Source organism: Helianthus annuus, chromosome 5, assembly GCF_002127325.2.
Source record: "Helianthus annuus cultivar XRQ/B chromosome 5, HanXRQr2.0-SUNRISE, whole genome shotgun sequence".
Classification (NCBI taxonomy): Eukaryota; Viridiplantae; Streptophyta; class Magnoliopsida; order Asterales; family Asteraceae; genus Helianthus; species Helianthus annuus.
In genome coordinates, this window is record NC_035437.2 from 38,365,969 (window position 1) to 38,438,057 (window position 72,089).

The 72,089-nt window shown below is 37.0% G+C and overlaps 3 protein-coding genes across 3 annotated transcripts; all 3 read left to right on the forward strand.

Moving 5' to 3' along the window:
- Positions 1–16,989: 16,989 nt before the first annotated feature.
- On the forward strand, positions 16,990–19,367 carry LOC110938888. The gene is made up of 2 exons (XM_022180893.1): positions 16,990–17,102; positions 18,182–19,367. The coding sequence occupies exon 2, from the start codon at positions 18,188–18,190 to the stop codon at positions 18,983–18,985; it is 798 nt and encodes a 265-aa protein (XP_022036585.1). The 5' UTR covers positions 16,990–17,102; positions 18,182–18,187; the 3' UTR covers positions 18,986–19,367.
- Positions 19,368–22,187: 2,820 nt separating this feature from the next.
- Positions 22,188–22,982, forward strand: LOC118492096 (secreted RxLR effector protein 161-like). Its single transcript, XM_035989878.1, has one exon. It carries the CDS (start codon positions 22,188–22,190, stop codon positions 22,980–22,982), a length of 795 nt encoding a protein of 264 aa, XP_035845771.1.
- Positions 22,983–33,081: 10,099 nt separating this feature from the next.
- Positions 33,082–34,499, forward strand: LOC118492471 (transcription factor IBH1-like 1). Its single transcript, XM_035990534.1, has 2 exons — positions 33,082–33,224; positions 33,714–34,499. Exon 2 carries the CDS (start codon positions 33,721–33,723, stop codon positions 34,321–34,323), a length of 603 nt encoding a protein of 200 aa, XP_035846427.1. The 5' UTR covers positions 33,082–33,224; positions 33,714–33,720; the 3' UTR covers positions 34,324–34,499.
- The last annotated feature ends 37,590 nt before the right edge of the window (positions 34,500–72,089 follow it).

Below are 72,089 nucleotides of genomic sequence, written 5' to 3' on the forward strand. Positions count from 1 at the left end.
TCAGTCAAAACAAGTTACTTGCTTTATTTCAAAAGCCACTGAAAAGGAGACGATCTCTTGGCACAGACAGATGGGTCATATTCACCTCAGAAAAATGAATCACCTTGTCAAAAACAATTTGGTGAGAGGTGTAAATGTGAAGAACTTTCAACTTCAAGATGTCTGTGTGCCGTGTCAGAAAGCGAAGCAAATCAAGAAATCACATCCATTGAAAAAGGTTAACACTGTCAACATGCCACTCGAGCGTTTGCATATGGACCTTTTCGGCCCAGTCAAACACAAGAGTGTGCACGGAGAAGTTTTCTGCTTGGTAGTTACTGATGACTATTCAAGATTTTCATGGGTTGACTTCATGGTCCACAAGAGCGAGACTCCAGAAATTCTGAAGAATTTGATCACCTTGTTGGAAAATCTGTACAATCTAAAGGTGAGGCGAATTCGAAGCGACAACGGTACCGAGTTCAAAAACAGGGTTATGGATGAGTTTTACACTGCAAAAGGAATCCTTCATGAATACAGCTCTCGGTACACGCCACAACAAAATGGAGTCGCTGAAAGAAAGAACAGAACCTTAATTGAGACTGCAAGAACCATGTTGGTTGAGTCTCAGCTTCCAGTTCGATTCTGGACTGAAGCTGTTGCCTCGGCTTGCTACACGTTAAACAGGGTTCTCACAGTGAAAAGACATGGAAAAACGTGCTTCGAACTCCTATACAAGAAGACTCCTGACTTGGAATATCTAGAACCTTTTGGTGCACCATGTACCATGATTGAGCCTGACGGGAAGTTTGGTGCCAAAGCTATCGAAGGTTACTTCCTTGGGTATGCTACTCCTAATTTGCGAGTATGGAACCTGACTACCAAAAGGATTGAAGAATGGGGTGAAGTAAGAGTTCAAAGATATTCTAATCCTCCGAAGCCTTCTGGAGACCCATGGATGTTCGATTATGATGGTCTTTTCGACTCATTTAATCTGCCGACATTTGATGATGACAATGCAATTGCTCAAATGTTGTCTGAAAGCGAGAATGCGACTGGCTCTCAGTTAGCTCGTCCAATCATTGTTGACTCCCAAGCATCTTCTTCTGTCAACAATCTCGTTTCAAATGAGGTGTTTAATGATGCTGTCGATTACAATTTGTCATCGGAAGATGAGGAGTATGTTGATGCATATGATGGTTAAGCACTGCGTCCGGTTCAAGGTACTTCAGAAGCAACGGATCCAGTGTCTGCGCCAATTATCCAAGAAGAAAATGCATCATCTTCTACAACTCACCAGCTTCAGAATGATATCGGGAATTTAAATATCAATAACTTGAGGTCAAATGTTGAAGTTCCTCCAGTTTCTGAAACCCGAATTCATAACATTCATCCTCAGCAGAATATTATAGGTGATGTTCTCAGTGGTGTAAGGACAAGGAATCAAATCAGAAATAATGAAAATGCTGGCTTGTATGCTGAGATACGAGAATCGGGACAACAAAATGATTGGTCTTTTGCCTGCTATGTTAGCCAAGAAGAGCCTAGATCTTGGAAGGAGGCATTTAAAGATGATTCCTGGGTGGAAGCCATGCAAGAAGAACTTCAGCAGTTCGAAAAGTTGGGCGTATGGAAATTGGTTGATAGGCCCGACAACTATAAGAAGATTGGAACTCGCTGGGTGTTTAAGTGCAAAAAGGACGACCGTGGGATTGTTGTCCGAAACAAAGCAAGGTTAGTTGTTCAAGGCTTCAGTCAGATTGAAGGTATTGACTACAATGAAGTGTATGCACCTGTTGCTCGTCTGGAGGCTATTAGAATCTTTCTAGCCTACGCATCCTTTAAGAAATTCAAGGTGTACCAGATGGATGTTAAAAGTGCTTTTCTACACGGAGTAGTCGAAGAGGAAGTATATGTCGAGCAACCACCGGGGTTTGAAGATCCATTACATCCTGACAGGGTTTTGCTGCTTAACAAGGCGTTATATGGTCTTCATCAAGCTCCTCGGGCTTGGTATGAAACGTTGTCTACCTACCTGCTGAGCAATGGTTTTAGACGGGGTTTGATCGACTGTACCCTCTTCATCAAAGAAAAAGGTGAAGATCTTCTGTTGGTACAAGTGTATGTCGATGACATTATCTTTGGTTCTACCGATGATAAGCTGTGCAAGGAATTTGAAAAGGTGATGCAAGAGATGAGTGCGATGGGTGAAATGACGTTCTTCTTGGGTTTGCAAGTTAATCAGTCCGAATCTGGAATTTTTATCCATCAAACCAAGTACGTCGGAGACATCTTGAGCCGGTTCCAGATGTCCGATTCGAAGCCAATTTCTACTCCTCTTCCGCAGAATCACGGGATTACTCCGGATGAAGAAGGGGATGTTGTGGATTCTTCACTTTATCGTGCTATGATTGGATCCTTAATGTATCTCACCGCATCAAGACCCGACATTATGTATCCAACTTGTCTTCTCGCTAGGTATCAAGCGAATCCGAAGGTCTCTCACTATGCTGCTGTCAAAAGGATTATCCGTTATCTGAAGAGTTACCCTGACACCGGGTTATGGTACCCTAAGGATGATAACTTCGATCTCAAAGCTTACAGTGATTCTGATTTCAGCGGCTGCAAGAAAGATGGAAAATCAACTACAGCAGGATGTCAGTTCTTAGGCAATCGCCTAGTCACTTGGCAGTGCAAGAAGCAGACATGTGTGGCTACATCTACATGTGAAGCGGAATACATTGCTGCATCTAGTTGCTGCTCCCAGGTTCTATGGATCCAACAACAGATGCGGGACTACGGTTTTGAATTCCTAACTACTCCTATTTATGTTGATAATGAAGCTGCTTTACAGATCACTAGAAATCCTGTACAGCACTCGAAAACGAAGCACATCGATATTAAATATCACTTCATACGTGATTGTTTTGAAAAGAGACTTATCGATGTGGTTCATATTCATACCGACCACCAACGTGCCGACCTTTTTACCAAAGCATTTGATAAATCAAGATTTGATTATTTACTTTTGGTAAACGGCATTAAGGTGAAGCAAGAGTAACCGATATCAGGAAATCGTTTTTGTAAATATTTTTCTAAAAACCAAAAATCCAAAAATATTTTTCATTTTTTTTATTTTTCAATTTTAGGGGGAGAAAGTTTCAAGAAAAATACAAAAACATTGAAAAACCACAAAAACACAAAAATATGTCTTTAATTTATTTACTTTCTGCATTTAAGGGGGAGAAAATTCAGAAAAACACAAAAACAATAGAAAAACAAAAATGAGTTTCTTGGTAATATAAGGGAAAGTGATATTACATCAGAGGTCGGTTGAAACATGTTTCTAAAAATCAAAAGGAAAAGAAAATGATAAGTAGCTCTACTAATGATGTACCGGTAGACTCACGATCATTTTAAAGTATGCAGGAGATATAAACATAACGAACTGAAAACCGCGTGGGAACCGCTCATTGGCATATGGTCTTGGTACCGAAATTTTGTTTGATAGATTGCCGAGGTTCTGAGATATTCGGGGTTTATGCTGTTTATCATCTGGGTATCATGGTTGTTTCTATAAAAGACAAAGTCTAAGTTCTTCCATGATACTATACATACGTGTACATAATACATACTGCATTCGACCTCAATAAGTGATAAACAATCACATGTCCATTCAAAATAAGTGATAATATATCACATTTATCCGGGAGTCAAGTTCGTCTCTCTGCTGTACGGAAGTACTGACCTGTTCACGGACTTGCTCCTGTGCCCTCATGCATTGAAACTCAAGTTCCTCATCAATAAGTGATTCTATCACATAGGGCTTGTTTTCAAATTCAAATAAGTGACTTGTTCACATTGTATATATATACGTTAAAAACGGATGATAAATGGTATACTCCCTAGTATGATGAATCTCGTGCATACCTTGATACGGGAATGTGTCGTGAGTGGATGAACACCGGTCGGTAAGTATAAATTATACCTTAAATGTATCTCATTGTATTATGATTACACTTGATTGTTGAGTTTAAGTGGATAACAATATCGGTAATTGTGGTAGAATACTTATCCGCTTCTGTAAAAGAATTTAAAAGGAAATGTGTTTTGACAAAAGACCGCAAGCTGATATGATTCTCTTCGCCAGAAACTCGCAAAAATATTGTTGTGTTTGTACATATTTATTTACTGCTTTATTTTTAAACAGTTTTTGTCGTTTGGTGCATATCAGCACGACATTAGCGGTGATGTCGTTTGATAACATTCAAAGGATATTAAAATTGTTGCCTTTTATTTTATCAAACCACAAAATCCAAAAAGATTTTCCATTTAATACTATTTTTGATTAACTGATGTTGGTGCTCGATCCGATACCTGACAAGCCGAGATACTTCATAAAACTAACCTTTGCAGAACTTCATAACGGACAACTTTTCAAAATGGTCATTTCTGAAAACCTCCAAAATTTGAAGGGTTTAAATTGGAAATTCCCAAAAATCCAAAGTGTTGGTGGAAATCTGATCCTTCGAGGAAGCAATGGCCCTCGAAAGATCAGATGGTCAAGAAAGTCAACGAATGTCAATCACCTCAGTCGAAAGATGATTTGGTCAACGAAGGATTTGACCAATTGATCTTTCGAGTTGACCAGATCCTTTTGAAAGATGGTTTAGATCGAAAGATACCTTTCGAAGGATAACAACAAATATCTGGTATCCTTCGATCCAGATCTTTCAAATATCTGGATCTTTCGAGCCAAATATGGATCTTTCGACCCAAAGGTCATCCTTCGAGACACCTTTACATCTTTCGAATGGTTTTGGGTCCTTCGAGGCGGTTGGACTTTCGAGGTAAGGGTATATAAAGGGTCATCTTCTTCATTTGCCATTATCAGTTTCAAAAGTTCATCACCAAAACCCTCTCATCTTCTCGAAACTCTGCCAAAATTTTTCAAAATCAGTTGAAGTATCAGGATTTTTAAACAACACTCGGTAGGATAATCATGCTTTCCCATCAAACATTTAATCAAACAACAACTTTATGAAATCTTCAATTGATCATAATTATATTACACTGTATTGTTCTTGTTTTAGGATGAAATGTGTTCATATAATGTGTTAATGTTGATAGAATAGAGTTAAGTTTTTGATGATGATCAGATTATTTGGATGAAACATGTTTTGTTTTGAATCTTGATAACAGAGGTGTTTGGGTTGGGTTAAACAAGGGAATGGTTGTGGTTTATGGTTCAAATCAGTGCATGTGTGTTTGTTCGAGTCCGGTTTGGGTCTAAATATTGATGGTTTGAAATGGTGTTGATGTTGTTCTTGTTTGGCATAAAACACACTTGAACTAAAAACAAATCACCGGAATTAAACTTAAAATCCACCGGAATCTCACCGATGAACAGTTGCCGGTAATCAAAACGAAAGATGATGACTCATCACCTCGATAGATGTGCTGTACAACATCCTTCGAGTTGAGTCTCGGAAGATGTTAGATATCTCGAAGGATCATCCTTCGATTGATCAATCCTTCGAATGATCAAGATATCTTTCAAAATTCTTGATTATTCGAAAAGATGATCCTTCGATAAGGTTGTCATCCTTCAAGAAAAGTGACATCTTTCGAGCTGACTAACATCCTTCGAACAGATTGTCATCCTTCGTGCCATGATTCAATCCTTCGATGGATAATTTGGATCCTTCGAAGAGTTCAACACTTAGAATTTTTCCAAGAAATTGAAAATTTTCTAAGTGTGGAATTCCTTGTTGACTGTTTGACTTTTTCTTATTACGTGTCTATGTTTGATGAACAGAAATGGCACCAAAAGTAGCGAAAAAGGAACAGGCCAAGCCAACAAAGAAGGAGAAATCGGAAGTTGAATCTATGTCTGAATCTAGACATAACATGGCTGCGTATTTACAACCGGAAGGCAGTATCAGTCCGGAGTTTACTGGAATCATGGAGTATCTTCATAGGGCGCGTATCAATTATGCTATCACGACACAGCACATTGCCTATCAGTCGCACATCAAGGCGTTTTGGAGTTCAGCTGTGATTGAAACGGTAGAGAATAAGGAAGTGATCAGGGCATCAGTTGCTGAAAAACCCGTGGTTATTACAGAAAACACTATCAGAGAACGTGTACAGCTTGGAGATCAACCAGAAGATCCTACTTCTATAGATTTACAATGTCAGCGGGGGTTACTGATGAGGCTGCGGTACAGCGACGACGTTCTTGCCAATCAGATCAACAAGAAGTATATGCCGCTTCGACACAAGCTCTTGTTGCATATCCTTATTCATTGCCTGAGCAACAAGCGTTCTGGATATGATCTGTCACCGATCGATTTGACTGGATTGTTTACGGCTCTGATTCTGAACAAGTCGTTCAACATATCTCGCTATATCTTCGACAATCTGAAGGAAAACGCTCGAAGGCCACTCCCATCAGCAACACAGCGAACATCTACCAAATTCTGGCTATATCCCAGATTTCTACAGATGATGATTGATGATCAGATTCCTGATCTTCCAAAGGCTGAAGCAGATGTTCTACCTGTTAATCCAATGAATGAGCGTACTCTGCTGATATTCAAGTCCATGGCCGCCTATAAGGAATCGGATGCAATTAGGAAACTTATTGGTCATCTCGATGTTCCTAACTATGAGGCACCGCAGAACAATAGATGGCGCCGAGACGCGAGCGATTCTGATAATGAAGAGCCAAAGTTAATCATTATGGCTGATACGCAGCTCGGGGCTAAACATGGAATCAAAGCAACAAGAAGGTCTGCTGGCAGTTCTAGTGCTGCAGCACGTGTTGAGGTTGATGTAAATGTTGCTGCTGAAGAGGCTCAGGAAATGTCTGTAGATCCTGATGCTCGTGTTGTTACTGGTGGTGATGGTGGTGCTGTAGCTGTTGAAACAGGTGGTAGTACAGGTGGAGATGGTGGTGCTGCTAGTCAGTCTGGTACTGTTGCGACTGACAAGGGTAAAGGCAAGGTAGATCAGCCAAGAAAGCTAGTTGATGAAAGCAGCTCATCTTCTGATGAGGAAGGAGGTTCGGGTGATGGTGGTTCATCGTCTGAGGATGATAATCCTCCTCCTCCAGGGATGAAGAAAGTATTTGATAGTCGTGGGAATCCCCGGTTTAAGCGAATAAAGAAGACGGTTAGAACTGGAGAATCTGACCAGGATGAAGATTATACGCTTACTTCTCCGGGTTTTCTTAAGAAGAGGAAGGCAAAAAGGCAGGATGTTCGTTCGTCAAAGAAAGCTGCTGATGACTCCTCTGTTCCTGTCTCTGTTCAGCCGTCATCTGCTCCTGAACAACAGTTTCCTCCAGTTGGTGATCAACTGACTGCATCTGAGACGATGGATCTTGTGTCTTCTCCTCAGAGGTCTTCTGGGACACACCAGGTGACTGTTGATCAACAGCCACCTGAAACTCCCGCCTCAGGTACACACGCTCGACCCCCTCTCACTATTACTGGTCCTACAGGTGCTTCGGGTCAGGCTGGTCAGTCTGGCTCTTCAAGACCTGAGCCTTCGCGACCAACTCTGGCAGAAACCTTATCTGGATTTTCTGAAGCTGACAAGAGACAATTCCTGATTGAACAAGTCAGTGAATTGGGTTCTATAGTTGGTCGACACACAAGAACAATTGAAGAATATCGTGTCCAGCGAAAACAAGATGTAATGGCACACAACCAGCTGTGTTCAATTGTTGAAGCTCAGAATATCAAGATCAAGGAACAGGCCGAGGAAATTGAAAGGTTAAAAGAGGCAAACAAGGCAAGAGATAGGGAGGTCGAAATTATGAAAAGGCATAGTACTAACTTGGAGACTCAGGCTAAAGCGTTAAGGGAGAAGGTCAGTAGTCGCGATGATAGACTAATGGAAGCCTTCAAACCCATGTATGCAAACTTCAACAAGATTCATTCCAAGGTTGGTACATTATGGAGTGAGAGGTGCAGTACCTTAGGGATAGTTCCCTCAAGGCGTGAGGATGATAAAGATGATGATGCAGCTAATCCAGATCAAACAACTGCCTCAGGTTCCGGTGCAACTGCATCCGGTGCTGCAGGTGGATCTGGTACACCTCAAGACACTCCTTCTGCTCCTCCAACAGCTACCACTGGCCCATCAGAACAGACAGAAACACTGGAAACGTCTACAGGGCCTGAACATATTAGCCTGGAACCAGAAACATTTGCAGATCTCCCTGAATCCTCAGGTTCTCAGAAGTATCATCCTGTCACGGGTGAATTGCTAGAAGAGTGAGAGTTTATTTCTGAAATGTCTGATGAACAAATACTGATCTTGACTGATTTGGATGAAGTTGCTGTGAGTATGATTGATGCTACTCCGTTGGAACAGGATCAAACTGATTTCTCTACAATTGAAGAAATCTTCATCAGTTCTGATCCTGAACGTCCTGTATATGTTGGAAAGGACAATGCGGAAGTGAATGCTCTTGATGATGATTTTGTGGCTGAAAAGACTGCAGAGTTCGCCAATCTTTCTTCTGATTCGCCATCAGCTCAAGAAAACCGTGAGAAAACAGTGAATGAATGGCGAGCGGATTTCCTTGCTAGGAATCCTCCTCTGCTCGCTCCGTTGGATCAGGTTAACTATATGAGGCTGGAGAAGAATCGGGCTCGGGGTCGCATTATTAGTTGGATGTTCGTCAAGGAACTTCACTGCATGGTCGTGAAGAGAGAAAATGGTCTTCAGTATTTCAGAACTCTTCTCAGTATTCTCACACTTCCATACTATGATGTTGCAGTGTTAGCCCAACTAGATGTTATCAATCGAGACGAAGAAAAGATGGTGGATCTGTTCGCTAAGAAAATCAGGTTGGAAAGGAGATTGGGTTGGAAGGATCCTCTGTACAAGCCACAGTTTCCCAGATACGAGCAGATCAGATTTACACTTGATCCAGAAACAAACACTGCTCGCTATCGGTTGGCATATGATCCTCCTAAAGTGATGAAGAAGATACCGTTGCTCAAGATGAAGACCGACTTTCTTGGAAACTTTCGTTGTTGGGTCTATGACGCGGATACTGGTGAAGCCGTGATCCTATTCAGAGATAATCAGGAGAACTTTAGAATAATAGATCCGATGTGGATTACTAACATGTCCAGATCGGATATTATTGTTCTGAAGGATCATGAGATAAACTACATGGTACGGGATCGAGATCAAGCGATGAAGTTTCAGAAAATGGCCTTGTACTGCTTCAATCTGCTGGTCAACGCAGGAAGTGCATGGTCATCACATCATTTGACAGTGGAAAGGACGTCAGAGACTTAGAGACACGAAGACCGAGACAAAGCTACAGCCAAGGGGGAGTTTGTTGGTGCACTTGTGTCTGTACTTTGTCTGTATTTTGTAATGTATAAAACGATGTCTTTTGTCTGTCGTGTTTACGTCTTTTGTTATGTTTGTTTATGTGTTGGAATGTATGTTTGACCAAGTCAACCATCCTCCTGGTTTGACTTGGCCAAACAGTCAACACTTAGTGTGTAAGATTTGTATGCTTCGAAGGATGTCATCGAAGGATGGATTGTATCCTTCGATGACTTCGAAAGACATCTTTCGATGGACACATATGGACCTCGAAGGATATATCATCCTTCGAGGTATGTATGGATCCTTCGGAGTCTTTCGATGGACATTCTGGTCGATAGATGATCCTTCGACCAGAACTCCTTATCCTTCGTGCATGTCAACTGTTATGGGTATATATATCCCATGTAGGTTTCACTTCACAAACATTATTCATTGCAAGTCATTCGGAGATATTGTGAGAGCATTGTGAGTGAACCAAGGTCTTGTAAGAGAGCATTTCAGTTTGGTCAAGGGCTGTAACCGTGTCCACTAAAATACAAGAGAAAACTTTGATATATTGCTTGTCTACTCTTTCTCTTGTTACTTTGCTTTCATCTAAACTACGGTTTGCACTCTAGCTTGGATTCCGCACTTGCTAGTGTGTTAAACATAACAAGGAATAGGTTTATCCTCAACCTTCGAGGGACCTACACTAATCAAACTAACCAATAATCAACTATGTTCGATGACTCGACGTGGCGGACGTGCTACTGCCAATTCTTTTCGAAGACGATGTTCTGTTCGATATTCAACTGCCATTAACAATAAGTAACAATATTCATAAAACTAATCAAAGTTTCCTAAAACTAATCAAAGTATCAAACTGAAACAATCAACTAACAAACCTAATCAAAGTAGAACATTAACTAATATTCATAAAACTAATCAAAGATGAAAGTATCAAACTGAAACAATCAACTAATAAACCTCCTGCGACTGCGAATCTGCGATGAGTGTTTTGTGACTTTGACAGCAAATCTGCGAGACTGTTCGAGTGTTCTGTGTTCGACAACAGCAAATCTGCGAGACTGACTTCGAGTGTTCTGTGATTTCTGTTCGAGTGTTCTACTGTTCTGTGTTTGTCTGAAAGACTGAAACAATTCGTGACTTCCGAGTTCCAACTTCGTGACTTCGAGTTCGACAACAGCAATTCAGCCAATTCTGTTCCGCCTGTTTGTGACCTTTGATTATCCCTGCATTCAAGGTTATTATTTTGTTATTTGGGCTAACTAGTATTGGGCTATCATTTGGTTATTTGGGCCAATATAATCAATATTATTTGGGCTTAATTTCAATTTGTAAAATTTTTTTTGAGGGATGTCCTAATAGTTGTTGAGGGGTGTCCTTAGTATAAAAATCGACAAAAAATTTTTTACACTACCGGATAAAAGTTGAGCCGTAGCCCGAGCTACGCCTTGGACTACACTAGGTCCACCCCTGCTTAAAACCAACATGTGAGCACACGTACATATGCAAATAATTTATATATATTACCCTACGTATACAAAAACAAGTTGGGGGGAATAGTGCCACACAGCTGTGTGGCACTTCCCTATTGGACCATACCATTTTTAATTTAATTTTATTCACATTTTAAAATTACGCTTTCGTCCTTCGTTTAAAATTACGTTTTTGCCCTCAACTTAAAATAAAATTATACCTTTGCCCTTAGCTCAAAATTACGCTTTTGTCCTCGGGTAATAGTGCCACACACCTGTGTGGCACTTCCCTATTGGACCATACCATTTTTAATTTAATTTTATTCACAATTTAAAATTACGCTTTCGTCCTTCGTTTAAAATTACGTTTTTGCCCTCAGCTCAAAATAAAATTATACCTTTGCCCTTAGCTCAAAATTACGATTTTGCCCTCGGGTCAAAAACTTTTTTTTTATTTTGTTCCCAGTTTAAAATTACGGTTTCGCCCTCCGTTTAAAATTACGTTTTTGCCCTCAGCTTAAAATAAAATGTTGTTTTTTCCTCTAGCTCAAAATTACAATTCTGCCCTCAGCTCAAAATTATGTTTTTGCCCACAGTTAAAAATAAAATTATGTTTTTCCCCCTAGCTTAAAATTATGATTTTGCTCTCAGTTTAAAATTATGATTTCGCCTCCAGTTCAAAATATAATTACGATTTTGCCCTCTGTATAGACATACATGTTATAAGAGAGAAATATCCGGCTTATTGCCCCGCAACGCGGGCGGGGCAAAAACTAGTTGTACTATACATTTAAAGGAAGAAAATAGTACATTTACGTGTACACTATATATAAAAAAATATTATATTATAAGGTGATATATTTTATGAGTGCATATAGAAGGATAGTTGTGTTTCGACATGGTGACGAGTTTAAAATCAACATGTATATAACTATGATATAGAAGTAAAGGCTAGAAAAAGATAGCAAATAAAAAACCTAAAGATCATGGTCCCTTAAAAGTTATTTAATATAGGTTTCATTATTATTATCAATGACATGATCAAGAATGGCCTAGTGTAATATAAATAAACATGGTTGGATACGATAAACTAATTTCTGGGTTATCTCCTCCTCACGTATTATTATCCACATAATAATAATAAAAATCCTATTTCCCAATTATTGGTATGATGCTTTAAAAGTGATTTCGGGGACTGAATGTAATCTTTTTCTCAATTAAAAATAGGCAAATTAGAAAATAATAATCCCATCTTTATGAAATTGTCAGATAATAATCCCAAGTCAGTTATTAGCCAATAATAATCCGACCTCGTCCATTTTTTTTGTAAAATAGTCCGCCGTTAAAATAGCTTAACGGAGTTAAGTTTTTTTTTCGAATTACAAACCGATGTTTTAGGGCTTTTGATCAGAACGAGGATACAAGTCGATTGATGTAAAACTTACCTCAAAATACTGCCCCCAACCCACGAAAACGGTGCTTCAATTCGGGTGTTTAACTTCCAATTAACAAAATTCAAGCCATTTCGAACACAATTTTGAGGTAAGTTTTACATCAATCGACTCGTATACTGGTTCTGATCAAAATATCTAAAACATCGGTTTGTAATTCGGAAAAAGACTTAACTCCGTTAAGCTTATTTTAACGGCAGACTATTTTACAAAAAAAATAGACGAGGTCGGATTATTATTGGCTAATAACTGACTTGGGATTATTATCGGCCAATTTCAGAAAGATAAGATTATTATTTTCCAATTGTCGTTAAAAATATTAATCTTTTATTTTCGAAAAATTTCATATATACCTTTTAAACATGTAAAATTGAATATTTATGCAAAAAAATAAGTTTTCAAATTTTAAACTTGTAAAATTAAATATTTATGCAAAAGACAAGTTTTCAATGCACAATAATACGCTTCTAAGGTAACTTAAAGAATACGTAATTTACAAATATATGAAATTACCCTTTTATTTATTACACAAGAATTTTATTATATATTTAAGTTACCAATCAATTTCAGATTATTAATTAATTAAATCATTTTGGTCGTGGAGTTCGTACAAAAGCTATAAGGTTTTTTTTTTAACGGCCAACGAATCCTCTAAATGGGCTACTGGCGAAATTACCATATCGGGATACACTCGCCTTCGAACCGGGGAAAGCCCTCAACTAGGGCCGAAGCCCGTGAACACTCGGCTGAAGGCACGACAGTGCGGTGAGGTAAAACCCGCTCAGTTCAAGGATCAAACTAGCGATCTCCACCTTTTCGCCTAGTCTCCCATTATCACCAGGTTCCGCAGAAAATAATGGGAAGAGCAGAAATCAAACTTGGGTCCCTTAGAACACTAAGTCTCTCCTTGTCACTCCACCACCACCTCATTGACAAAAGCTATAAAGTTCTCAATAGAATTATCAACCCCTCTTTCTTCTATGTGTCTATGTGTGTGTTTGTAACAACCACACACATTAAAAATCATTTTTGACAGAAATGGACAGTTCTTAAACCATACAATCCGTTTTCATATGCATATTTATATTCATTCAACTAGTTCAACCATCTTCTTTAATAGTTGACTGAATCACATGAATATCCAACCAACGAATATGACTGAAAATGGTCATGTTAACTACAACGAATATAGCCAAAAAGTTAGTGGTGGAGTGGTTGGGAAAACATTTAGTGTTCTTGTAACCCAGATTTGACTCTCACTCTCCCCATTATTTTCTGCGGCATACAGGCAGGGGCGGACCTAGTGTAGTCCGAGGCGTAGCCCGGGCTATGGCTCAACTTTTATCCGGTAGTGTAAAATTTTTTTTTTTTTTTTTGATTTTTATACTAAGGACACCCCTCAAAAACAACTAGAACATCCCTCAAAAAAAAATTTACAAACTGAAATTAAGCCCAAAAAATACTGATTATATTGGCCCAAATAACCATGGAAGGAAAACAAAGAAGAAAAATGTAGTTGGTAAAGTTTCTTTGTTAGCGTTGAAGTGAAATAAAAAAAAAAGTTGCAGGTTTTGATACAAGGAAGAAATGTTTCTTGAGGAGTACATCTTGGAAAGATAAGTCTGAAAGTCAAAAGTTAATTTAATTTACCTTTCAATTTCAAAAAATACGTTTTAATTCTTTCTTTAAAAGAAACAATTTAATATAACCTGTTAGGTGGGGTGGGGATGATCTCTTGCTGGGTGTTATGGAAGACTCGGAACGCTAAAGTTTTTCACGGTACGTGTCCGAAGGTTGTTGAGGCAGTGGCTTTGATTAAGTCGTGGTCTTTTTTGTGGTTAAGAAGTAGGTCAAAATTTTCTGGGTTAGTTTGGAAAGATTGGGTTCGTAATCCTTTGTATATGATGTAAGTGGTTGTTTGGCGGTCCTTTTTTCGAGGGCTTGCCTTGTTTTTTAATAAAATTCACTGTTCAAAAAAAGGTGGGGTGGGGATGGACTATTAAGGGATTTGTGTTGTGTATAAATATTGAGAAGCAGTTTCATTATATTAAACAATTAGTATGCCTTGTAGCGAAATTCGGTTTACAATCTTCTTGCTCCAACGCACAGTCTTCATTCTTTGCGTAATCGATCGGTCCCTTACGTAAAAATTAAAAATAAATCTAGCCCGTTCTAAAACCTAATAACTTATTGTCAATATTGATTTATAAAACATAGCTCAAATGTGAAATGCTCAATATGGATTCATTAACATAAATACTAATAACATTAAAAAAACTAGGTTATAAATTTTAATTCTTTAAGGCCTAAGTGTTTTTTTTTTTGCTCGACCAGGGCACTTGATTTTCAAGATTGGCCCTGCCCCGTAATATAGGTAAAAAAAATTTCTCCATTCTATAAATTATATAAACACACGGTAAAAAAAAATTGGGATACCCCTGAATATTTCTTCTGGTTCCGCCACTGCATATAGGTGAAGGGCGAATAAGGGTGGCGCCGGTTCGTCTTAAATGAGAGACGAGGTTTTACCGATTATTCCACTGTCTTGCTTTCGGAAGGGTGGAGGTCGAATTTCCACGCATCTGGAAGAGCAAAGGGCCTGGCGGGGGTCGAGTAGTCAACCTTGTCCACAGCGCCTGTTGTCACGATGATTAACACGTCTTTACTTGCCGTTAAAAAAAAAAGAAAAAAAAAAACTACAACGAATATGAGTACACATAAATAGAAATATGTAGACATGTTTTACATATCTATCCTATAACCTTACGAGTTTTGTTCATGAATTGCAACTACAAATATATTAATATTCCCTTTCTAAACTCGAAAGACAAGTTTATTAGACTGTTTATATGGAAATATACCAGTTTTACCCGTATTTTATAACCGGTTATTAGAAGACAGAGAAAATCGATTAAAAATTTAAAGGGTTCAACAAGGTAGACTCCCGCATTTTATTTTACAATGCTCCAAATTTATCAATGATATTATATATATAGAATTAAGGTCCGTTAAAAATCACTTTTTATTGTAAGAACTACGAGAACCAATGTGAACACAACAAAAAATACCTAAAAAACTCTAAAAAACACACAATTTTTTTTAATATTTTAAAAAAAATCACTATATTTCGTACCTAAAAAAATTTCGAATAACAATTATCGATCCACATTTGCATATGTATCATTTCTTTAACAAATTCTGTAATATGTTAACAGTATTAGACAATTGTACGTTCAATTACACTATCATCCGTAATACAATACTTTTTACATTAACAATATTAGAAATGTACATGTACATCTATATGTATGAACATGATATAACGTGTTTTTGGTACACTACTTTAAATACATTTTTATTTTCATCTACCATACCATCCATAATACATTACCATTACCTTCTATTATCCATAATACACTACTATTACCTTCTAATATCCAAAATACACTACCATTACCAATACGTATAATATTTTCACTTTATGCACATGTACATCAACACTCTTCATATCATATAAAACAAGATATTACATTATAAAGTGATAAATATAACCAAATCATTAACCACTTGATATAACTGACCAAAAACATGTACATGTGCCTATTTCATCATCCAAAATCACAAAGTTTTTGTATCAAAACACGTTATATCATGTTCATACATATAGATGCACATGTACATATTTAATATTGCTAATGTAAAAAGTAATGTATTACAGATGGTAATGTAAATGAAATTCCAGTTGTATAATACTGGTAATGTATTACGTAATTTGTCAAAGAAATGATACATATGCACATGTGCATCCATAATTGTTGAAATTTATTTTATGGACGAAATACAGCAATTTTAAAAAAAATATATATATTAAAAAATTGTGTGTTTTTTAGGTATTTTTTGTGTTCACATTGGTTCTCGTGGTTCTCACAATGGCCAGGATTTGTTCACTAAATTCACAAATACACTTGTATTCACTCTAAAACCTCACCCTATATATATATATATATATATATATATATATATATATATATATATATATTAAGGGGAATGTTTAAATGAAAACCAATAGTTATTGTGAAAACTCAAAAACTAATTAAAAAAGCCAAAAAAACATACCAATTTTTTTTTGCATAATAATTTTCGCAGGTTTTTTTATATATAAAAAAATTTTCAAAAAAAAAAAAAGAAAATTTTTTTGTGTAGTGCACATGTGTATTATTACACATGTACTATAATTTTTTTTTTTTTGAAAAAAAGTTTTTTTTCATTAATAAAAACCAGGGATTTTTATAAAAAAAATTAAAAAAAAAATTTTGTGTGTTTTTTAGGCTTTTTTTAGTTAGTTTTCAAGTTTTCACAATAAAAGTGGTTTTCATTTGAACAATCCCTTATATATTAATAGCATGAGTTCAGTCATTATAACGAATTTCATAACTAATTTAAAAAAAATAAACAATAGAGGAATAAAATATCACGAAGACATGCATATGAAAGTTCTTAATTTTTACATTAACTCATTACAACTCATTCATCTTTTTTTCATTTAACAACACTTTTATTCATCTTTTTGTTATGAATTATTATGTATTAATTGTATGACTATCCACTTTACTTATGACTCTCCATATACTTAACCCCCTATTCTTGTAAGCCTATAAATAGAGGCATGTGTAATCCATTTTCATATCAATGATATACATTTTTATCTCTCCAATCTCTCTTTCTCATCTCTAATAGGCTAGTTGTTTAAAACACGTTATCAGCACGATTTGTTTTTAGAGTTCGATCGTATTATCACAAGCGCCATTGCTTTGGATCACACCATCGTAAGGTATAATATATTTTCTAACCATTTTATCATTATTCATTATTTTCTCATACATGATCCATATTGTAATTCATACTATTTTGGGTTGTGTTAGAGACTTGTTCATACTACTCATCGTAAAGTCTACAAAAAAAAAAATGTTTTATTTTATTTTTTTCATTTCTAGAATCATAAAATGCTCTCAAAAGTTTAGTAGGGATAAGCTTGTATTTTATTGATCCATCTTAAAATGATTAATCTCAAACAAGCAAAACAAAACGTCCTTTGTGAAACCATATTTTTTTTGTATTATTTGCTTTATTTAATTGCACATAGTTTCAAAACCCATATTTATTTTATATTATTTAAGATCTAGTAATCTATATCTCTTGTTTTAATTTATTTATACTTACATCAAAATTATCTTAATTTAATTAGGTTGTTTCATTTACTTGATATACGCTAATTATAACTGTTGTGATAATTGACAGTAGTTTCCAACAGAAAACACAAACCAATAAAATAGAGTTTTAATGAAAAACCTTAATCATATAATTAATACTTTGTATATCAGTAATGGTATCCACATTATGTAATACATATACTATAAGTCGTAATTAATCTATTTTCAATATACTCCATGATCCTATCATATATTAAGTATATGGACTAGATATATTGACAACTGGCAAATACATTTTACACACCTTTGTTTTACACATGTAATTGTATCTTCATATACATAAAACAGTTGATATTATAGTCAATTGTGTATATCTATGTTGTACACTCATTGCACGGTTACAGTATTAACACAACACGAGAACTTTTGTATTCTGTTTTTTTTACACAGAAATCATGCTTATAGAACTATGGTACATATAATTTGTGGTTTTGATTAATTATATCGTAATAGGTTAATATAAATTATATATGTTTGCATATATGCATGGATATATGTAAATAAACTTTAATTGTTAATGACTAAATACATTATTATTTTGTTAGTCCTGTTTTATTTTATACTCAATAATGGTCACTAAATCTTATTTGATAATAATTTGAATAACATGCATTAATCCATGTGTATTTCTTTAATATAGTTAATCATGTCGAATCTTGCAAAGCTTGAGTTTATGGCTTTAGACATCACTGGAAAAAATTATTTATCATGGGCTTTGGATGATGAAATCCATCTAAATGCCAATAACCTTGGGGATACAATTAAAGAAGGAAATAAAACAAGTACCCAAGAAAAAGCAAAGGCAATGATTTTCTTACGCCACCATATTCATGAGTCATTGAAAAATGAATATCTTACTATCAAAGATCCACTCGTTCTATGGATCAATTTAAAAGAAAGGTATGACCATCAGAAAACAGTAATATTACCAAGAGCTCGTTATGAATGGATTAATTTAAGGTTGCAAGACTTTAAGTCTATAAGTGAGTATAACTCAGCAATGTTTAGAATCACGTCACAATTGATTCTATGTGGTGAAAATATTACAGATAAGGAGATGTTGGAAAAAACATTCTCCACCTTTCACGCCTCAAACATTGTCTTGCAACAACAATATCGTGAAAGGGGCTTCACCAAATACAGTGACTTAATATCATGTTTGCTTGTGGCTGAGCAAAATAATGAGCTACTGATGAAAAACCATGAAACTTGTCCGGTTGGTACAACCCCATTCCCAGAAGTGAATGTGGCAACATATAATGACCAAAGTGGAAGTCACGGACGTGGTCGTGGCTATCAACGTGGGCGTGGTCATGGTCGTAGTCATGGTCGTGGTCATGGACGTGGTCGTGGACGTGCATATGGTCGGGGAATTATCATGGTGTTCAATTCAAAAATAGAAGAACCCACCAGAAGTTGCATGATAATGAAAAAAATCAAATGATGAAAGAGGTAAAAAGAAAAGTGGAACATCATCTAATGCATGCTATCGATGTGGTGGTAACAACCACTGGGCTGGTACATGTCGTACAGCCAGACACTTAGTAGAGCTTTACCAACAATCTATAAAAGACAAACAAAAAGGAATAGAGACAAATTTCACATATAAAGATGGAAATGTTGATGTCCCAAGTGGTGAAAAGGACCATACTAATGCAACTAATCTGGATTAAGATGATTTCCTTATCGAGCAAGCTAATTTGGATTCTAGTGATATCATGGCTGATACAAACCAGTTGGATGCTTGCAATTTTCCCTATGCATGAATGATTATATTTAAAATTATGCTATTTCCTTGATGTTTTATTAAGACATTTTGTTTGGGATTTTGTTAAGTTTTGTTTTTGGGGCACTTTATGAAATTGTTATGTTTGAACCATATTATATTTTTATTTATGAAGCTTTATTTTGTTTTGAAGCATATGGAGTATTCAACTAAACTTCATATTAATGGTGAAGATGTATGTCTAATAGACAGTGCTACTACACATACAATCCTAAAGAAAAGGGATTATTTCTCTAGTTTAACAATGAAAGAAGCAAGCGTTGGTACTATATCTGGTAAAACAAAGTTAATTGAAGGCTTTGGAGAAGCATATGATGTTCTACAAAGTGGAACTTTGCTCAAAATTAACAATGCCTTATTTTCCCCACTATCTCAAAGAAATCTGATAAGCTTTAAAGATATTCGTCTAAATGGATATCATCTTGAGACTACATGTGAAGGACATGATGAGTACCTTCAAATCCAAATATTATTTCGGAAAAAAAACACATATTAGAGAAGTTACACGCATTTGCCTCTGGTTTGTATTGTACCAAAATTGGTGCAGTTGAATCAAATGCAATCATAAACCAAAAGTTTATGGATCGAGAAAATTTTATCATTTGGCATGACCGGTTAGGCCATCCCGGATCAATAATGATGCGAAAAATTATAGAAAATTCATGTGGTCATTCTTTGAAGAACCAGAAGATTCTTCAATCTAAGGATATTACATGTGTTGCATGCTCACAAGGGAAGTTAATCACTCGCCCATCACCAGTTAAGGTAGGGACAGAATCCTTGAGTTTTTTAGAAAGAATACATGGGGATATATGTGGACCTATACACCCTCCCAGTGGACCATTTAGATACTTTATGGTGTTAATTGATGCATCAACTAGATGGTCACATGTGAGTTTACTATCAAGTCGTAATATGGCATTTGCACGACTACTTGCTCAATTAATAAGGTTAAGAGCACATTTCCCAGATTATCCCATAAATAAAATTCGGTTGGATAATGCTGGGGAATTTACATCCCAAACCTTCAATGATTACTGCATGTCTATTGGCATAAGTGTAGAGCATCCAGTACCTCATGTACATACGCAAAATGGACTTGCTGAATTGCTTATCAAGCGACTTCAAATGGTTGCAAGACCAATGATTATGAAATCAAAACTACCAACATCTGCTTGGGGGCATGCAATTTTACATGCAGCAACACTAATTCGCATCAGGCCAACGAGTTATCACACTTCCTCCCCATTAAAGTTGGTTTTTGGTCAGGAACCAGATATTTCCCATCTAAGGATTTTTGGTTGTGCCGTATATGTTCCTGTCGCTCCACCACAACGAACAAAGATGGGACCTCAAAGGAGGTTAGGAATATATGTTGGGTATGAATCACCATCGATCATTAAGTATTTAGAGCCATCAACAGGTGATTTATTTACAGCTCGATTTGGTGATTGTCATTTTGTTGAAACAACATTCCCAACATTAGGGGGAGACGAAAAGCAGCTGAAAAATAATAATATAATTTGGAATGAATTATCACTATCTCATCTTGATCCTCGAACTAAAGAGTGTGAACAAGAAGTTCAAAGAATAATTCATTTACAAACATTAGCAAATCAAGTACCAGACGCATTTACTGACCCAAAAAGAGTGACTAAGTCACACATACCAGCTGCTAATGCTCCAGTAAAAATAAGTGTCCCAGAAGGACAACCACATGTTGGAAATGAGTCTAATGCACGTCTCAAACGTGGTAGACCAATCGGTTCTAAAGATAAAAATCCTCGAAAGAAAAAAGGAGCAAATAATGATGGCCCAATCGAGGTAATGATAATGCCAAGAAAAGAGTTTCCTGAAGAGACACTAGACATGATGGTTCCAGAAGAACCTCAGGTACCTGAAAACGAAGAGATCTCAATAAATTATATCATGTCTAGAAAGGTATTGAACCGAAATGAAATCGACGTCGATGGCAGTTTTTCATATAACATAGCGCTAGAAGTAATGGAAAATAATGAGGATCAAGAACCAAAATCTGTTGAGGAATGTAAACAAAGAAATGATTGGCCAAATTGGAAAGACGCAATTAAGGCAGAATTAGATTCCCTCAATAAACGAGAAGTTTTTGGACAAGTAGTCCCTATACCTAAAGGTGTAAAGCCTGTCGGATATAAGTGGGTCTTTGTGCGAAAACGCAATGAGAAAAATGAAATCGTACGATACAAGGCACGATTAGTAGCACAAGGTTTTTCGCAAAGACATGGGATTGATTATGAGGAGACATATTCTCCGGTAATGGATGCGACAACTTTTCGTTATCTTGTTAGTCTGGTAATACAAGAAGGGATTGATCTGCGCCTAATGGATGTTGTGACAGCCTACCTTTATGGCTCACTTGATACTGATATTTACATCAAACTCCCTGAAGGATTCAAATTACCAAACTCATGTACATCTAGTTCTCGAGAACATCTTTCAATTAAATTAAACAAATCATTATATGGGCTAAAACAATCTGGGCATATGTGGTATAATCGCCTTAGTGAGTATTTGTTGAAAGAAGGTTACAAAAATAATTCAATATGCCCGTGTATCTTCATAAAAAGGTCAGAATCTGAATATGTTATAATTGCTGTATACGTTGACGACTTGAATATAATTGGAACTCCAAGGGAGCTCCAAAAGGCAGTTGAATGCTTGAAAATAGAATTTGAAATGAAAGACTTTGGAAAGACAAAATTTTGTCTCGGGTTACAAATCGAACACCTTAAGGGTGGAATTCTTGTACATCAACAAAACTTACATAGAAAAGTTACTTAGAAGGTTTTATATGGAAAAATCACATCCATTGAGTACCCCAATGGTTGTAAGATCTCTTGATGTCGAGAAAGACCCATTCCGACCTCCGAATGATGGAAAGGAAATTCTTGGTCCAGAAGTACCCTATTTAAGTGCAATTGGTGCACTAATGTTTCTTGCTAGTCATACACGACCAGATATATCATTTTCTGTAAATTTATTGGCAAGATATAGTTCATGCCCTACGAAGAGGCATTGGAATGGGGTAAAACAAATATTTCGATACCTTCAAGGTACAAAAGATATGGGGTTGTATTTTACTAACCAATCAGCAACAAGTTTGGTTGGTTTTGCAGATGCAGGGTATTTGTCTGATCCTCACACTGGACGATCTCAAACTGGATATTTATTCACAAGTGGAGGCACTGCTATCTCATGGCGTTCTTTAAAGCAAACCATCACAGCCACATCATCTAATCATGCAAAAATATTGGCGATTCATGAAGCTAGTCGAGAATGTGTTTGGTTAAGAAGTGTAATACAACACATTCGTGGGTCTTGTGGTATTTCTATGAGAGATGAGGGACCGACAATTTTGCATGAAGACAACGCAGCATGCATTGCTCAACTTAAGGAGGGATATATCAAAGGTGACAGAACGAAGCACATTTTACCAAAGTTCTTTTTCACACATGATTTGCAAAAGAATGGAGATATTACTGTCCAACAAGTTCGTTCTAGCGATAATTTGGCAGACTTGTTTACTAAATCACTTCCGACCTCTACATTCAAGAAACTGGTTCATGGCATCGGGATGCGTCAACTCAAAGAGATTAAATCATCAGGGGGAGAATAATACGCGCTGCACTCTTTTTCCCTTAGCTATGGTTTTATCCCACTGGGTTTTCCTGGCAAGGTTTTTAATGAGGCAGCATCACCAAGCGTATTATTAGAATAATGTATTATTTTGTCACGTGGATAGTCAAGGGGGAGTGTTATGAATTATTATGTATTAATTGTATGACTATCCACTTTACTTATGACTCTCCATATACTTAACCCCCTATTCTTGTAAGCCTATAAATAGAGGCATGTGTAATCCATTTTCATATCAATGATATACATTTTTATCTCCCCAATCTCTCTTTCTCATCTCTAATAGGCTAGTTGTTTAAAACACTTGTTATATTTTAACAACAATTTATTTTATGATTCAAACCCTCAACCTCTAATAAATAAATATTTTCAGATAAATCAAAAGTCCTTAATAACTTATTATCTTACTGGTTTAATTTTCCTCCACAAAACCATCATCAAACATTTAAGGGTCGTCTTTGAGGGAGTGCGGGCTGGGCGACGGCCCAGGGCCTAGTCTTCCCGAGGGCCCAGATACATATTTCTATTAATATATATATATATATATATATATATATATATATATATATATATATATATATATATATATATATATATACAGGAGAAGGATCCGTTAGGAACCACCCTTTATTGCGAGAACCGCGAGAACCAGTGTGAACACAAACAGTAATTCCTAAAAAAATCTAAAAAACTATCACACCCTGACTTTTGCGGAAGCGTGATTATGGTGTGACTTTCTTAATATCATTGCATTGAATCATAACATCAACTATATGATAAAACCATAGGTTTGTCATCCATTAAATAAGTGTAAAGCATAACAACATCGTTTTAAAACGTAGACTTCAAATTCAAGTTTTACAAATCATACAAATTGTTTGTGAGCCTATTAAAGACTCGTCAAAAGTTAATGAATAACACCAAGGTTTGGAAGACGTGTCTCGTACAGGAATAAGACACACTAACCAAACTCAAAGGCCATAGATGACATCTTTATTCTTAACGCAGCATAAAAACTTCCAACGCCCGCCAGATCCACTTTACAAATTCCCTGAAATACATGTAGTTTGAAAAACATCAACAAAAGTTGAGCGAGTTCATGTGTTCGTTTGTGTGTATGTGTAAACCTTTGAAACGTTGTAAGTATGTAAGTAAGTCCCTGGTATGTAGCAATAAGGAAAAAGAGATCACCAATGGTTTGCAAGGCCATTGATATGTGTGAAGTGATGCAGGAAGACTCAAACCTAGCAGATTTTGCACCGGGCTTCCGGCTAGAAGACATTGTCACCACATGGTCCACTCAGCGGACTCAGGGGTAGGGCTCGCTACACCCAAATAGATCTGTCACTCATGCCCATCGGTCCTACAACGAGGATTGATGGCCTTAATCGCCCTACTCATTCACATGATCTAGTCGTAAACCCTCCTTAAGCTAACCATACCATGTATAAAAATGTCTGTAGTAATTGTAACATGTATTCCACCCCTGCAGTATAAAACTGAAACAGTTAAGAGAAAAGGGGGGACATGAACTCACAGTATTGCGTCTTCAGTATGTGTAACCCAAGTCTCCTCAGCAAACACGACTACCTACAGTGTACTAACGTCTATTAGACGAACGGGTCGTGCCTTTGCTTAGTATGAAGGTTTTTGAGTTACGTTTCTTGTGTTCCCAATATTATTCCAAGTTATAATTATTAGTTAAAATAATTATTTTAACTCTAAATTATACTTCATTCTGGAATAATTGTTAAACAATATTTCTGTATTAGTACTTCTCAGGTATTTTAACTTGTATTTCCTCCCCAAGGATGGGGGTATCTCATACATGTGGAGCCATGTATTGGCGTCGTATCCGGTTTATTATTCCCATTAAAAATGTACTAATATATTCCCAATATATACTTCCAAAACAATATATTTTCAAGTCTCACTTTGAAAATATATATAACTTATTTGTCAGAATAACGTATTCCAAGAAAATATATATTTTTACTTCCAAACATAATATATTTTTCCCTTGTTGAAAATATGTTGTGACTTGATAATATTTACAAAAACCATATTTTCATTTTCTTCGTTTCCAAAATAATGTTTACCAAAAATATATTGTAACGGTATATTCCAAAATATTTTGTAAGTTACGTTTTAGCGTATGATTTCACAATATCAAGTGTGTAACTTAAATATTTATTAGAAGAGATTTCTGGTATTATTTTGGAATTGTAATTTTCCATGGTATTTGTAAGTTATATTATTTTACCCTAAAGTAATATAACTAGTTCACAAAATATGCAAATATTCCCACAAGTGTCTAAGTATAAAATATATATATTCTAAATATATATTTACCCATTTTTATTTACGAAAACCAAGCTCCTGTACTTTGTATTTTTGTAACAAAACCTATGGCGAAGTTTATTTTGAAAAACAAAGTTAAAACATATTTGTAAACACTTGTTAGAAAATAATTTCTAAGTGTTGGAATTTTTTTTTTTTTGGAAAATTTCGTCATAGTCTCCTTTGTAAATGGAGGTGTCCATGCTAATAAGCATATCATTTTCTTTTCCAAAAATTATTCAAACCATCAACAAACATACTCTAAACAATATTACACTTACCAAGTGTAAAAACTACTCAATTTATCACCCAAGATGAACTTGATGTTCTATAGAAACTCGTAGTAACTCGGTGAAGTGTTTAGTGGGTTTAGTTACCCTCCAAAGTGTGTTTACTTTTGTTAAAATCTCATTCTCGGGATTTTTAGATGTTCACAACTTGTGAACATATTTTACAAAAATATCTATTTACACATTTTCATGTCTTACTAGGATCCATATACTTGTTTCTTTCCAAAAATAGTGTAAGAATCATGATCTTTCAAAATCCGTCTTTTTAACTTGGGTTTTTTTAGAAAAATCACTCTCAAGACTTGGATTTACAAGATTACTAGTTTACTTGGTTTATTATTTTTCAAGAAAAATCATCCTACTTTCAAGTTCATGTCTTCACTGGTGGATGATTATTTCATGTACACATAATCATCTCTAACTTGTTAAACCATGTTTTTAATCATAACTTAACAAGTTTTATATGATGACTAACCATCATATTACTAGTAATCATCAAGAAATCATCAACACATTCAAACAACATCATACTATCATTATTTCATCTTGTTTCATCATCTTTAAGCTTATGTTTCAAGATTTAAGATTCAAGTCTTTTAGAGTTCATAAGATTTCATCATAAAATAACCTTTAACCACTACAAACATGAAGTAAACAAGGATCAAAGAAGCTTACAACTAGCTTAAAGCTAGGGAAGATCAATGGGGAAAAATGAGTGGATAAAAGCACATAAGAGAGGTCCTTAATGATTTGTGAGTTCCACACTTCGTGATTCACCTTTGTGCACCTTGTGAGAAGCTTGGAATACTTAATTGAAAATTAAAAACAATGGTTGTAGTGGAAGGGGGTTTCGGCCGAGCATTAATGGGGAAGGGAAGAAGAAATGTTGAAGTGAAGATGGAGAAGTCTAGTGTTCTTTTATCCAATGTGATCATTATCCAAAGGTTAACATGTCTAGGAAGTAAAACACATAATCTACATAATCCCAATGTGAAGATTTAGGAGATATGGAGAAGATTTGAATTGATCTTGATGTGGGGCCATGATGAACCAAAAATCAGCTGGGGGGGGGGGGTTAGTGTAATATTTGATGGTAAAATGTGATAAGTGGAAGGTTATAGGTAAAAGTCTAGTGTTTGTGTGTTGCATGTATTATGTCGGGTGTCATAGTGCTCGGGGACCATAACTAGCTTAAAAAATTAAAACAATGTTTCTGGTAATATTTTTGTGTTTCAGGTAGTGTCCGGTTGTTTGGTTATATACCGTTCCATTAAAGTGCTAAGTTATATCGTAAAGTGTCCTTTATGTAACTTTTAGTGACCCATTAAATTCCCGACACTTAGGAAAGCATACAGGACCATTTTGCCATATTCTTTTGCAAGTGACTAGCATGTTTAAATGCTGAATTTTGTTTATAAATGCAGATTTTTGCAGTTTAAGTGGGTTTTAGGCACTTTCCGGCACCTAAGTTATCACCTAGTGACGCAGTTTTATGCTCCTTACTTCCCTACACTCCCTACTAGTGTAGTACCTTGTCTTTGGCTCATACTGGGCCTCAATATATTGTCTGTCTATGTGCTGGTATTGTCAGCAATGTTTCTGGGTTATCCGCTCCCTGTGCTAACTGTGCTTTGTGCATCAAGTTTGTCACTAAAGGTTGTGTGTAATAAATGGAGTGACAGTATGAATGTGATGCATGTGTATGTATGTATCAGAAATCAGAAAGCAGTTTAATCAACAGTTGTAATTAAGCACAGTCATTAAGCATAAATCAATATTAATTAAACGTACGGATGCATGAAAATTTGACAGTTGTCACAAAGACACCCCAATTTTTTTTTTTTTTTTTTTTATGTTTTTACTATTTTTTTTTTTTGAAAAAATCGCTATATTTTGTTAATAAAAAAGAATTTCAAAAAAAAAAAAAAAAATCGAGTAACAGTTATCCATGCACATGTGCATATGTATCATTTCTTTGACAAACTCCGTATTTCATTACAAATATTAGTCAATTGCACTTTCATTTACACTACCACGTGTAAAACACTACTTTTTACGTTAACAATATTAGAAATGCACATGTGCATCTATATGTATCAACATGAAATAAGGTGTTTTGGTACACTACTTTGAATACACTTTATCTTTCATCTATCATTCATCCATAATACACAAACATGCACATGTGCATATGTATCATTTCTTTAACAAATTTCGTAACTCATTACAAATATTAGACAATTGCACTTTCATTTACACTACCATATGTAATACACTACTTTCTACATTACCAATATTAGAAATGCACACGTGCATCTATATGTATCAACATGAAATAAGGTGTTTTGGTACACTACTTTGAATACACTTTCCCTTTCATATATCATAACATCCATAATACACTATCATTACCTACTACCATTCATAATACAATATCATTACCTCATACCATCCATAATACAATACTATTACCAATATTTTCACTTTATTACATGTATATCAACACCATTTATACCATCCAATCATCATATTACATCATAAAGTAACAACTATAGCCAAACCATCAACCACTAGATATAACTAACAAAAAAAATGTATATGGGCCTACTTCTCCATTTAAAATCACAAACTTTTTGTACCAAAAAATGTTATATCATGGTTATACCTAATGATGCAAATGTGCATTTTGAATATGGTAATGTAAAAAGTAGTGTATTACAGATGGTTTTGTAAAAGTGCAACTGGTTTTATAAAAGTGCAACTGTCTATTACTGATAACGTATTATGGAATTTGATGAAGTAATGATATATATGCATATGTGCATAAATAACTGTTACTCGAAAAAAAAGGTTTTTTTTTTTTTTTAATTTTTTTTTTGGTAACTTAATATAGAGATTTTTGTTAAAAAAATAAAAAAAAAATAAAAAATTTTTTTTTTGAGTGCTCTTTTAATTTTTTTTTGGATTTTATTTTGTGTTCACATTAGTTCTCGTGGTTCTCGCAATAAAGCTGGTTCTCGCAATAAAGCTGGTTCTCGCATGAACCTTACCCTATATAATATATATAGGGTACGGTTCATGCGAGAACAAGCTTTATTGCGAGAACCGCGAGAACCAATGTGAACACAACCTAAAATAGCTAAAAAAAACCTAAAAAAACTAACCGCCCCCCTCAAAAAAAAAAAAAAAAAAAAAAAAAAAAAACTAAACCCCCACATCCCCCAAGTTAATTGCTAAATTACTAAAGGGAAATTGGCCTATAATAATCCCACCTAAACCTTATTGGCCATTAATAATCCCACCTCAGAATATTCCCCCCACCAGTCCCACTTGTCACATATTTTTCCTACAATTGTCCCCCGTTAAAAAAACTTAACGGAGTTAAGCTTTTTTCCAAATTACAAACAGATTTTTTAGGGCTTTTGATCAGAACGATGATACGAGTCCATTGATGTAAAACTTACTTCGAAATGGTGCTCCAAGTGACTTGATTTTGGTTAATTGGAAATTTAAACACCTGAATTGAAGCGTCGTTTTCATCGTTTGGAGCACCGTTTCGAGGCAAGTTTTACATCAATGGACTCGTATCGTCGTTCTAATCAAAAGCCTTAAATAATATGTTTGTAGTTTGGAAAAAAGCTTAACTCCGTTAGGTTTTTTTAACGGGGGACCATTGTAGGAAAAATAGGTGAAAGGTGGGACTGGTGGGGGGAATATTCTGAGGTGGGATTATTAATGGCCAATAAGGTCTAGGTGGGATTATTACAGGGCAATTCCCCAAAACTAAACCCCCCAAAAAACCTAAAAAAACCCCCACCCCCAAGCTAAAATGCTAAAAACTAAACTCACAAAAAACATAAAAAAATAAAAAAAAAATAAAAAATAAAAAAAACACACAAAATTTTTTATTTTTTTAATATTTTTTTACATTAAAATCGCTACTTTTAGTAGCGAAATTTTTTTTTTTAAAAAAAATTAAAATTTTTTTTCTACTAAAAGTAGCGATTTTTTATAAAAAATATTCAAAAAAATTTCATTTTGTGTGTTTTTTAGCTATTTTTAGGTATTTTTGATTGTGTTCACATTGTTTCTCACGGTTCTCGCAATAAAGGGTGGTTCATAACGGATCCTTCTCCTATATATATATATATATATATATATATATATATATATATATATATATATATATATACGAGAACGCTAAATATCGCGAGAACCGTGAGAATGAATGAAAAAACCACAAGAACTTTGTCAAAAACAATTCAAATTCAAAATTTATTTTTACGGTTATCGTTATTGTTCGAATACAATGTTAGAAATTAAATTTACAGATGCGTAAAAAATCTAGTAATAGTGATTTTGAGAGGAGAAATGAATTATTTGATGTTATAAATTGTTTTTTGATGTTGTATTTTAATTACAATGAGATTTGTATTAAAAAAAAAACGGTTTTGATTGGTTTTTTCATTCGTTCTCACGGTTCTCGTAATATTTAGCGTTCTCAAGATAACTCTCCTATATATATATATATATATATATATATATATATATATATATATATATATATATATATATATATATATATAGGGTTGAGTTTATTTCAGAACTCTAAATAACTACAGAACTTTCAGAACTCCTAATAAACAATCATTTTATATATAAGTTTTTGTATTTAATATCTTTTTATCATCTATTATATGTATTTCTTTGTTTACATACATGTTAAAAGTAGTTTACATATGTTTAATTGCCAAAATTATATATATGTGTCATAACTCATTACATATATGTAAAAAACTAGTTTACATATGTGTAATTATAAAATTGCATATAAAAAATGATAAAATTACTCTTAACGTGTGTGTAATCGTAAAAATACGCATAATAAATGATAAAATTATCCTAAACATAAAAATATATAAATAAAAAGATTGTTTATCAGGAGTTCTGCGAGTTCTGTAAATATTTATGGTTCTGAAATGATCTTGGCCCTATATATATATATATATATATATATATATATATATATATATATATATATATATATATATATTGAATGAATGAATAAACTAATAAGAATACCGTAAATGCGTGAAATAATATAAATAAAACAAGCCTTCTTAAATCCAACATAACATGTTGTAGGCCTCAACCACATAAACAATCATATCATTTGATGCATGACAAAAAGCAATTCTCTCATATGCATTAAATCTATTATAAATTACAAATTTTCTTCTGAACTTGATATGATTAAATTATAACTTATTGTTTTTTTTAAATGTTACTTCTTAAGATTTGATGTTTTCTGAAAGAGCTGGTTGAACTTATAAGAGACATTTTCATATGTATACATAGTATTTGTTTTGTCGTTGGGTTTATAACAATTATTGTTGCATTATAGTCTATAGACTTTTTACACATGAGTTATTGGCGTTATATTCTAGGGACCCGATTTTTTTCTCGCCCTGGGCCCAAATAATTTTCGAGAATTTTCGAAGACGGCCCTGAAACATTTATCATTGTTATATTTAATTATTAACACTATATATATTTCACTATAAAAATTCGAAGAAAATTAAGTGTTTAGCTTCTAATTAAAGTAATCATAATCAACAACCACCACATGACTAAACCTAACCTAACCATGAACCCTGCATTACTTGTCGTTGAACCCACCAAGCCAGCGATGGGAGCCATTTTGAGATCACATGTGGCATCCATCCACCCGACATCTTCATGGTTTCAGGATCTCTTCTTAACCCAATACGACCATTCATCCTTAACTTTATAGAAATCTCATCTTACTTAATTAACTAATTACTTACCTACCAGGAAACACGATGCGTGCTTCTTTCAAACATGATTCTCTTCTAATTAATTCATAGAAATCTCGACCTTCTTAATTACTTAATTTAAAAAGAACTTGATAATTCAAGTTCAATTAATTTAAAAAGAACTTGATAATTCTAATACGATTAATATCTCAATTTTAGTTAATTACCTTGAGCTATTTTCATCAAAATCCTTTTGTTTTGTTAACAAGCCTTCTCTCTGTTGGAAAATTTCGAAATTGCTCGGATAAATCTGAAGTCGTGTAATCACTTTCAGATCAAACAATTGGAGTGGCTACCAATCTTTGATCGGATAAAATCAGATTTGATTCTAGATTTCTGTATGAGAATTTGATTGAGAGAATTTTGAGGGATTTGACGAACTGCTGATTCGTCTAGGGTTTGGAAAAAACGTTTGAGAGAGCGTATATTCAGTTTTCCATAACTGCCTGCAGTTTTTGTTTTAAACAAAAACACCTTTGGTCCCTCATGTTTCAAAAGTGCATATTTAGCCCGAAATTTAATTTCTGATGCATTTTCGATAAAGCACTTTTGTCCAAAATAAAAAACTGCAGGCAGGGGCTCTGCCCCTTGGACCCCGCCAGGGGCTGCCGCCCCTTGGACCCCGCTTCTCTCGGGGGCGCTGCCCCCTTGGATCCCCCGTTAGTCCCGATGACATTCAAATAAGCGTGCACTCTTATTTGTATGTCACGCGCAATCTCAAATTACACTAAAATATCCAACACTCTCCTTTTCATTTATCACATAATAATTTAACTTTGACAATTTTGAAGTTGAAATATTTGAAAATGTAATACGTATATTATATATTTAAGATGTATTTTAATTTCATGACTAATACCTGTTAATTTTTAAGAAATTAATTCCACGCAAATTATTTAAAACTATAACTAAAGATTTAAATTTTAAATGGATTGAAAACAAGGTGAATTATGCCGTGCCTAACTTAGAAACACATGAACATGGTTACCATTTTGATGTCACAACACAATTATTGTCGTGAGAATCAATCCTCATATTCCGTAAAGAAAAAACTGTGACATCTTTTGTTTATATTTTTTTTAGTAAGGGTAATAACACTCTCAATCAAGTAAAACGATACTATTTCCATTAATCAATTTGATAGAAAATTAAAACAGAAAGGGCAGTTCTTTTATAGGTTAATTCCTTTGCTTTTAATGAAAGAAATATATCGATATATATAATGTATATGTTTTGTTATTATAGGTTTTCCAAATTGTGGGTTTGAAACACACATTTGTAATTCATCTCACTACTCGTTGACGTTTTAAAATTCAAGAACTAGGGATATACTCTTGATTTTATACATGAGAACTAAGAAGGTATGTATTACTCTATATGACTGTTCAAAGAAATATGTATTGAATTTGAAGAACATATATACATGCATATATTATATTTGAAAGATCATTAAAATAACTAATATGTTATTTTCTAATTATTTTATGTATTATAGAAAATACAATAAGTTTTAATTATTCCCTTTTAGGGTTTTGATGGGGAAGTAGGCCATGGACACCCATGTGAGTCCATGTGCAGTGTCTTTCTCTAAGTGCCCCCACCCTTTCATTTATTTATTATGAATAAACAATGCTTAAATTTCAACTTCATTCTCATCCTTCGATACTTTGTTTGATCCCTAAAAATTGATCTCTCTGAAACTGCAAACATACCAGAGCTCCCAGGAATCTTCATTCATATTACACTTAAAGAAAGGTAATCATTGGTCTATTGTTTAACGTTTCCAAATGTTCATAGTTATAAATACTACATAAGTTTAATATATATTCGTCTTTAATCGTATCCATAGTTATGATAATCATCTTATCATCTTTACGTTTAAATAGCAATTTGTACGTTTTCGAGAGAAGAAGTTGTTAAATATGAATTTGAAAAACGTTCCGTTTAATTATTTTTTAAGCCAAAGATAAATTAATATACTGGATGAACAGTATAATTTCGTTATTGTATCTCACATATTTCATTGCACAAAACCTGATAGGCTTCGAAATCGGTATCTTATTACATATACATGATTTGGTGTTCTTGATATCTATTTTGCTGATGTTTTGATGACAAACTTTCAAGTTTTGGGATGGTTTTGTTTATTGTTTTTCCTGTATGTCTCCTACTCAAACTGAAATTTGATTAAATTGGTTTTGTTTGTTGTTATGTTCATAATGATATAAGTGTTGTAATTTTTAGGTTAAAAATGCACACTTCAAGCATGCTAAAGAAAGAATTTCTTAATAAATGGATAAAGGGTCTCCAAATATGTTGTTCTTCAAAGAGTAAAATGGATCTCTTGGAGAGAAAGAAGAAAATAAAGCTATCTGCAGACATTGCCATGGCTTCTGCTAAAAAGACAGCAACTTCATGGAGCAATGCACTAATATCCGAGGCTAAGAAAAACAAGCAAGACACCATTCTTGTGAGCCAATTATTAGGGTCCGAATCGCCGTTGAAGCTACAAAAGAGTACAAATAGGATTATCAGTATCCATAAAAGAGTTCAATGCAAGAAAATCTTGAAAAGAAGTTGCTATAATGCTGGTAAAAGGATGATGATGAAGAAGAAGAACCTGGGCATTTCTAGATCGAATTTCGCAACTACTATTGCAAAAAGATTGGTGAAGAAGAGGACTAAAGTACTTAAAAGACTTGTACCTGGTGGAGAATCCATGGATGAAGTCTCCCTGATCAAAGAAGCAATGGACTACATTCTTTCTCTTAAAGTACAAGTTGATGTGATGAGGAGTGTTGTTACTGCAGCTGAGGTTTTGAGTGATGATAAATTGCTGAAATTGGTAGAATAAAGAAAATATATATAGAACTTGAAAAAATCCATGTACAGGTATTGCAGCTAGAACCTCTAGTGTATATCTTTCTGTCCTTTTAACTTTATTCTATATTGTAATGTAATAATTTGCCCCAGCTAGTCCATCTTTTACAAGTAAAACATGATTCATATGAATCAAGCTAGCTTCAATTATGAATCCGCTTCAAGTATAGCTTATGGATGCAAATGGGCCGAGATGGTATCGAGCTCCATATGACCGACCGCCTTAGGCTAAGGGTGAACTCGTTTTAATATCATGCAAGATCGAGGTTCACTTGAGGGAGTTTTTTAGCTCGATTCAAAGGCTTGAAAGTCGTAACATATTCATTATAAACTATACCAAAATACTCAATTCAATTTGAGCTCGAATAAGTTGATTGAAGCTGGTTAATTTTTAATTCTCTTGTGTTGTTCTTACATATATATAGTAATTTCGGATTTAAAAGTTTGATGAAAATTATCTTCGAGTATTTAGACCTTCTCCAATGTAAGGCTTACTCGTCTGATGTGTACGAGAGAGATTGTTGCCATGAAGGAGAGAAGGAAAGAAAGAAGTCCGCAGAAGGTAGGGTCTTGTGAGTAGGGATGAATGAGGGAGAGAGGAGAGAGGAGAGAGGGCATCCCGGCCAGTAGAGATCAAGAAGAGAGATGACGGGCAGCCAACGTGGAGCAAGGTAGTTAGCCCACCCATGAAGACAGTTTGTTAGACAATCTCCAATGCTAAATGTGTCCTTAGATGCCTTAACTGCCACTTCATCTGCCACATAATATCTTTTCAAATCCTTAAAAACCTTAGTTTATCTCTAACTTTACAAATATCCATATCACTTTTTTATTACGCATAATATTTAAATAAAACATTTCTTTTTTTTTACTTTGGGCTCACCTCATCACATGAACCGATGCAAACCCATGCACTTTTGCAAGGGCATCTCGCCTAAGGGCATGTTAGGACAGATGAACTCCAATTGTAAGTATAACGAGATATGGTCAAATCACACATCCTCACAATGAGGAGGGAATGTAATATATACTGAATAAATACAAAGATCACTCCTTTAGTTAAGGAGATGATTAAAGTAAAAGATTTTACAACAAATACAATATAAATATGAATACTCATCTAATACCCCTTCAATCGAGTGGGTGGCGGTCCAAGACAGAGCATGGTACGAAAGGTTTCCAACGGAACGCACGAAAGACTTTTTGTGAAGATATCCGCCACCTAAAGATTGGTAGGAACAAACTTTGTGAGGAGTTTTCCTGAATTGACAAGTTCCCTGACAAAATGATAATCCAAATCAATGTGTTTGGCATGCTTATAAGAAACATGATTTTGAGTCATGAATAAAGCACTCTTGTTGTCACAAAGGAGTGTAGGCCGGTCTGGTGGTAAGGCATGCAATTCTTGCAAAAGATGAGTGACCTAAACAATTTCTGCAACGGTGTTGGCCATAGCTCGATATTCGGATTCTCAACTTGAACTTGAAACAGTTGGTTGCTTCTTCGCACTCCAAGATATAAGATTTCCATCAAGGAAAATGGAATATCCATATGTAGACCGACGTGTATCTAGACATTGAGCCCAATCCGCATCAGAGTAACCTACAATAGAGTTTCTATGAGGCTGGCCATATGTAAGACCAAACGAGATAGTGCCTTTAACATATCGGATAATTCTCTTAACGACTTGAAAGTGATCATCAGTTGGAGCATGAAGAAACTGAGAGACTTGATTTACAACATAAGATAGGTCTGGCCTAGTGATGGTCAAGTACTGAAGTGCTCCAACCAAGGAACGGTAACGAGTAGGATCCGAATAAGGTGTCCCATCGGCAGTAAATGAATGATAAGGAGCTAGCAGTGTGGACGCCGGTTTAGCATCATACAATTCGGCTTTGGTAAGAATATCTTTTGCATATTTAGACTGAGTAGGAAAAAGGCCTGTTTCAGTATAAGCAACTTCAAGACCCAAAAAATAATTTAAGTCACCCAGATCCTTGATGGTAAATTCATGATTGAGACGATCGATAAAGGTAACAATTGCAGATTCATTATTCCCTGTAAGGATAAGATCATCAACATATACCAGCAAACACATGACTGAAGAGTCACGTTTGAAAACAATTAAGGACGTGTCAGCACGACTGCACGTAAACCCATAAGAGATAAGAAAGCTACTCAAACGTTGAAACCAGGCACATGGTGCCTGTTTCAGTCCATAGAGGGCCTTGGATAATTTCCAGACATGATTAGGAAACTGTGAATCAACAAACCCCGGAGGTTGTTCCATGAATACCGTCTCCGTTAGATTGCCATTTAAGAAGGCGTTTTTGACGTCTAGTTGATGCAATCTCCAGTTGTTTAAAACCGCAAGAGATAAAATAATGCGAACAGTGGTAGCCTTAACAACTGGGCTGAAAGTATGTGAAAAATCAAGACCCAGAATTTGAGTGTAACCTTGAGCCACCGACCGCGCTTTATAACGCTCAATAGTGCCATCAGAATGATATTTAATACGATATACCCATTTTAAGCCAACAACATTAGATGAACATGGGCGCGAAACTAACGTCCATGTCTGGTTATGGCGAAGAGCATCTAGTTCCTCATGCATGGCAGCCATCCATTCTGGATCCTTAGCTGTCGTTTTGAATCCTCAAGGCTCAGTAATCGACACCAAGGCAACATGAAGAGCATGGGTAGTGAGAGATGCAAAGTTGGCTTGGTGTTTTGGTTTGAATATACCTGCTTTAGCCCTTGTGGTCATGTGACGCGCAGATGTTGACGGTGGAATATGAGAGGAAATGGTAGTTGAATTAATAGTGTTAGAAGGGTGCCATTGAGACGTTTGGTAAAAAGAGTGGGACTGAACATTAGAGGCTGGCGAAGTTGGAACAAAATTGGGCTGAGGCAGGTTATTGGGCTTGGTTGGGATTGGGTTCGTGGGTGGTGAGTGTAGGATGATATTGGGCTCAGGCGAGGTATTGGGCTCAGGCGTGTTATCGGGCTCATGAATGGGGACATTTGGGGCAGCAGTGGGCTCGGGTATGTGGGCCTGGGGAGTGAGATTGGTTGGATAACAAAGATTGCAACGGTGTGGGCTAGTCATAAATTTTGGCCTAGTTTGGTGAGGAGGTTGAACATTAGCCACTTTGGGTATTGGAATTTCCTCAACAAAAGTGCTTAATTCCAAGGCTGTTAGATCAGTGTCACTAGTGGTACCAAGAAACAGAAAAATCGTTTCATTAAAGCGTGCATGGCGAGTGACAAAAATCTGTGAAGTAATAGGATCAAGACATCGATACCCTTTGTGTTGAGAACTATATCCAAGAAAAACACACGAAATACTTCATGCATCAAGCTTATGTTTGGAGTAGTCTCGTAAATAGGGAAATACTTGGCAGCCATACGTGCGAAAATCCCCATATTGAGGCTCTTGATGAAAAATCAGTTCAAAGGGAGAGTTATTGTTTAAAACTGGAGTTGGTAAACGATTAATTATAAAGGTAGCTGAAGTAAACGCATCCACCCAATAATGTGCCGGCACATGCGCATTAAATAACATTGCTAGGCCGGTTTCAACAATATGCCTATGTTTGCGTTCCGCCCGACCGTTTTGTTGCGGAGTATGCGGACATGAGAAACAATGAAAAGTGCATTATCTTCAAAGATTTTTGAAACCGTATGATTCACAAATTCCGTGCCGCCATCACTTTCGAAAACTTTTATCTTTCGTGAACATTGTGTTTGAACAAGATTAATAAATACAGGTAGCACTGAATAAAAACCTGTTTTAGTTTTAAGTGGGTAAATCCACGTGAACCTGTAATAATTGTCAACAAAGATATGTTTTAGGGACTAAAATGATGTGGTACCAGGGCCAAATTAAGGACTGAACTTTTATGCATCGGAGACTGACTGTTAGTACCTGATGGTGTCATACAACGGGGACTGATTTTCAGTTTCTAAAACCACTATTTAGGACTAGGTATCTGGCACTGACTGGGGACTAGCATATCAGTCCGTGAAAACCATTAGGTACTGATTAGGGAGCATCAAAGACTGATTTTTTAGTCCCGAATGCCAGTCTTCTTTGTAGTGGTGTCGGACCCCATAAATCACAGTGTACTAAATCCAAAGCATAAGATGAACGTTTAGAATTAAGTTCAAAAGACAAGGGTTTTCCTTTTGCAAGTTGACAAGGAGTGCAAATATCCTGTTTTTGTAACAAAGAAGTAACAGATCAAGCACCTAACTTATTTAAAGTGGCAATAACATCAAAAGATACGTGGCCTAAATGAGCATGCCACAATTCGTATGACGCCTTATTTGAACATCCAGAAGTAGCAACCAAAGCATGTGGATCATTCTTGAAGACATAAAGTCCGTTCTCACAAACTCCTTTAGCGTGTATTCTTTTTGTTTTCCGATCCTAAACGTGAAAAAATGATTGTGAAAAAAGAACATCTACAGGATGATCCTTGGTTAGTTTTCTAACTGAGAGCAATTTCTTGGTAATATTTGGAATGACAAGAACATTATTTAATAGAAGATTATTAGAAATAGTTGAAGAGCCCATATGAGTAATGGAAACTTTCTCACCATTACTGAATATTACTCGCTTTTTACCTTGGTAGGGTGACGTGTGATGAAGATCGTCATTGTTGGGAGTCATGTGGTCGGTCGCACCGAATCGGCATTCCAATCGGGGGTGTCATTGGTAACATGACATTGGGCGTGAAATACTCGAGCCAAAGATTCATCCGATGAGGAAGGTTGAGTAGCATACGAACGAAGACTAGGACATGCGGACGCATAATTGCCATTATTCCGGCATAGTTGATAATGCGGTGGTCAACGACCACCTTGACCACATCCCCTGCTACTATAATTATACCCACGTGAGTTTTTACCATGAGCAGGAGAGGCACGACTACGCCCCTGAGAAGAATTGGATCTTGTAGTTTGAACATGAAAAGAAACAGTAGGAATATTAGTGCCATGCAATGATTGAGAAAACATTTCATGACTCTCAGCTTGTGCCACTAAGTCTCTAAAAAATGTGCTGGTTTTGTGGCTCTAATGGTAGTAGAGAATGCTTCAAATGAAGGGCCCAAACCACATAAGAACCAAAGGAGCCTATCAATATCCGCAACGGGGTGGCCGATAGCGGCAAGTTGAACATAAATAGCTTTGAAATGACGAGAAAATTCAGTAACCAATGTCGTACCTTTCGAGAGTTGCTAGAGGGATTCACGTAAGGAGTGAACACTCTCAATGGAAATATGGCTATAAGCCGTCTCGAGTGCGAGCCAGATCAGACGAGCGGTCTTAAGGCCAATAATTTCTGCAGCAACCTCTTTAGTGAGGGATGATTGAAAAAGGATAACAACTTTCTAATCGTTTTCGTTCCATGAGACAGCGTTCAGGTTCAGAGCAACTTTATCTTCAACGGTGATGGTGGAAGACAGCGGAGATGAAGTACCGTCAATATGACCAGATAATTTTTGCAAGGAAAAAATATGACCGATGTGATTTCGCCATGTGAGGTAATTAGTTGATGAAAGCTTGATGGTCATGAGATGTAATAAGGTGTTTATAGAGAAAGATGAATCAACAGAGGAAGAGGAGGCCATGGATCGTGATGTTTGAAAGGAAGATAGGGTTTAGAAATTGAGAGAGAAGATGGAGGCTGATACCATATAACGATATATGGTTAAATCACACATCCTTACAATGAGGAGGGAATGTGATATGTGATAGTCCTAAACGATCTGGTTTCAGTCTTAGTTCGGTAAATAATAGTGAGACGGGTGATTCGAGCCAAGCACAAACAAAAATGAACAAGAAAGATGGAAACTTTAAGGATTTGAATATGATGATTTCATTGAATGTGATGAACAAATACAAAAGATAATCATCCACCCCGGGTGAGCTCTCCCGGGGTGGTGGCTCACAAATGCACACCCTCCAAGTGAGGTGTACTAATCTATATATAGCCTCTTGAGCCTTGTCCTCCAAGCAAGCCGTCTCTTGCTTGGAGAACCTACTAAACTCGCTAAAGCGCCCGACTAAAATAACTAAAAACGTCAGCCTATACAAAACAATAAATATGATAAATAATGTCGGCGTAATTGATAACATCATTCTCCATTTTGACCCAACAATACTCCCCCGGCAATGATGCTATCAATTCTTCAAATGATCTTCAAAAATAAATCCGACGTCGTCTTCGAATCTTCACAAATAGGCTAAATACCCAAAATCTTCATTGTCGTTTTCCCCCGCAAATGTAGACTGATGTGTGTAAAATGCAACATATAAATTACACTAACGATGCATAAAACTAACCATTTTTAAGTACTAATGTTGGAAAAAGTGTGCTTTTGTCTTCCTTTTGTATTTTCAGGTTTAAATGAGCTTAAATGAACAAAAGAAGCAAAAATGCAGCCAGATCTAACAATAATACAAGAAAAGTGTTGGTGCATGCGTCTGTCGACTTCGTTTTGTATCGAGTCTTGTATAAAACTAGTTAGATCAGGGCACGAAAAACAAGAAAGTGTGAATTAGAGGTGATTCCGCTTGAAATGACACCAGGTCATTTCAAGCGAAATCAAAATGTTCTAATTTCGCTTGAGTTAACATGCTGATTTCGCTTGAATCAATTATGTTAATTCCACTTGAAATGAACATGGTCATGTTCAAGCGGAATCTCAACGCCTATATATAGGCCATTCCAAGCAAAATCAGATAAGAATTTTCCGGTCAGAGCAACGAAGTGCTGCCGAAGTGTTGTCATGCTGTAAAACGTCATTATATCAATCAAATTGACAGTTAAAGTGATTTGTGTGCTGAATTGAACTTGATACGACTGTTTCCGCCTTTCGTATTAAGATAAACTCTTCTGATCGACTCGTTCGGGTCCGCATACGATCCTATAAGTGGTATCAGAGCTCAGGAGGAAGAGTTCATACCAATTCAGCTGCGAATTCTGTTTTTTCTACACCTTCTTTTTCAATATTAAAAATTTTTCTCGGTTAAAATCGGCTCAAATTCTCACATAATACGCACAATTATGTTTTAACAAATCCTGGAAAGTTTCAGAATTAAAATCGAGGTTATTTCACTTGAAAAGTTATTTGATCTTGCTGACGTCATCTACATTTCAAACGGAATCAGACAGTGATTTTGCTTGAAATTGGTATTCCGCTTGAGATTTTGGATTTATTCCGCTTGAAATCGTTATTTCGCTTAAAAAGTCTTGTTGATTCCGCTTGAACAGTATTCCGCTTGAAAGGTGTTGTTGATTTCGCTTGAATCAGAGATTCCGCTTCAAAGAGTAATCTCGCTTGATTTTGTTATCCCGCTGGAACAAGTAATTTCGCTTGAAACACTGTTTGACAATTTTTTTGAAAACCGAAACATGGACGAGGAATTTTATAACACATTCGCTACCCCGGTTATCCCGATCACTCTTGCACATAACACAATGTTGGAAAATGAAACGAGGACTATGCAAAAACCGCCTAAGCTCATGAACATCGAGGAGTATAAGGGTTGGGAAGGACGTTTTGAGAACTGGGTACAAGCAAACTATTTAGATGCTTGGGAATGCGTTGAGACAAAATACGTTAGACCGACAAATGACGATGAAGAGGAGATTGCTATCAAGGATATGAGTGCGGATGATAAAAAGAAATATAAGAATGAAAAAATGATGCTAAGTCTGCTACAACAAGCTGTGAAAGAAGACATCTTGGTCTTGCTACAACACAATGGTTGTGCTTATTCGATCTGGAAAGCTTTAAGATCAAAGTTTGTTGGTAGTCAAGAAATGATAAAGAACAAAAAATCACTTTTGAAGAAGGAGTTTGATCTATTTCGAGGATTGAAAAATGAGAGTACAAAGCAGATAATTGAAAGGTATTGCAGTTTGTTGGTAAACATGAGGAGAGTGAGCATCAACAAAGACAGTGAAGAGTTGATTGAGAAACTGGCTAATGCATTGCCACATGAGACTTGGGGCACATACTTGATGATGCTAAGAAACAAGAAGGGTTTTAGCAATCTGACACTTAGCAAATTCATTGAGAAGATTGAAGCACAGGAAATGGAACAGATAAAGATTTCAAGAATGAAAGTGTTTGATGGTGAACAAGACATCGGTTTGTACTACAAAGCAGGATTGACTGATAAGACAAACATGTCACCGAAAGTTGAAACTGCATTCAATGCAAAGGGTTCATCAGGAGGTTCATCTAAAGGATCAAGCAGCAAAACGAGTTTTTCTTCATATCCATCATTTGATCCGAATTTGGCAACAACAAAGAATGGTAGGAAATTACAGTGCAATATTGTTTTGAATCTTGAGGATGATCAAGGTTACACAGAAGAAGTTGCAAAAGGCCACATGTCTTTGTTGGGGACTATTCTAGAATCATAGGGAAGTTTTGTTGCAGGTCGGATCGGGAATCCAATGCTGACTAAGGAGGATTACGATCAGATCGATGCTGAAGAGATGGAGTTAATGGATATAAAATGGTGTTTTGCTAGCGTGTTGAGGAGAGCTGAGAAATTCAAGCAGATCACAGGAAGAGATGATCTCCGTGAGGCTAATGTTTCTACTTTAGGTTTTGACAAATCTAAAGTCATTTGTTTTCGTTGCAGGGAAAAAGGACACTTCAAGAGGGAGTGCACCAATCGCGAGGCAAGTGGAGCTCAAAATCCGTTTAACAACAATGATTACAACCGGAAGGCCATCTACCATCAAGTTGCTCAACAACCAACTCAACAACAGGCACAAACGGCACATGGAAGGAATGTGATTGAAGAATCTTCAAAGAGAGCTTGTATGGTGAATCAAGATGAAAATAAGTCATCAACAGGTTTCAACTGGGACAAATATATACTAGCTGACGGTAAAGCATGTGTGATTGATCAAAATGATGAAAAGTTACTTGAAGTGTTTAGCTGGGAGAATTTCAATTGGGATGATTATGATCCTAACAAAGCTCCAGTTCACACAGCTTTTGTTGCTCGAATTAAAGAAGATAGTGATGATGACACTGAATATTATGCAAAAAGAATGAGAGATCATTTGAAAATGATGGCTGAAAGTGACAGTGAAGATGAAAAAGCTAAACAGGAAAAGAAAAAGATCAAAACACCGGTTAGCAGTGATGATGAAGATGTTCCAGTGGTTAGAAGAAAAGTGAAAGAAGTTCCAAAGTTCAAGATTAGTGAAGAGGTTGATGCCAGAGAGATTCCTGTGAATTGCGAAACCTGTGAGATTATAAAGAAGAAAAATAGTGAGTTGATCAACAACATGAATAGGTTAAAGGAATCTTATGATGTGTTGAACAAAGCAATGAATATGTACAATGATACAAGTGAAGAAGAGGCAACAACAATGAAGACACTTCAAGGAGCGTTTATGATCAAACAGAAAGTTGTGAATAACTACATCGAGAAGTGTGCTGTTTTAGAACAAAAACTGGAGGCTCAAAGAATTGAAACTGAAAGAGTTAATCGTTTGTTGAAAAGTTACTCATGTACTTCTTATGTCACTGACAGGATTTATCCAACTGTTGAAGACATGAAGGCATTTGAAGAGGATGAAGTGACAGAAGAACAAACTGAAGAAAAGACTCCAGAAAAGAAGAACGAAAAGAAGAATGACACAAAGAAAAAGACTAACAAAAAGAATTCTGGTAAGAATCAAGGAGTCAGTTACAACAAGTGTCCACCCCCGCTGGAAAATGGATATTTGCCTAGAAATCCAAATTCTGAAAGAGTTCAAAAAGCTACAAACTTACAGTGGAAGTCAGAGTCCTCAGTCAATTTGCCAGAAAGTATTGATGTCACGTTTACATCGTCTGACACTGATCAACAATCTCAATTGATGAAGAAAGTGGTGGATCATGTGTTAGATAACGATGAAACTGAGAAGTCAAAGTCGGAGTCTATGTCGGAGTCAAAGTCTGAGTCCAGCACTCCGGGTCAAAATGAAAAACAGGGCAAAAGAGTTTATGATAAAGAATTCCTGTTATCAAAATTTAATTTGAATGATGAAACATTTAAAGTAGCTTATACTTTGAATGATTCTGACAAATTATATTCTGAGAAGGAATTTCCAATAAGAGGTATCAAAATGAGATGATAAAAAAGGTTTTCAAACTTACAGAAACAATATTTCTGAAATAAAAGATTTAAATCTTATTGATAAACCTAAAAAATACACCTCAAGAATTCAACAAAGAGAAAACAAGAAAAAAGGTTACGGTTCTGGTTCTGGTTATCGAAAGAAACCAAACCATAACGGTAATTTCAAAAAGAAAGGTCTTGGTTTTACTCCAACAGAAAATCAGAAAAATGAAAAATATCTTCGAGATTTTAAATCAAAAATGACATTTGTTTCAGGTACATCTTCTAAAGAAGAGAAAGAAAAGTTGTTCAGAAAGCAGTCTAACAGAGATTTCCTTGCAAAGAAGCAAGATGAGATGAAGACTGTTGATCAGAAAAAGAAAACTTGAACCTATTTCAAGTGTGGAAAAAATGGTCATATTGCCATGAAGTGTTCAAAGGCAATTCAAACCAAACAGGGAGTTTATAAACTGAAAGAAAAAGTGATTGAGTTTGAACCACCAATTAATAGAACCAAATAAAACAAAAATTCAAAATTTGAAATTGGTGAATGTTCAAACAGGTTTTACAAGAAAAGAGCTAAATCTGACAACCAGAAATGGGTTGTTAAGAAGTCTGGTAATAGTTCTAGCGATGATTCTGATAGGTCAAAATCAGAGGAGCTATCTTTTGGCGATGAATTTGATTCCACAAAATCAGAGGAGCCACAGGTTGAGGAAAATGGTGAAAAATCAGTTCCGACTGTGGATGATGAGAATTTTCCACCACTTCAGGCTGAAAATTTTAAGAAGAAAATTGGTAAAATTGAGATTTCAAACCAATTTTATTCTGACAAAAAGGTTTTTGATGTTGAAAAGGCCTTTAACCCCAAAGTAAAACACATCTTTGGAAAAATGATTGACAGAAAAGTCAAAGGGGTTAAAGAGTTCTACGAGAAGAAAATGGGAGGTAAGAAACCGAGCGTTGGTAACTCGGTAACACCCAAGGATGGTCAGGCTTGGGTAGATATATTCTTTGATAGAAAAACCTGACTTGCCGGAGCTCCCAAGTTGGTAATCGTGGAGCATGAATCGGCATCTTTATTAAAATAGTTTTAAAATGGTTAAGTGTGACTTGCCGGAGTTCCCAGGTTGGTAAGAGTGGAACAGGAATCGGCATTATTCTTTGTATTTGGTTGATAAACTTTCATGTGGTACAGCGGTTTGTTCTGACAAAGTGATTAATCAAGGTTATTAATTTGAACTTGATGTAATCCTCATACAAGTGGTTGAAAAGCAAGATGATGAACCCCAAACCTACAAGTGGTTTTAACAAAACTTATTTTCGGAAAAACCATTTTGATTAACATAAACTTAAGTGTTTTGAAATCATAATGGAAAAATAGTGTGTTGAGAGGGGGAGTTCTGATTGTTTATGCCGAGTGAATGGAGAATTGAAGCAATTCACAACAGTTGTCAACTTTGTTTGTACAGTTTGTTTTCAAATTTCTTTAAATGTGTTTGCATTTTAAGGGGAGTAAGAATTTTCAGAAAATCCAAAAACATTAGAATTAAAAAAAAACAAAAACATGATAAAATGGAAAATGAGTTTTTGTGTCAAAGAAGAGGAAATGATAGTACATCAGTAGACTATCACAACATGCTAAAGATATGGAAAGTTAAAAATGTGATAAACAATCTCACTGCGGATGTGCCAGTAGGTTTTTGCACATTTAGTAGATTGTTTTCGAGATATAAACTTAAATTTCAAACTTACTTATCTTGTGGGTAACATTTCTTGGATATATGGGTAACCCCCGAAATCTTGTTTGAAAGGTCCCTCTTTCTGAGATACTAGGTCTTTATACTCAGTGATATCTGGGGTATTATCCCGGACTTCTGATTTTGCGGAAGCAATGGCCTAGTCCCCGTATAATACTTTCTGCTTGCTTGAAATATAGCGCCGCCCTCAGCATAAAAATGATAAAACATTGCAAAATGCTAAAGCATATGCTGTTGAAGAAAAGATCCTCTAAAGGGGACATACCAAAAGTCGAGCCGTCATCTCTTTGCTGAACGGAAGTTCTGACCTGAGCTCTCACGGTTTCGCATCTAACCCCTTACAGATATCATCTAGGTATACTCACCTGTAAGACTGAATATTGGGATCTGGATACGGGAGTATATTCAAGTGGTGGAACATGTGAATAAGTTTAAGTTCTTAAAACATTAATATCGTATCTCTAAACAGTTGAACTTTGTGTGAAAATTTAAATGGATTAGTATACTGACAATCTAGGTGAATTGTTTAGAACTTAAAATGAATTGAAGCTTAACGGTGTTGGTGATTTGTCTCATGAACTGATATGATCCTCTTACACAAACTCACAAAAATATTGTTTGCAAATATTTCTTTACTGCATTTCATATTATTCAAAAATCCAAAAAGATTTTATGTGTGTTTTAGCATAAATTTTGAAAAATCCAAAAAGATTTTCGACAACTGTTGTTGGAAAGCTGATGTTCAAAATTCCAAGTGCTAAACATGATGAACATTATTTTGAGTGGGAGATTGTGTTTAAAAGGTTTTTAAAATCTATTCTGCAAGTGGTTCGTCAGAGATCTGCAAGTAGTGTCTAAGACTGTCAAATCTTTATCATAAAAAGCTTATGTTTGTGGTAGAGAATGTGCAGGTTTAAGTAAGAGCTGGGTTAATTGATCTTGAGAAGCTTGAGTTTAGAAAGCCAGGTTTCGATTCTGAGCAGAGTATAAGCCAGGCAATGATCTTGAACCTGTGAAAGCCAGACTGCGATCCCAGCTTATTGAAAGGGGGAGTCTGAAGATGCTAAGAGCCAGGTTTTATTTCTAGAAGCTTGAAGAACACGAAAGTTGCTGATGAATTTAAAGATTCAACATTCAAGGAGGAGAGTATTTTTTCGAAGGGAGTCTGGTGGTGATGATAGAGAAGAAAAGAGAGAGATTTGAGGATGCTTTTCAGTGTAAGATACTTCGAAGAGAAGCCTGAAGGCTGATAAAGACTGAAGATGCGAAGACTCGACACTTTAAGACTCGCCAACATTCGAGGGGGAGTCTGTTGGTGCATGCGTCTGTCAACTTCGTTTTGTATCGAATCTTGTATAGAACTAGTTAGATCAAAGCACGAAGAACAAGAAAGTGTGAATTAGAGGTGATTCCGCTTGAAATGACACCAGGTCATTTCAAGCGAAATCAAAATGTTCTAATTTCGCTTGAGTTAACATGCTGATTTCGCTTGAATCAATTATGTTAATTCTGCTTGAAATGAACATGGTCATGTTCAAGCGGAATCTCAACGCCTATATATAGGCCATTCCAAGCGAAATCAGATAAGAATTTTCCGGTCAGAGCAACGAAGTGCTGTCGAAGTGTCGTCATGCTGTAAAACGTCATTATATAAATCAAATTGACAGTTAAAGTGAATTGTGTGCTGAATTGAACTTGATACGACTGTTTCTGCCTTTCTTATTGAGATAAACTCTTCTGATCGACTCGTTCGGGTCCGCATACGATCCTACAAAAAGGAATAAACGTGGCATGCCCGACCCCTCGACAGTATCTTCCCAAGCAAAAACAAGACATCAGAAGGCTGAACACGCCCCGTGCCCATCGGACACGGGGGTGTGCCCAAGTGTCTGCAGAAAAGGCAAAGTTGTAGAAGCTTCTATTTCCCAACACGGGGGCGTGCCCAGCGGACACGGGTCCGTGGTCAACGCTAAGATTCGCAGAATCTAAGCAAATCTTGATAGTACAGATACGCTTCTGCACACGGGGCCATGCCCAGCGGACACGGTGGCATGGTCAACTATGAAGACAAATTGCAATTAATGAAGAAAGAGAAAGTGGATGGACATGGGGCCGAGCCCAATGGACACGGGGCCGTGTCCGGGCTTCTGTGCAGGCTATAAATAGAGGTGCTTGGTTCACTTCAAAGGCATCACTTGGCAAACCACCTCTCTCACACTTCACCCACACTCCACCACCATCACAACACCCACATCCACCACCATCATCCATCATAGAGTGTGTGTAGTAGTCTCGGGATCCAAGATTGATAGTAAGAGTTCTTGACAATCAAAGGCCATATTTGCCTAAGTCTCTTACGTCACTTGGTGAAGACAAGCATTTAGTGTCTATATAAAATAAAAGATTTACACCATTCATATCTCTACGGTCTATATAGAGATATGTTGGCTACCTGGTCGGGGGTTAAGGGAATGGTTTGGTAAGGTTCTTGCCTTGTTCAGTGTATAGATCCTGCAAGGACCTGGGTCAAGCTTACTAGGACCTCCTTCAATACCCACTGGTATTGGATGGCAGGGGTGCGAATGGTTTGATCCCCTCATATGTAAATTACTATTATTACATTAACCCGGCTACTTGGGATTGTATCCCCGCTTACTCAAACCACTTAGCCGAGGGTAACGTCACCTTCAAAAGAGGGGCCTACCACATTATGCATTAATAACTTAATTAATTATCTTTCAATAATCCAACCCTTAAGGATTGTATCCTTGCTGGCTCAAACTACTGGGTTGAGGGTAACGTCACCTTCAAAAGAGGGGCCTACTACTATAACTTAGATAATCTTATAAAAAGTGCAAAAGTGCGGAAAACATCAAAGGTTACACTAAAGGCGAGTCGGATCCAAGTGATTCATCCTGTCTATCTGTTTTTATTTTATTTTTATTTTTCAGCATTTTTAGTTTTTATTTTAATGTTTAAAACTTTTTTTCCAAAATTTTGATTTGATTAGAACATGAGGATAAATCGGTACTAAAAGCTCTTGTGTCCTTGGACGACCTCGGTGTCTTACCAACGCTATACTACGCTCACGATGGGTGCACTTGCCCATATGTGTGTTTAGTGTTAGTAAAATATCGTGTTTTATAAATTTAAACTTGACTAAAGTGTTAAAAAGGGCTAAAAATATACATAAAAACCTATCATACTCGACACGCATCAAGTTTTTGGTGCCGTTGCCGGGGACACAAGGATTTTAAGAAAGTTAGGAATCAACGGCCTAATCGTTTTTCTTATTTTTCTGTTTTTTTTTTTTTGGATTTTTCTTAAATTTTCAGCTTCTGCAGAGCTCAGCACGGGCCGTGCCCGCTGAACACGCCCCGTGCCCAATCTTTGGTACTGGCAATCCTGTTTTAAGTCAGACAGTAGCTGAACACGGGGCCGTGCCCATTAAACACTCCCCTTGCCCAAGCGTCAGATACTGGAAACAGAACCATAAGATCCTGACGGGTGGTAATTTCTGACACAACCATGAGCGATATTGATTTTTTTTACTACCGCTCCTCTTATGGTACGTGGTGTCAATTATGTGGAGGAAATCACGAAGATTTAAAATGTTATTTTTTAAATTACACTCCCCACTATATAGACCCATTGTTTTCCTGTAGCCTTAAGAGGGGCGAGAGTAAAAATAATCCCTATCTCTCCCTCGAATGCTCTCAATCGTCACTTCTAGGTGAAATGCTTCTTGATGAAATATTTCAAATGGAAGATCTAATTCTTAACTAGATTAAAGAACTTGAAATGGATATCATTGATTCACCTCAAGACAACGATAAAAAAGAATTAGTGAGATCGCATTCGGATAATAACAACTTCCTTGTTCCCGAAATCACCACTAACTCTTGCAAAGACTTGAGCGATAGTCGTCCCTGTGTCGATTGTGCCGTGAAGGACTCCTCATCGACTTCCGTCGATGCATACATAGACCTGAGCGATTCGACATACACCTTCTTTAACGAGAGCCGAGATAAGGGTTGGACTTCTCCACCTACATTTAGCATAGGAATCACCCTCTCCGATAACCTCTTGCGTTCTCGTCTAAATCTAGAGCAATTAAGGTATCTCAGTCACTTCGGTGTTGTTCCATCCAGTAAGGAACCACCCGATCCGGGTAAATTCCTTGAAAATAGACAAAACTTCATAAACAGCTTCTAGATACGGGGCCGTGTCCAGGTCAGCACGCCCCCGTGTCCACCAAAAGATTCTCGTTTGACTTTTGGTCAGAATACGTACAAAAAGTGACAGAATCTTGTCTGCACACGGGGCCGTTTCCAGCCGACACGGGGCCGTGTCTAGCGTTTTGTCGTTTTCTATAAAGGCAGTAAGATTCCTACACATTTGGACCATTCCAAAGACAGAGATTTGGTATTGGATGTCCAACGTAATGTCGTTTTCTATTAAGCTTACTAGGACCTCCTTCAATACCCACTGGTATTGGATGACGGGGGTGCGAATGGCTTGATCCCCTCATATGTAAACTACTATTATTACATTAACCTGGCTACTTGGGATTGTATCCCTGCTGACTCAAACCACTTAGCCGAGGGTAACGTCACCTTCAAAAGAGGGGCCTACTACTATAACTTAGATAATCTTATAAAAAGTGCAAAAGTGCGGAAAACATCAAAGGTTACACTAAAGGCGAGTCAGATCCAAGTGATTCATCCTGTCTATCTGTTTTTATTTTATTTTTATTTTTCAGCATTTTTAGTTTTTATTTTAATGTTTAAAACTTTTTTCCAAAATTTTGATTTGATTAGACGTTGAGGATAAATCGGTACTAAAAGCTCTTGTGTCCTTGGACGACCTCGGTGTCTTACCAACGCTATACTACGCTCACGATGGGTGCACTTGCCCATATGTGTGTTTAGTGTTAGTAAAATATCGTGTTTTATAAATTTAAACTTGACTAAAGTGTTAAAAAGGGCTAAAAATATACATAAAAACCTATCATACTCGACACGCATCAAGTTTTTGGTGCCGTTGCCGGGGACACAAGGATTTTAAGAAAGTTAGGAATCAACGGCCTAATCGTTTTTCTTATTTTTCTGTTTTTTTTTTGGATTTTTCTTAAATTTTCAGCTTCTGCAGAGCTCAGCACGGGCCGTGCCCGCTGAACACGCCCCGTGCCCAATCTTTGGTACTGGCAATCCTGTTTTAAGTCAGACAGTAGCTGAACACGGGGCCGTGCCCATTAAACACTCCCCTTGCCCAAGCGTCAGATACTGGAAACAGAACCATAAGATCCTGACGGGTGGTAATTTCTGACACAACCATGAGCGATATTGATTTTTTTTACTACCGCTCCTCTTATGGTACGTGGTGTCAATTATGTGGAGGAAATCACGAAGATTTAAAATGTTATTTTTTAAATTACACTCCCCACTATATAGACCCATTGTTTTCCTGTAGCCTTAAGAGGGGCGAGAGTAAAAATAATCCCTATCTCTCCCTCGAATGCTCTCAATCGTCACTTCTAGGTGAAATGCTTCTTGATGAAATATTTCAAATGGAAGATCTAATTCTTAACTAGATTAAAGAACTTGAAATGGATATCATTGATTCACCTCAAGACAACGATAAAAAAGAATTAGTGAGATCGCATTCGGATAATAACAACTTCCTTGTTCCCGAAATCACCACTAACTCTTGCAAAGACTTGAGCGATAGTCGTCCCTGTGTCGATTGTGCCGTGAAGGACTCCTCATCGACTTCCGTCGATGCATACATAGACCTGAGCGATTCGACATACACCTTCTTTAACGAGAGCCGAGATAAGGGTTGGACTTCTCCACCTACATTTAGCATAGGAATCACCCTCTCCGATAACCTCTTGCGTTCTCGTCTAAATCTAGAGCAATTAAGGTATCTCAGTCACTTCGGTGTTGTTCCATCCAGTAAGGAACCACCCGATCCGGGTAAATTCCTTGAAAATAGACAAAACTTCATAAACAGCTTCTAGATACGGGGCCGTGTCCAGGTCAGCACGCCCCCGTGTCCACCAAAAGATTCTCGTTTGACTTTTGGTCAGAATACGTACAAAAAGTGACAGAATCTTGTGTGCACACGGGGCCGTTTCCAGCCGACACGGGGCCGTGTCTAGCGTTTTGTCGTTTTCTATAAAGGCAGCAAGATTCCTACACATTTGGACCATTCCAAAGACAGAGATTTGGTATTGGATGTCCAACGTAATGTCGTTTTCTATTAAGCTTACTAGGACCTCCTTCAATACCCACTGGTATTGGATGACGGGGGTGCGAATGGCTTGATCCCCTCATATGTAAACTACTATTATTACATTAACCTGGCTACTTGGGATTGTATCCCTGCTGACTCAAACCACTTAGCCGAGGGTAACGTCACCTTCAAAAGAGGGGCCTACTACTATAACTTAGATAATCTTATAAAAAGTGCAAAAGTGCGGAAAACATCAAAGGTTACACTAAAGGCGAGTCAGATCCATGTGATTCATCCTGTCTATCTGTTTTTATTTTATTTTTATTTTTCAGCATTTTTAGTTTTTATTTTAATGTTTAAAACTTTTTTCCAAAATTTTGATTTGATTAGACGTTGAGGATAAATCGGTACTAAAAGCTCTTGTGTCCTTGGACGACCTCGGTGTCTTACCAACGCTATACTACGCTCACGATGGGTGCACTTGCCCATATGTGTGTTTAGTGTTAGTAAAATATCGTGTTTTATAAATTTAAACTTGACTAAAGTGTTAAAAAGGGCTAAAAATATACATAAAAACCTATCATACTCGACACGCATCAAGTTTTTGGTGCCGTTGCCGGGGACACAAGGATTTTAAGAAAGTTAGGAATCAACGGCCTAATCGTTTTTCTTATTTTTCTGTTTTTTTTTTTTGGATTTTTCTTAAATTTTCAGCTTCTGCAGAGCTCAGCACGGGCCGTGCCCGCTGAACACGCCCCGTGCCCAATCTTTGGTACTGGCAATCCTGTTTTAAGTCAGACAGTAGCTGAACACGGGGCCGTGCCCATTAAACACTCCCCTTGCCCAAGCGTCAGATACTGGAAACAGAACCATAAGATCCTGACGGGTGGTAATTTCTGACACAACCATGAGCGATATTGATTTTTTTTACTACCGCTCCTCTTATGGTACGTGGTGTCAATTATGTGGAGGAAATCACGAAGATTTAAAATGTTATTTTTTAAATTACACTCCCCACTATATAGACCCATTGTTTTCCTGTAGCCTTAAGAGGGGCGAGAGTAAAAATAATCCCTATCTCTCCCTCGAATGCTCTCAATCGTCACTTCTAGGTGAAATGCTTCTTGATGAAATATTTCAAATGGAAGATCTAATTCTTAACTAGATTAAAGAACTTGAAATGGATATCATTGATTCACCTCAAGACAACGATAAAAAAGAATTAGTGAGATCGCATTCGGATAATAACAACTTCCTTGTTCCCGAAATCACCACTAACTCTTGCAAAGACTTGAGCGATAGTCGTCCCTGTGTCGATTGTGCCGTGAAGGACTCCTCATCGACTTCCGTCGATGCATACATAGACCTGAGCGATTCGACATACACCTTCTTTAACGAGAGCCGAGATAAGGGTTGGACTTCTCCACCTACATTTAGCATAGGAATCACCCTCTCCGATAACCTCTTGCGTTCTCGTCTAAATCTAGAGCAATTAAGGTATCTCAGTCACTTCGGTGTTGTTCCATCCAGTAAGGAACCACCCGATCCGGGTAAATTCCTTGAAAATAGACAAAACTTCATAAACAGCTTCTAGATACGGGGCCGTGTCCAGGTCAGCACGCCCCCGTGTCCACCAAAAGATTCTCGTTTGACTTTTGGTCAGAATACGTACAAAAAGTGTCAGAATCTTGTCTGCACACGGGGCCGTTTCCAGCCGACACGGGGCCGTGTCTAGCGTTTTGTCGTTTTCTATAAAGGCAGCAAGATTCCTACACATTTGGACCATTCCAAAGACAGAGATTTGGTATTGGATGTCCAACGTAATGTCGTTTTCTATTAAGCTTACTAGGACCTCCTTCAATACCCACTGGTATTGGATGACGGGGGTGCGAATGGCTTGATCCCCTCATATGTAAACTACTATTATTACATTAACCTGGCTACTTGGGATTGTATCCCTGCTGACTCAAACCACTTAGCCGAGGGTAACGTCACCTTCAAAAGAGGGGCCTACCACATTATGCATTAATAACTTAATTAATTATCTTTCAATAATCCAACCCTTTAGGATTGTATCCTTGCTGGCTCAAACTACTGGGTTGAGGGTAACGTCACCTTCAAAAGAGGGGCCTACTACTATAACTTAGATAATCTTATAAAAAGTGCAAAAGTGCGGAAAACATCAAAGGTTACACTAAAGGCGAGTCGGATCCAAGTGATTCATCCTGTCTATCTGTTTTTATTTTATTTTTATTTTTCAGCATTTTTAGTTTTTATTTTAATGTTTAAAACTTTTTTCCAAAATTTTGATTTGATTAGACGTTGAGGATAAATCGGTACTAAAAGCTCTTGTGTCCTTGGACGACCTCGGTGTCTTACCAACGCTATACTACGCTCACGATGGGTGCACTTGCCCATACGTGTGTTTAGTGTTAGTAAAATATCGTGTTTTATAAAATTAAAACTTGACTAAAGTGTTAAAAAGGGCTAAAAATATACATAAAATCCTATCACACTCGACACGCATCTATCAGATTGCGTTTAGCTCCCGATCCACCGCTAAAGTCGCCAAATACCATAAATATCGACGGCCCGAAAATATATCATAAAGTTACCAGCCCATAAACAATGTATAATAAAACCCGGCCAAAACTGATCAACACGCCCACTAATACACTTTTAAAATCTGGCCCATAAAAATAATCTTGTACTCCCGGCCCAAAATCCATAAAGTCGCCAAATTTATTTTTCATGTAATGCAAACAATGAGGCCCAATGTCTGATCCTTGAGCTCATAACATACAACCCAATCTAGATTGCTAAACTCAAAAACAAAACCATGCTCCTCAAAACAAATTTTGTGATGGCCCAAGAAAACCAAAGCAAGAGTGCTCCATAATTTGTTTGTCTAGTGGACCCCAAAATCATACCAATCACCATTAAATTATTAAACCATGTGGCTAAAAAATAACGGTAAAGTTGTTGATGTCATTTGTTCTAATAATACCACAAGCCAATATTTAAAACCAAAACTCACTTCATACATACCTGATTATGCAAAATTATGTAGCAGTGGGCTCCAAAAAAAAAAAAAAAAAAAAGAATCCGAACTTTAGAGATTGTTGTATTTGGTAATAAAAAAATAATTAAATCCAATCATTCTCTACCTGGAACTTGTGAATTGGATGGGCCCAAGAAAATTGGCAAACAACACTGAATGTCGTCACTTCACCATGTTCATGGTACAGAAACCAATGCCTCACTAATCACGGCCCAATCATGCTCACAATTAGTAAACCCTAGTCTCCAACATTATTTTCAGCCGACACAACCTTGTACAGCCGCCACACAATATTCCTGCTACGTCACCCTTACGTCAGCAACACTAAACCCATATTCTCCTTGTTTTCCGACGACAAATTCACCGGCGAGACACCCATCCCACCAAATTACCTTTATACCCTCCTTCCTCTCCGTTGTTCACTTCAAACCTGTCGTTAAATCCATCATGCTGGAACTCTTCATTATTCATCTTCTCTGTCACACCTCGACCGCGTCAAAACAACGAAACCACGGCGGAAACGTCGAGGAGTGTTGCAACAGAATCATCGTTTCATAACCATGGTAATTAAAATTTTCGTTTTATTGATTCATTGGATAATTTACATTGTCTTAAACAAAACAAACAAGTTAAAGATCGTTTATCATTGTTTTTATGTCACTAAGGCCACGTCCAAATCCTAAGTGAAACATGCATCCTAGCAATCAACATCATGCAACACCACCTGAAACATATGTAAAAACAAAGTCAGCAAAGAAATGCTGGAGAGCACATAGGTTTTAGGAGAGTATCGGATTCATGGCTCGTTTATATGTTGCAGTACCTCATTAGACTACATGAGTCAAAAGTACAAACCTCATTTTGAAAAGTGTATTGCAACATGATTAACCAACTCAAATCAAGTTGGTTATAGTTTATAAAATCTCGTAGCCATGATTCTTTACCCCAAAACATTTGTTTTAGTAAACCAACTCGTAAAACATCTCGTAAAAACTCGTTAATAAAACTCGTATGGTTTATATCATTTTGAAAACCTCGTTGTGTGACATCGTTTCAAAATTGTTTCCCAAGTGAACTAAATAATGACACGAAATATAATATGATAAAAGCACTTATATATACGATGTACCAACGGCGTATCTACCATGCTTTTATCATGCTACACCCGTCCCATTATCTAATCACTACCCAAAACCAATCATTTATCCAATTCGTTTATCTCGTTTAAGTCGTATCAAATCGTTTAACTCGTCCCAAAATCATTTTCGTTTTAACTGTGAAACTACTAATGGTCGTCTCGCTAATAACATTCAAACCTTCGTGACTCGACTATCTAGAAACTCGTATTAACAAACCAACAAAGGGTAAGTTAACAATCATCAGATTCGGTCGTTACCTACATAACCCCCACACATAACCATGGGTGTAGTATGAAAACGGGATTTGTCAGATCCTATGGTACCGTAACCTAATACTGGTCGGTTCCGCCAAAACTAATGAATGTTATTCGTTATGTAATTACAACCTACAAGTTCGTTCACATTATCGAAATCGTTATTAGTTTAATATAAACCATGTTAATCGTTTTTGAAACCATTGTTAAAATGTCGAAATCATTTTAATACATATGAATCACCCCACAACAATCGAAAACAGTAAAATAGGGGAACTATGTACTCACATCAAAGTGCAAAGTATCCTCAATCTAATGAACTCAACAAGCTCAATCAAACCAAGGAAACTCAAGCAGCACCTAATAATCGAATCACTAGCAAATAAATCGATATCTAAATTGGAAGATCGGATAGAATGAAGTCTTGTAAACCAAATGAGTATTGGAACTCATGTGATATGGTTTGACAAAGCCTACATTCTAAATCGGAACCTAACCTAAGTGGTTTCGACCCGTTACGACCCGTTTAGGTAGCTTATGCTACTTTAACGTGTCGTTCGCGTAAAAGCGCATTCGAGACGTCTAACTAGTCCTATGACAAGTATTATATGCCTAAACATGTTTAAATATGTTGCATAATCAGTTTAGGTGACAAAAGTTAAGTTACATATGCTTAAAATCCAATTATGCATGAAAAGGGCATTTTGATCATTTACCTAAGGCATATAAACTACCTATCATACAACTACTTAAACTAGGTGACCATAAGGTATAACCTCGGAAGGTTATTCCCTATGCAACTATGGTGACTAAACATGCTTGGTCGGATCCTAATGATCGACCAAACGGGTCGAGTGCGAAAGTCTAAGCGGTGGTTTAGACCGCTTGACTTACGACTGTAAACAAGCACTAAACTAAAAATGACGAGCTAAACATGTTGGAACATGTTTAACTAAGTTAGAAAACAGGTTTTGATATCAAAACAAAGTGTTTTGATACCTAAGAGTAGTTTGGTTGCAATATACGTATAAATGCGCATTTTGACCGAAACTACGACTCGTCACTACGCCTAGTCAACGTGGTGATCAGTAGGTATAGTCACTTGGGACTATAACCATCGTGATGACGCTCACGTTGCGAAGTTCAAACGAAATTCGTGTTGACCAACTTGTGGTCAAAGCAGAAAGTCAAACACTGTTTGACTTTCATGCTCGAAAAGCGATAAAAGAACGAAAGAAGCTTACAAAGGGTCCAAGCTAGGGAGAACTTGATCTTAAAATCTCAGGTATGAAGTATTATAACTTCAACTTAGAGAAATCAGATCAAGGGTGAGTAGAAATGGAAGGAGGGCATGGCTATATATAGTTTTCGGTTCACCATTAGGATCGTTTCTTGCTAAAGAGGCAATGATCTTGGCCATACATGTGGGTTAATGGTTTTAGAAACCATGGGGACTTGTAAAACTAGCAAAAATCAGCAGATGGTATCCAAAACAAGTGTTTAAAACCATCAAAATCAAGTCCAAAGTCCAGATTTGATGTTTCTGTCTGGCAAGACCTCGCGGCCCGCGTAAGATGATGCCTGGGCTTACGCGGCCCGCCTGGACATCTTTGGCAGATTGTCAAAACTAGTCCCTGCAGCTTAGAAACTTGTGTTTTGATGCATTTTTGACACTTTTAAGCCCCGTTAACCTCATTTCAAGGCTCTAAAATGAAGTTAAAGTATAGGGAACTTAAAATATGCTCAAAAACATCTCAGATGTCGGTTCGTTTGGTCGTACGGTTGCATTATTCGGTTAATTACGACGGAAGTCGTAACGAACAAAAAAACGATCTAAATTAAGCGATGAATGGAACTTTGTCATGCCAATCATTAAAATAAAATATTTTAATGATTACATAAATTTTTGGGTGTTCGGATATATTCAGAACGTAAGATATGCATGAAAATGCAAACTTGTGCACTTTTTGACGCTTTTAGTCCCTATTGATCAAATAAGTTTATTTTAGCATACCGAACCCCTCAAAGCCTATTTCTAAGCTATGTAAAGGATATTTAGGGTATGTTTAACATATGATCAAGTTCCGGAATGTTCGTTACCATGCAAATCGGTATAGTTTCGCAGTTTGACACAAATAGTCCCTGCGATCGAACAAACTTGTTTTCGACACACCAAACCATCCTAAACTAATTTCTAAGTTATGCAAAGGTTATTTAAGGTATGTTAAGCCTATGTCACTATTCCGGAGTGTTTGTCGCGTTAAACTGACTGCGTTTATGCACCAGTTTGCGTATAACCTTCAAGAAAGCGACTTAAGCTTGAAATCGGAATCGAATCAAATCGTAAAATCATCAAACACAAATATACACATAATAACACCAAAACACATTGTTTTATTAATAATTAACATTGTTTTACATTGTACTTCGATTACAGAGCATAGTTGTCACATTCTCAACCATCTCCGGTAATCTCTTCGCCGTCGCCGACCACCGATGAGGCTTCACTGTTATCTCCATGCGACGCCACCCAAAACTACCATACTATCTTCACACAAGCAACCAGAATGGCAACTATAATAATGTTGATAGCGTCGGACCTTCGAACCACCCTTAACTAGAAAACAACCAACGACGTTGAACACAATGAACAAACAAATACACTAAATAGCATCTTCATTTTCTGCGTTCTTAATTCTTTCTTCGTTTCTCTCTCTAAACTTTGAAGAACAAAATACGCTGCATTGAATACAACACCAATAAAGTTGTTGGATTCAATAAAGTCGCTGGAACCAAATGAGCTACGAACAAATACACTGTATTTTTTTAGCACTTCATTTTTACTGCCAAAACAAGTTTATCTGAGAATTCAAACCAATAAACATGTGGTAGATCTGGAACATCATCAACCACATAGATATGTGCTAGTTTTACGTCTCCGGCGGTTTTCCGGTGAAGATCCGACCAAACCGAAAGTGAAACGAGCCACCGTTGCTCTGATACCAAATGATCGTCCTGAAACGATTCGGTTTCAATCTCGGTTCGGCAAATAATAGTGAGACGGGTGATTCGACCCAAGCACAAATGAAAATGAACAAGAAAGATGGAAAATTTAAGGATTTAAACATAGATGATTTCATTGAATTTGACGAACAAATACAAAATATAATCATCCACCCCGGGTGAGCTCCCCTGGGGTGGTGGCTCACAAATGCACACCCTCCAAGTAAGGTATATTAATCTATACATAGCCCCTTGAGCCTTGTCTTCCAAGTAAACCGCCTCTTGCTTCTAGAATCTACTAAACTCGCTAAAGCGCCCGACTAAAATAACTAAAAAAGTCATCCTATACAATACAATAAATATGATAAATAACGTCGGCGTAATTGATAACATCATTCTCCATTTTGACGCAATACTCCATCAATTAGGAATCTGATGCCGTCACTAAGCACATTCCTTAAATTGTAGCCATTTTATGAGTGTTTATTTTTTTGTGTCTAATCCGCATATATATCACCATTGCTCTTGATTTTTTTGACAGTATATCTCTTAAATGTTAACATATACACGTGTGATTTAGTTTACGAAGATTTTTCAATGTCGAGAACCTCGATTAGAGAGTAAAAAAGGCGTAAGGTTCACAATGGTGTAAAACTAAAATGGGATATACCGCGCTAGGATTCGAGCTACAAGAACAAGGGCCAAACCAACCACCAAGAATGGAATCGTCGAGCGAAAACACTTGACAACCTCCTGGAAGCAGCTTTTGTTGCCACCAGACCTTTCTCCATCAATTAGGAATAATATGCATTCACTAAACACATTCTTAAATTGTAGCCATTTTTTGAGTGTTTATTTTTTGGTGTCTAATCCGCATATATATCACCATTTCTCTTGATTTTCTTGACTGTATATATCTTAAATGTTAACATATAGACGTGTGATTTAGTTTACGAAGATTTTTCAATCCCGAGAACCTCGATCAGAGAGTAAAAAAGGCGTAAGGTTCACAATTGTGTAAAACTAAAATGGGATATACCAGGCTAGGATTCGAGTCACAGGAACAAGGACCAAACCAACCACCAAGAATGGAATCGTCGAGCGAAAACACTTGACAACTTTTTGAAAGCAGCTTTTCTTGCCACCAGACCTTTCTCCATCAATTAGGAGTCTGATGCGGTCACTAAACACATTCCTTAAATTGTAGCGATTTTTTGAGTGTTTATTTTTTGGTGTCTAATCCGCATATATATCACCATTCCTCTTGATTTTCTTGACTGTATATCTCTTAAATGTCAACATACACACGTGTGATTTAGTTTATGAAGATGTTTCAATGCCGAGAACCTCGATCAGAGAGTAAGAAAGTCGTAAGGTTCACAATGGTGTAATACTAAAATGGGATATACAGGGCTAGGATTCGAGTTACAGGAACAAGGGCCAAACCAATTACCTAAGAATGGAATCGTCGAGCGAAAACACTTGACAACCTCCTGGAAGTAGCTTTTCTTGCCACCAGACCGTTCTCCATCAATTAGGAATCTGATGCCGTCACTAAGCACATTCCATAAATTGTATCCATTTTATGAGTGTTTATTTTTTGTGTCTAATCCGCATATATATCACCATTGCTCTTGATTTTCATGACTCTATATCTCTTAAATGTCAACATATACACGTGTGATTTAGTTTACGAAGATTTTTCAATGCCGAGAACCTCGATCAGAGAGTAAAAAAGGCGTAAGGTTCACAATGGTGTAAAACCAAAATGGGATATACCGAGCTAGGATTCGAGTTATAGGAACAAGGGCCAAACCAACCACCCAAGAATGGAATCGTCGAGCGAAAACACTTGACAACCTCCTGGAAGCAGCTTTTCTTGCCACCAGACCTTTCTCCATCAATTAGGAATCTGATGCTGTCACTAAGCACATTCCATAAATTGTATCCTTGTTTGAGTGTTTATTTTTTGTTGTCTTATCCGCATATATATCACCATTGCTCGTGATTTTCTTGACTGTATATCTCTTAAATGTCAACATATACACGTGTGATTTAGTTTACAAAGTTTTTTCAATGCCGAGAACCTCGATCAGAGAGTAAAAAAGGCGTAAGGTTTACAATGGTGTAAAACTAAAATGGGATATACCGGGCTAGGATTCGAGTTACATGAATAAGGGCCAAACCAACTGTTGGACCGTTGTTTTGACCTGAAAAGTCAGCCGAGACAGTTCATCATCACATATAAAGGCGGAATCAGTATATATGACGTTACAACAGCTTGTCCTTTCAATTCCACTGCTTTTATAGCTTTCTAAGTAAATTTTGACAGAGTTTCACTCCAGAGCACACACATCCGTTATTAGATCCACTCAAATGAACATGACTATATATAGGCCTAGCGGGTTCGCTTATACGACTGACAAATAAGCGAACCACTCACTTGACTAAAGAGCGGACCTACCTAAACCCCCTATAAGAGAACCTATATGACTCTATGAGCGGACCTTATACACTAAGTACATAAAAGCGAACCTACATCTTTAACATACATATTTTGACATTTTTGACCCTGTGTTGACCTAACTTGACCTAAGACTTCATGTAGACGTAGTCAACAGACATCCTATGCATCAACAGACTCCCCCTTGGATGTTGACGTAGTCTTTATCAGTCTTCAGATCCAGAGTCTTCGATCTTGGTTTTTTCTCCAACTCTGTCTTCTCCTCATAAGCATTCTTCACAGGTTTCAGAATTAACACCTGGCTCTAACTTCCATCCTCCCTTTAGCAGTTGATCCAGACTCCCCCTTTCACAGACTCCCCCTCTCAGTATGCTGGGATCTGAGATATCTGGTTCAAGTTTTGACACTTTGCCTCTGTTGGGAATGATGAAGTCTTCAAACCTGTTACTCAACCATAACGTTACGATCTATCTTTTCTAACAATAAACACAAATTCAATCAGTTATAGAAATCCACTCAAGTCTTCAAGTTCAAATTAGTGACCCTGATCACTTGATTAATCGACCAAGTTCAATTTAATGACCCTGGTTGATCTTTTGACGAATCAAACTGATTTAGTAAAAATCATTTTCATTTTTTTCTGAAAATAACAAGTATCAAGTTAATGAACTTGTTTTTGTTTTTGAAAACAATCAAACTTCCAACAATGTAAGCTCTCCTCATTCTTCAGCTCAGAATCTCCTGCATCTGCTTCATCTTTCTAGAATCCGACAATCAACTTTCCACTCTGGTTTGTCTAAAATAAAGCAGAAATAAAATCTTTTTGGATTTCTAATGTGATCTAAACTAAGAAATGAAATAACAAAAAAACTTAAATTGCAGAAAGTAAACTATTTACAAGTTTATTTTTGGCGAGCGTGTCAGGGAATCATATCAGCTTTTCAGACAAATTACTAGTATCGTTAAGCTACATTTCATACTCAGATTTAAACAATTCACCTCGATTGTCGATATACTGATCCATCTTAAATTTTCACACAAACTTCAATCTAATCAGGATACAGTTTAAGTGTCTTAAGAACTTAGATCAATTCATGTGTCCCACCTCTTGAATATACTCCCGTATCCAGAATCCCAGATATTCAGTCTTACAGGTGAGTATACCACAGATGATATCTGTAAGGGGTTAGGTGCGAAACCGTGAGAGCTCAGGTCAGAACTTCCGTTCAGCAGAGAGATGACGGCTCGACTTTTGGTGTGTCCCCTTTAGAGGATCTTTTGGCATTACAACAGCAGCGACTATCAATTTTATTGTTTCATCAGCTTGCTGAGGGCGATGCTATGTTTCAAGCATTTTGCAGAAAGTATTATTCGGGGACTAGGTCAGTACTTCCATACAGCAGAAGTCCCGGAATAATACCCCAGATATCACTGAGTATAAAGACCTAGTATCTCAGAATATGGGACCTTTCAAACGAGATTTCAGGGGTTACCTATATATCCAAGTAGTGTTCCCCACGAATTTCTCAAGTTTGAAATTTTAGGTTTATATCCCGAATAAATTTACTAAATGTGCGAAAACCTATCGACACATCGTTAGTGAGACTGTTTAAATCTTTTTGACTTTACAAATCTTTAGCATACTGTAATTGTCTAGCTGATGTACAATCATTTTCCCTATATACACAAGCTCTTTTTCAATTTTATCATGTTTTTGGATTTTTCATTTTTTACTGTTTTTGTATTTTCTGAACATAAACTATGTACAACTATCTATCTCCCCCTAAATACCAAAACACGTAAAAAATCGACAAACCATCGCAGATTGTTTCTCGTCTTCATTCGCAACAGTACTCTCATCAACGCTCACAATTCCATCCGACACTGAAAGCAATTTCATACCATTAAGTTTTAACAAATATTGAAACCGATTTTTATCAAAAGCTTTGGTATGCAAATCAGCTTTTTGTTCGTCAGTGTGGATTTTCTCAATTTGTATTAACTTTTTCTAGAAGCAATCGCGAATAAAGTGATGACGAATTTCTATATGTTTAGTTTTAGCGTGATGTACTGGATTTTTAGTTATATTAATTGCGGCCTCATTATCAACAAACAGAGGTGTGTTAAGAAACTGCAAACCGTAGTCGCGCATCTGTTGCTGTATCCACAAGATTTGAGAGCAGCAACTGCTAGCAGAAACGTACTCGGCTTCACATGTAGATAGCGCTACAGACGTTTGTTTCTTACACTGCCAAGTAATCAATCTCGGACCAAAGAACTGGCATCCTGCAGTTGTTGATTTTGCGTTGACTTTGCAGCATCCAAAATCCGAATCGGAATACCCTTCGAGCGTAAAATCGCCTTTTCTAGGATACCACAACCCCAATGTGGGTGTGCCTTTCAAGTAACGAAATATCCTTTTGACAATGATCATGTGCGATGCTCTCGGGTTAGACTGAAATCTTGCTGCGAGGCACGTTGGGTACATGATATCAGGACGTGAAGCAGTCAGATACATCAAAGAACCTATCATGGAACGGTAGAACGTTTCATCAGCCCTGTCTCCGGTGAGATCTGGGTGAATCCCATGATTAGTCGCAAGTGGGGTAGCAGCTGGAGTAGAACTTGACATTCCAAATTTCTCTAGAATATCATGCACGTACTTCGTTTGATGAATGAAAATTCCCTCAGGAAGTTGTTCAACTTGTAAACCCAGAAAGAATTTCATCTCCCCCATTGATGACATTTCGAATTTCTGCTTCATCACCTGTTCGAAATCTTTGCACAATTTCTCATTCGCTGACCCAAAAATTATATCATCCACATAAATTTGTACTATCAGAAGATGACCATCAACGACTTTAGTGAAGAGAGTGGCATCCACTTTTCCACGTATGAACTGGTTAGCGAGTAGGTGTTTAGACAAAGTCTCGTACCAGGCTCCCGGCGCCTGATGTAGACCATACAACGCTTTGTCCAGTAGATAAACTTTGTTTTTGTGGATTGGGTCAGTAAAGCCCGGCGGCTGACCAACATAAACCTCCTCTTTGACCTTCCCATAAAGAAACGCTGATTTTACATCCAACTGATATACTTTGAAATTCTTCCAAGACGCAAATGCTAGGAAAATTCTGATAGCCTCTAGTCGAGCTACAGGAGCATAGGCTTCGGTAAAATCAATCCCCCCTGTTGACTAAAGCCCTAAACAACGAGTCGAGCTTTGTTCCTTACAACCACTCCTCTATCGTCCCTCTTACATTTGAAAACCCATTTTGTATTGATTTTCCTTTGACCATCCGGCAAATCAACTAACTTCCACACCCCCAACTTTTCAAACTGACTTAACTCTTCTTGCATCGCTATGACTCAAGAGTCTTCAGTAAGCGCCTCTTTGTAAGTTCTCAGTTCAACCTGCGATATAAAACAACTTAATAAAAAATTTAGTTTGTAAAGGTGCTACTGTAGAATAAAAACATGTTAAGCCCTGGTCAATTTGACGTCTCGTGCGAACGCCCGATTGCAATTCTCCTATGATCAACTCCTCTGGATGATAAGAAAGAGTTCGCGGCATCACTTCGCTTGGAACTTCTACATTTCCATCCAGATTAGTAACATTCTGCTCTGCATCTTGTTCACCAACTTGGTTTGTTTGACTTGACAACTGGATCTGCTCCCCCTCAAGATCTGAATCACCATGGTCAAATACTGGTATGTTATCAGCTTCTTGATCATCATTCACCTCCGACTGATTACCAGGAGCAAATTCATCATTATGTTCACCAGCATTACTAGGACCTGCTTCATCGTCATTCGAAGTTTCCCGAGGTCTTTCAGAATACTCTGCTGGGAACCTGAGCTGCGACTCATACTCTCGCAAAATATCCAACTCATCAAAGAAATCTTCTTCTTCCTCTGATTATTCTCTCATGTCAAACGAATCCCAAAGTTTGTCATAATTATATCTCCATGAATCACCAGGATTCTGTGGCGGCATAGTGTATCCTTGACATTCAACATTTGCTGCTTCAATAATCCGCTTCTCACTTGGAACGAAGACACGTCGTGTAGGACTTGAATAACCAACAAAGATTCCCTCAATGCTCTTCGGACCAAACGTTCCATTAGGCTCTATCACCGTGCAGGGAGATCCGAACGGTTCTAGATACTTCAAATTCGGCTTGCGGTTATTGATTAGCTCAAAACACGTCTTGTTGAATTTCTTTACAGTAAGAACTCTGTTGAGAGTATAGCATGCAGCAGAGACAGCTTCAGCCCAGAAATTAATTGGTAACTTAGAGTCTGCAAGCAGCGTTCTGGCTGTCTCGATTAGCGTCCGGTTTTTGCGTTCTGCAACTCCATTCTGCTGCGGAGTGTACGGAGCACTAAACTCATGCAGTATACCTCTTTCATCACAAAATTCTTCCATCTTACTGTTTTTGAACTCAGTACCATTATCACTGCGAATTCTACAAATAGGCCTCTGGTACAGATTCTCAATTCTTTTAAACAACGCCATCAGGCTGTCAAACGTTTCGTCTTTTGACTTCAAAAACATAACCCAAGAAAATCTGGAATAATCATCAGTCACGACCAAACAGTAGGAATCTCCTGTTATACTCTTGACATTCACTGGACCGAACAAATCCATGTGAAGTCTTTCCAAAGGTCTTGAAACTGAATTGACTTGCTTTGTAGGGTGTGACTTTTTCTTCTGTTTGCCTTTGACACAACTTATGCACTCCCCTTCCAGATGAAAACCTTTGACATGCACTCCTGTAACCAAATCGTTATGCACCAAGTGATTCATCTTCCTTAGGTGAATATGCCCCATCTTTCGGTGCCATAATCTTGACTCTTTTTCCGTTGCTCTGGACACAAAACAATGAGCCTGACCCGTGGTTGTAGTAGCGACGTCATGTCTAACACGTACAGATCATTGACCCTTGGTGCCCTCATGATGATCCATTCCTCAGGTATCACAAATCCCGGTTTCAAGATCAAACATTCTTTATCAGTGAAATGAGTAGTATACATCCTGTCACAGATCTGGGAGATACTCAGCAGGTTGTTCTCCAGCTCAGCAATGTAGTTAACCCTCTCAAACGTTACAATGCCATTCGATAACGTTCCTTCACCTATGATCTTTCCTCCCTGATTACCCGCAAAACCCACGTAACCACCGTTAATGTTATTCACATCATACAACAACGCGGTCTTCCCTGTCATATGTCTCGATGCTCCACTATCCATGATCCACCTGGATACAAGTTTTGGAAGATCCTGCACATAACAAATCATCATTTAAACAACTTCAAGAAAGATGCCGATTCATGCTTCGCAAACCAGGAAGCTCCAGCAATTCAAACTGTTTAGTCAAACATGGTGTCCACCCAGGCCTCATCAGCCTTAGGTGTAACCTTGACTCTCGCAATTTGAATTTTGAAATTTTCAGCCTTGTGAGGTGGAAATTTGCATCATAATCAACCGTAATTGATTCTTCAGCCTATTTCACCTCAGAAGTTGAAACTTTCTTCTCAACTTTTGATTCAATTTTAGGTTTCCACACCTGTTGAGTTACTGCAACCCTTTTGTAAAATATGTCATTTTTAGTTACCGACTTCTTTACGGGTTCATTTTTCACTTTTAAGTTGTCAATTTTAACATTTTTCTTCTCAACAACCTCAATTTTAACATTTTTCTTCTCAACAACCCTTTTCTCAACACTCATCGGTGCTTTACCCTTCACATCAACCTTCTTCTGTTGAACTTTCACAGTTTCAGTCTTAGGCTTCATAAATGTACACTTTCGTGCAATGTGACCAACCTGATCACATCTAAAACAAGTACGAGTATCAGCTACCCGACTCGTGCCTTCAAACTGAGCCTGTGAAGCTCTCTTCTCAAAAAATTCTTTGTTAGATTTTGAAAAAATTTCTTTTTCTTCATCAGCAAGTGAACTTGAACTGTTCACAAACTTTTTATTTTCGACAAACCTCTTGTTTGGAACATTTCTTTTCTGATACGGTTTACCCCCCTGATAACCACCCGGCCAGTTGTTTCTGTTGTTATTGTAAAAACGTGGTGGATTAACAGATTTTTTGTTATAAGCCCTATCTTTCTTTCGACTCAGATTATTCACTGCTGACAACTCGACTTCAACCAGTTTGAAAACATTTGTCAATTTGTTCATGTTAACATTCTCGATCGGAAACTCTGAATCCGAAAACAACTTATCCGAACCCATCATCTTGTACATGACAAGGTATGATTCTTCATTTAAGTTGTTTTTGGACTGTTGTTTCGGAATGTATTTGTCTAGAAAACACCCATCCTCCTCAGAAGTGTCACAATCTGGTTTTAGCACTTTGTCAACCACACTTTTTACCACATCATTCTGGACACTATCGTCATTGGAAGACGTGAACATGACATCAATGTTCTCAGGAAGTTGCACTTCACTTCCTTCCTCAAGTTCAACCAACCCAGATTCCTTTTTAGTGTAATTATGAAAAATCAGCGGTGGAACTTTGTGAAACCCTACACCGGTACCGTCAGAAAACACATCTTCGCCAGCTTTGTTTTTCCCTATAGGTTTAGGAACAATGTTCTGCAACACAAAGCTTGCGGAGCTATAACTGTTAAGTTTCAACTGAATTCGCTCGTTCTCAATTTCAGCTTCTTGAACTTTAAGTTTCAATTTAGCGATTTCATCCAGTTGTTTATTAATTGATTCTTCTTTTATTCTTACCACAACTCTTAGATGTTCGTTTTCTTTAAATGTTTTACCATTTCGATCATCACTTTCTTTAACAGTGCTTTTGAGTTTTTCAAATTTTTAAGAAATCTTACGGTTTTCAAGAATTAACTTTTCATTTTCATTTTTAACTTTTTAATGATCAATTTTATCTTTTTCAATTTGACCAGTTAATTCCCTAATCCGTTCAGTTGAAGCTTTCACAGTTTTGTCACGACCAAGTATTTGATCCTCAACACTTCTGACCTTCGCTGTCAGATTTTTGATTTTCTCACTGTTGAGGTACGTGACAGTGCTGCAAAAATTGCATTCTTTGGTGCAATTTTTGCAGTCAGCATTTCCATCGATCTTTTTACCTGACGCATTTGTTGACGCACTTGGACTGACTTGGCCCTTAGACTCAGTCACAGAATTAGAGTCTACCTCAAGTGCTTTCGCAGCTAGCACTTTGTCAGCCATTTTTCCCAGGTTCTCTTCCGTCAACTCCTGCGTAGTATCGATGATGCCCGTATCAACCTTCTTTGATTTTTCGATTTCTTCTTTTTCTATCTTCTCTTTCTCCTCTTTTTCCTTTCTTTTTTTCTCTTTCTCTTCTTCAATCATTTTCTTGGTTGGCGTTCCCCACCATTTGTGTTGCCAGTACTCATCCTCTTCTTCGTACTCCTTGATGATGGCCTCTATATCAAGTGTTTTGTCATCAATCGCAATGTTTCCATACGGATCAAGGTAGCAATCTCTGTCCGGATCCCATCTTTTCGCTCTTGAAGTGACCCTTCTGCTTACACTTAAAGCACGTCCCCTTGGATTTGTCGAACCCCAACTTTGTAGACGGACCACCGATCGTCTTCCTCCCGGTAATTTCCATGAAACGCTGAGCACGTCGAACAGCACTCGCCATCGCCCAACGAATGTCGATAAGCTCCATTTCTTCGGGGTCTATCTGATCGTAATCTTCTTTTGTCAGATTTGTGTTCCCGATCTTACCAGCCACCAATCCTTCATAAGATTCTAACACAGATGCCAAGAAAACCATCTGTTGTTTAGCCGACTCCTCATCAAAATTCTGTGCGTTCTTCAGATCTATCGGGATGTTGCAAGAAAACTTCGCATCAGAACGATTTGCAGAAGACGAAGATCCACTGTGATAACCACTGTGACTTCCGCTGCTAGGACTGCTTTGACTTTCTTTGCCTGCTAAAGATACATTCTCAGCTGAAAATGCAGTTTTTGGAGAAGTTGCTTTTGGCATCATGCTTTTTGGATAATAGAGATCCAAATTCTACTGATAAGATGAGTGATTGACTTTGTATGTTTTCTTCAGTTCCAGCTCGTGACTTTCAAGTCTCTCAATCACCAAATCTGGAGTCAAATCTTTAGGAGCAATAGTGTTCTTCAACATAAGCGCATAATATCTCCAATCAACCTCATCTGGTAATGAATCGAACAGTTTGTCAACTAGTTCTTCATCAGAAAACTTGATTTCATGTCTTGCTAATTCCAGCTTCAGATGACCGAACCTTTCTATCATTTTACAAACCGATTCATTCTTTAGACATCCAAAAACATCAAATTCTTTTCTAAGAAGCTTTCGTTTGTTTTTCACTATTTCCGAACTTCCTAGACATTTCTTTTCAAGCTTATTCCACAAATCTTTCGCATTTGAATAGTCTATTAAAGAAATAATATCCTCCCGAACTGATTGGAACAACAAGGCTACACACTTCTGTTCGGCTACAAAAAATTCAATTTCTTCATCTGATGATAAAGTTTCTCCAGTTTTGTCTCCAAGTATGTACCCATTTTTCAGGCTTTTCCAACTTGCATACGCAAATGCCATCAACCAATCTTCAAATTTTCTTGACCAACGGCTGTACTCCTCGATTGCCATAAGCTTCGGAGGTTTGTTGAATGTTCCGAATGCACTCTCGAACTCCCAAGCTTCTTTCTTTTTCTCTTTCGGTTGATTCTCATTCGTATTGCTCGACGACGTATCATTGTTTCCTGAACTTCCCGTGAATGCGTACATGTCGCTGAACGGGTTCATGAAAATATCATCCATTTTGACTGTTCCTGCAAAAACAACCGACACTTTAGAAAAATTTTTCGAAATATTTGAACAACACAGACTAATAAGCAGATCTGTATGGTTCTGATAAGCGAACCAGTCAATGTTAGTTCGAGCGGACCAGGTATTGTACTTTCGAGCGAACCAACAATGTCAAAAGAGCGGACCAGTCAATGTTCTAAAATGCGAACCACTAACTGTCCGTATAAGCGGACCGGATGAACAATTCTATCTTTTGAACAAATGAGCGAACCAGAAATGTTCGTTCGAGCGGACCGGTATGTGTCCGTTCGAGCGAATCTAACAGTAAAACTGTTTGAATGAGCGAACCACTTAGGAATTACGAGCGAACCTATTAACAAATTCTTGTCCGAAAAAGCGAACCTACTATGTTCGAAAAAGCGGAACACTGTTTTTACCCTGTTTTAACCATTTTTAGTCCGAGTTTTAACCTGAAACTTTCTAGGGTTTATTATTAGTGTGTTTTACACGTTATACTCCATTTTCAGACAATTTCAACCGTAGGAACCACTGTAAATCGAAAAAGTATGAGAGAAAGTGAGTAGAAAAGAGAGATTTATGCAGATATAAGCTGTAGTAGTATGAACTCCTCGTCCTGAGCTCTGATACCACTTGTTGGACCGTTATTTTGACCCAAAAAGTCAGCCGAGACAGTTCATCATCACATATAAAGGCGGAATCAGTATATATGACGTTACAACAACTTGTCCTTTCAATTCCACTGCTTTTATAGCTTTCTAAGTAAATTTTGACAGAGTTTCGCTCCAGAGCACACACATCCGTTATTAGATCCGCTCAAATGAACATGACTATATATAGGCCTAGCCGGTTCGCTTATA

Excerpts from the sequence above, each read along its gene's own strand:
- LOC118492096 (XM_035989878.1), top strand. The coding sequence starts at position 22,188 with ATGGTTGTAAGATCTCTTGATGTCGAGAAAGACCCATTCCGACCTCCG.
- LOC118492471 (XM_035990534.1), top strand. The coding sequence starts at position 33,721 with ATGCACACTTCAAGCATGCTAAAGAAAGAATTTCTTAATAAATGGATA.
- LOC110938888 (XM_022180893.1), top strand. The coding sequence starts at position 18,188 with ATGTCGAATCTTGCAAAGCTTGAGTTTATGGCTTTAGACATCACTGGA.